Genomic DNA, 72,089 nt, shown 5'->3' with positions numbered 1-72,089 from the left:
CTAGTTGGGACGCTTTATTCACTTCCAAAAATATAGTTGTTTATTAATAAATGGTTAGCTTAATATTATATCCATTTATCTTATGTCTGGCTACCACTTATCAATAAGACTGAATGGCTAGTCTGTCTTGCCTCAACTGCCATTCTGCCCTTCCCATACCCAAGGCAGGTATTTCTAATAGTCCCGGATTACCAGTTAGCCTAAATAAAGCATCACGATCTTTCTGAGTACAGCATTTAAGGTAGCCATGACTACAGGGTCAGAGTTGTCATGTGTTATGTAATCTATATACTGCTTCTGCACAAAAATTAAAGCATTAGACATTTCCTCAGAAAGGCATTTGAAATGAGATTTATAAAAGTTATGTGTTCACTGACTGCAGGATATATAATAAGCTATTTTTTCATTATTTTATTATGAAACAAATGGGAATAAACATTCATAAAATTCTACAGCAAAAAATGTTTAACTATGAGGGCGACATAAGGTAATTTAGAGAGAGAGGGAAATGCAGAATTCTGGAGAAACAAGGCCAATATTTAAGTCATATTCAGTGTCCAGACTAAGGGTTGTGTTCTGGGGAATGTATGTTACTTGAGTTACGACATGTGAGTATATATGACAGTTAGGAAAGGATGATTTAAAAAGAATATAATATGACTTGGTAGGGGCCAGCGAAACAAACGTTTGCTTGGTTCAGTCTGAAATAATCTCTTGTTGATTTATATAAAATCCAACTTTTGTAGTAGGAGTTAGGGAAAGCACAAAAGTCGTATGCAAAACATCTTACATAAAGACTGAAATATTTAAATAAAAATTACTATTAAAACTCCTATATTTAAACACTAGGAAATACATTTAAAGAGAGCACATGTAGAGGAAAGTTGTGCAGAGTCCATTTAGAACTTGTCACTTATTGTGCCCTTTTTTTTCTTGTCTCAGAAGATATCTTAGCTTTTTTTTTTTTTTTCTCACCTTCTTCCTTAGGTCCATTTTGTTTTCATACTGTTCTTTATCTCTCCAAAATGTATATCCTTAATCAGTGAGATAAAGCATTTCTTATAATTATACCCAGAGTCAGTGTGTCCATGTCCTGGTCCCTTCTGCCAACATTGACGATACCTACGTATGTAGGGAAGCTCTCTATTAAGTTCATCTAATATTGCCATAATTTCACAAGGCAGCACTGGCTCCCAATGTAGTTAACAGTTTTCTTGCAACAGTTTCTTTTCAGTTTATATGACTTTATTTCATATTTTCAGTACTTTAAAATTATTTTTATTTTACAGAAAGACAGCACTTCCCTCCTTCTATCAAGAAACTGAACTCCACTAACAACATATCACAACTCTCAAAAACCATCTGGATTTGCCCTTAGCAGTGTCTTAAGCTTACTTAGAAGGACAACTTTCAACAGAAACTGTCCTAGAAACAATTTTATTCAAAGGGTATGTATACTTTTCTTGAAAAAAATGTAAATATTATTTCAACAGCATTTAAAACATAGTTGTAACAGCAGAGCAGTACTAAGAATCTATGTGCTATTTAATTCCTCAATTAGCAAAATGTTATCTGACAGTTTATGTGTCTCTGTATTCATTCTTAGAGCTTTTTCTTAATATTTCTTTCTCTGTTTGAGTATATGTCTTTGTGTGTATGCTGCTTTTATTTATATGGCTCTTTATAGGTTAATTTCTGAAATATTTATAAGGACCTTTCTTTATGTCCATCTATTTGTATCTGTGTCTTTGACCTTCTGGATCCATCAGTGGTCAGAGTACTCATTTCTCTCTCTCTCTTTTTTTTTTTTTTAATTGAAGTATATTTGATTTACAATGTTGTGTTAGTTTCTGGTGTATAGCATAGTGATTCAATTATATATAATTGAATATATATATATGTTCTTTTTAATTATAGTTTATTATAAGGTATTGAATATAGTTCCCAGTGCTGTACAATAGGTTCTTGTTGTTTATTTTACATAAGCAGTTTGTGTCTGCTAATCCCAAACTCCTAATTTATCCCTCCCCTCTTCCCCCTTTGGCAATCATAAGTTTGTTTTCTATGTCTGTGAGTCTATTTCTATTTCGTAAATAAGGACATTTGTGTTACTCTTTTTAGATTCATGGATAGTTGATATCATATGATATTTGTCTATCTCTGTCCCACTTACTTCACTTAGTATGATTATATGTCCATCCTTATTGCTGCAAATGGTATTATTCCATTCCTTTTTATGGCTGAATAATATTCTACTGTGTATATATATATCACAACTTTCATTTCTTTCTTTTTCTATACATTCATCTACTTGACATTCTTTCATTCCCCTTTTCCATTTCATTATCATTTTTCTTTTTCTTTTTCATTTATTGTATATATTTGTCTTATTGAAAAATCTTTTAATTTCTGTTCTCAAATCTAAGCATGGATGTCTTGGTTAGTTATCTTAAAAATAAACAGACACTCAGCCAATTTTCTGCTCCTCTCCCACAAGACAATGTCAATTTAGTTACCCTTTTATTTGTGGCTTTAGTGAGATTTTTCTCATTCAGAAAGAAAATAAAGATCTTCTCTCATCTGTGACTTAGAAGCAGTCCTACAAAAACAAAACCAAACAAGACAAAATGAAAACAAAACCAAAATGTAAATACAGCCTTGGAATTAAACATTTAAAAATATTAGCTCACTTGTCATGTCAGAAGGAAAAAAGTAAATATCTTGCCAGGAAAATGCAGTTGTTAATCTGATGTAGATGCATTTTAGATTAAATTTGTATTTACATATCTAAGAAACAACAAATATTTGGTCCACTGTTGCTCCCTTATTTTCTTCTGTTACTGAATGAAAAGAGGCAAGAAAGCTACCCCACAGGCTGACAGTGCCTGGAGAATCTTGCAGGTCATGCATCTGAAGTTAGCATTTCTGACGTATGTTTCTTTCAAAGTATAGGCTTTGACAAACAATGTTTATGATAAATATTTTTCACTGGTAACATTTATAATGACTTGCATCCATTTGAAAATAAATTTGAGAACAAGTAACCAAACAATAAAAAACAACACAACTGAAAATTCAATCTATCTTTGAACCTCTGGGACAGAAATACAAATTTTAGGATTTCGTTTTAAACAGTAGAAGCAGAAAATCAGACGGGTGGGTATAACTCAGTGGTAGAGGGCATGCTTAGCATGCATGAAGTCCTGGGTTCCCCAGTACCTCCATTAAAAAAAAAAAAAAGTTAAAAATTTTTCGAAAAATAAAGTAGATGATCAGTTTAGACAGTAAACACACTGGGGGGGGATCATGTTTGTCTGGTTTACTGCTTATTATCTGGTATCTAGAAATTATTGTCTTGAACTCAGTTGAGTATAGGTGCTGAATAATTATTTGTTGAACAAATTCAAACATTTGAAAAGCAATTTTGTCTTTGATCTTCGAGAGATCAACCATAAAAGAATCTTGAAATGGAGTAATTACCTAAAACCTAATACTGTTGGTCAAAATAATTTTGGGTAGTATTTAATTTTCTATTTGGGGACCTTTATTGGTTTATTACAAAACTGCTCATGAATAAGAGGAAGCACATGTAACTCTCTGTACCCTCACCTTTTCTGACAGAATGGTCTCAACCTTAATTTGGAAAATTCACATACATTTATTTTCATTCTCATAACAGGAGAACAAAGTGCTTTAACAAATTACAAGATACCCTGGTGAGCAATGGTTCTTTGGCTCACCTCCTTATATTTATCCTTTACAGAAACAAATTCTATTGCTTTTTAAAATGTTTAATCTTTTCTTATAATATTTTTGTCTTATGATCATATTTTCTCTCTTGATTTCTTTCACACTAGAAATAGGAATGAGATTTCACACTAATGTTTGTATGACTTTTCTGAAAAAAATGAATATTAAACAAGAAAATATTTATTTTGAGATAATCCACTTAACTTCTCATCCTCCCAACACGTGAAGAGGTTGGATGAGTATCTGAGATTCTCTAGTGCTGATACATTCAGGTGTATGAATCATAGAACTCCAGTTTTTAGGGTTTTCTTGTTGTGTGTCATATCTAGATTTCTGGATTCCGGACTCAAGTTGAGCAATCCTAAGAAAACTGTTGATATATTGATAGATAGATCAACATCTTTATTCATTTATTCTTTTCATTCTTTGTCCCTATGTAGTGGATATTGCAATACACACAAAAAATACAAGCATGAAAACATTAAGAATGTTTTTTGTTTTTATTTTGGGGGTAGGTAATTTGATTTGTTTGTTTGTTTATTTAACAGAAGTACTGGGAATGAACCCAGGACCTTGTGCATGCAAGGCATGTACTCTGCCACTGAAGTATCCACTCCCTCCTTAAACATGAATACATGAATAATGTTTACACAGGCAGAATATACAAAGTGGTTCTTTATGTTAAGGATCAGGAGGAACAGAGACTGGTGGCTTCTCTTTAGTCTCTTCCCTGTTGTTTTGGCCTCTTTCATACAAGTTGTAATAAAGGAAGACTAAGGCTACAAGACGTTAGAGATTTCCTTTGCCTCATTGCATAGACTTGGGAAACTATGTGGCAGATCAGGGGATTTTGTTCGGCAGCAAGTAGATGACATGGACTCCAGCAGCAGGACAGATTCTACATACAGCACAGGAGAATACTGTTTTATAGATAACAACCTCAGGCACCTAAGATCTCAGGCACCTAGCTCATCAGTGAAGGAAGGTAAATTCAGGACCATATAATTATTGGAACATGGCTTCCCTGATTTGATGTATGAAAAAGTAATGTTTGCCAGTTTACTAGTCATGCCTTCACAAATTATTTACTTCCAGCCACATCCTTTAACAGAAGCTTTTTCTGCATGTGAAAATCCTGTAACGTAAACTTAAAGAGGTATGGTGACGTAAAATTTAAAGAAAAAGTTCTATAAGAAATGGAGAATTAAAAAATGTTTCCAGCTTAAGGATTGAACCTAAAGAGGTAGACAGTGCAGATTTGGGAGTTTCAAGTGCATGTTATATTTTAAATTTTAAAATACATCTAAAGGTAAAAACCGAAACTTCTTATGAAAATGTGTATACATGCAGGCACATCACTAATGATTCATTTCAGAGAAGCTACTCTAGTTAGTTCCAAAGTTATCCTCCTAGTTTCATATATTAGGTAATTAATTAAAAAATTATATACCATACAATCATAGTCAGAAGATTCACATTTTCTGGAGATTAGCAACAACTGCAGGATAACATATATGATAGAGTTGACTTATATTTAACAATGCTTATCAATGCTGTTTAAATCAGATGGAATCAGCTCTCCGTGACACTTTAATGTTCTGAATAATCCATTCTTCTTCGTCTTTTTTGCCCAAGATGGATTAAAAGCAAAGTAAGATATGCTCTTCTTTTTTCTCAAATGCTAAGACTGCCAAACCCAAATAAGTAATAAAAATAAATGTAATCAGTGTTATACTCTGATCGTTTGAATTCTGATTTTAGATACTTATATCACCCATATTATGTCCTAAATATAAATTGAGATCAGCTTTATTCAGTTAACAGTTTTCTTGTTTATTTTATAATAATATACAAACTTGATTGTAGAAAATACTTTTTCTCTAAAATAACACTACTTGTAAGCAGTGTAAGTGACCAGACATAATTGAAGTTGTTTAATTGCTACAAAACATCAGTGGTACTAGTGCCAGCAGTAGTACTACCCCTCGGAGGAGGAGGAGTAGGAATGTGATACACACTTGCATAACAATTTCAGTTTTGCAGCATATTGACATATTCCTTATTTAATTTAACATTCAAAACATTATATTATCTATATTTTACAGATGAGAGACACAAAGTGTTTGCTTTTCTACCAAGATTACTTGGTAGAACTCCAACCTAAGTTTCTGACCTCCAGACTTGCCTTCCTTTTGTTCCACTACGTGTTGTTACAGGGTGGTAGGCAGAATTTAACAATTTTGATTTTTCCCAGTGAAGAAGCTGAAATCTTGAGAAATTAAGCAACACATTCACTGATCATTCAATTATTCTATACACACACTGTGTGGGAAATTTGCTAGCTGTTGCAAAAGAACCAAGAATATATGAGCTAAAGTTTTGTGATTAACATTCCAAATATTTTCACAAAACAAAGGGCCTACTTTTAAGTGAAAACAATCTTTTCCTCAAAAAAAAAAAAAAAACACAAAAAGGAATTTCTAAAATGTTGTTTCTCAATATTTATGCAAAACTCTGAAAACCATGAATATTTAAAAATTTGCTTATGCTGTTTTGAGTGAAGATCGATGTATATTTGTTAGACATTATTAATGTAATAGAAATTACCATAGTGGCCAGAGTTAAAAGAACATTTTAAGCATCTATGTCAAGTGTCTGTGTAAGTACTAGGAAGATTGAATGCTCTAGTTTTGCTGCTTAACATACGATCCAGGTACCAACAGCATCCGCAGCAGCTAAGAGCTAGATAACAATTCAGATTCTCAGGCCCTACTTCAGACTTACTGAATCTGTATTGGAACAAGATCACAAAGACATTCTTATGCCCTTTATGCACTAATCCACATAGGTAAAGAGGGAATGAATCAAGGATTTATTGGAAATAGCATGGCACAAAACTACATTGGAAATTGAAAAAGCAAGTTTTGAGGGCTGAATATGCAACTGCATAGCAGCAATAGGACATTTGGCCAAGAACATAATCAAATGAGACTTAGCAGCTTCACCTGTAAGATGATGTTGGGTTAAACTAGATGTTCCTAACTTGCTTCCATTTTCTTATCTGTACTAAAAAATATTGGTACATGATAGTTGAATAACAACATCTCCGGAGATGTATAATACTTGTGCATATTTACGTGATTTATAAAACAATTAGCTCCTTTGAAATCCTAAGTATAGTACAGCTTTAGTTCTCCTGGGTTAGGGCATCTGGTAGGGATTTAGCAAATACTGGCCCTGGATTTTAGATTTGGGGTTTCATTGATAACTACTACTTTTCATAATGTTTTATTTGCCTTCTTTGATTCCATGGGCCAATGGCTAATAACCAATGCCAGGGTTCTGTCCAAATATGGTTTTCAAGACTGGTCATTACCTAGAAAGCTTCCAGCACGAACCTTGGCACTTTGCTCATTCACATGTCCCTTAGCTTCTACCTATCACACAATGTGTCAGGGCAATGAGAAAGGGCGATTTGCCTCTAGGCTCTGTCCTGAGACATGAATCTTCATACTGATGTGATTTACTTCCTTAGGCAGGCGGTGCTCAGCAGGACAGGTTTGAGGCATTCCTCAGGAGGCAGCTGGGAAATTCCTGGGTGAGGGTCCCTTTCCCCACTTCACTGGATCTTCTCTTTCACAGTCTTATCTTCTACTGTGCTTTTTATCACTCTGACTTGGCTTACACTAACTTTCATATAGAGCAGAGAATTCATCATTTGCAAACTTCAAAATGATCTGATATTCAGTCTAGCTAACTAGCTGGCTCTCTGAACAAGGCTATGTGCTCTATAACTTTCTGTTTTAAATGCAGCAGCTTGGGCTAAAGCTTGTCATTTTCTAGTCAGTCTTTATTGAAGGTTTCAAGAAATTCACTAAACTCTTTAGATCTTGATATTCTTCTAAATAGACCTCCTATCTGTTGCTTCATCTAAGACTTTTTAAAAAAATAATAGGTGGCATTTTGGCATCTTAATTTGCTACTGCTTTACACACACAGCTAATTTTTCAACATAGGGTAGAGGGACTCTTCACTGCTCAGCACTGCACCAGATTCTAACTCATGTTAACTATTCTCATGAGAGGCTTGAGAGAATATTGTACCCACAGATTAGGAAAAAGCTGCCATGTATATGCATACATATATACATATACACATGTGTGTATATATACATATATGCATTTGTCTCTTATATAACAAGACAATGCTCTTAAAAATTATAAAGGCATTTGCTGAAGAGTCACATTCATTTAAAGGGCTGAATCTATTAGTCATCCAGAAGATAAACTGATAAATTTGAGAAAATTTACCAGCTTGTGGAGGAGGGACAAGATATAGAAAAGGAGAAAAAGTAAGAGAAATGGAGGCCAGACATAGAGGATCCAATATGAAGCTAGTAAGAATTTCAGAAGGAGAAAATAAAGTCAAGAGGAGAGTAAATATGAGACATTTTCCAATTTTTATAAAAGCAAATTTAACTCAAGGGAGCAACTCAAGAAACTGAGTAACAACATTGAATCAAAACGATGTTGGACAAAACCTCACACACATACAAAGTGTCATCCCCAACTCCACAGTTTAGCCACACAATAGTGGTGTTTCAGAACTCCAAGGATTGAAAGAAAATCCAAAAGCTTCTAGAAAAAAAAAGTGCTTTTCTTCATAACTATTGAAATGATTTTATTTAGAAGTCTATTTATACTTCATATCAGCAATACTAAATGATAGGAAATACTCAAGCCAGGACTTCAAAATTTTAGAAAAATTATTTGAAGATGCACAACAGAACAATTTGAGAAACATAAATAATTTGAATTCAGGAATTAGTGAAAGTTATCCAGGAATATGATACATAAAATTTCAAGGTAACAGCAAATGCAGCAAACTTATAGGGAATTGGTCCAATTTAGAACATTAAATTTGAGGTTTTGAAGTATAGTAGGTAATCTTTACGTAAGTTGTATGCATAGATCCTAGAAATTCTTAATAAGTTGTAGGCGTGTGTCTTCTGCTCATAAGAAAAAAAAAGAAAATCAACCAATAAATTGGAAATTCAGTGAAAGATAAAGCTCTGAAGAAATGTTCCCAAAAAGAAGCAAGTAAATACATGATATGATTTTAGAAAAATACAGCAATTAATTATTGATTAGATGATTCAGGAGAGAGATGAATACTTACTTAACATAAAATATCTTTGGATTTATAATAGATAAAGGCTCTAACCATTTCCCCATAATGTGGTGATGTCTTTTGTCTAAAAGTATTCTGTTTTTATAGGATATTTTAATTACATTACAACATTTATCTTTCAGCTCCTCTAACATTTTTGTATTTTTATTAAAAATATTTGTTTAGACAATTGAAATGCCTTATAATTTTATGTCTTAACTATCTCATTTTTGCACAAAAATTAAACCATGCTCATTTCCAACGTATCAGTATGGAGTCCTAAAACTCACACTCCAGTGACCCCAACCATTTAATACTTTCACAATTTTTAGATTTAGAAGAAGGCTTTAAGAACGTATTTTTATTACCAAGAAAAATATTTATCTAAGGTTTAGTAATTAATTTCATATTTCAGCTGATTTCTGTCTAACTCAAAATTAATTAAATTACATATATAATACATACACACAGAAATAGAAAATATGAAACCTATCTGTCTTCCTATCATCTGTCTGAAATTTATTGCACAAAGAATTGAATAAAAATTTTCAAAATATATACAAGCTCATTTGGGAAAACAACCAGTAATGTGAAAAATAAACTTCCTTGAAATCTTACCATTGAGGTAATTATGATTTAATTTTGCATGAATTTCCTTTGTACTACCATGTAATCTGTTAGACAGGAAAACTGAACTCTCCAAGTTGAAGTTAGGGCAGCTTAAGACAGAGAAATGGAGCCTTAACCGAAGGAAAAATAGCCCCAAATTCCCAAGTTTCTCCCAGGTGTCTTCTCTTAACCATTCCTTTCCTGAAGAGAACAGTCAGTTGGGGCTGCTCTGAAAAACTAGTCGTAATGCAAAGGCAGGTTACAAGTGGTGGATCTTTTGGGTAGTTAGGTAAGTGGGGGCACCAGGCAAATAGGTGGAGGAGAGGGAGGAAGGTCTGGAAGACAGTGTTATGCCCGCTATAAAGGGGCTTTACTTCTTCTCAATGAATGTCAGCAAGAAACTGGTTAAAACCCGGCAGCCAAGACTGCCTGGTAGCAGAAAGGACTTAATGAGACATAACCCAGTTTTCATTGTATTATAATTAACTCCCCCATGGGTTTTTCTGTATGTACTATGGTTAAGGACAAGCACAAAGAAGCCAAACATGACTAAGCGTTCCAGGAACGAGAGCCATCAATTAATCAAGAGACCACTTCTAAGTGAGGGTGTAAGAGACAAGGGGAGACAAAAACCTCTGCTTTTCTTTCCTTGCATCAGCCCGTCTCCCTTTCTTGGGGGTATACTTTTCCTTTTTTAAAATAAATCTTTTAAAATCTTTTGCTACACAACGCACCGTCTCCCGATTGTAAACTTGTCTTTCGGGTATGACAAGAATCGGGGTCTTTACCTTTTAGCGTAACAGATCTCTACCCAAAGCCACTTTTACAGTTCCTTTAAGGCAGAGTTGCAGGGGAAGGGACCTCTCACACAAGCGTCTGTCCGATGGGTTACAGGAGTTTAAAGATTCAAAACTAAGACAATCACTTTGACAATAGGTACTGATGCCCCAGCAATTACTGGAAGACTAAAAGCTTGCTAAGGTTTTCTGTGTTGCCAAAGAAACCTGGAGGCTGACTGATAATAGCCTCAGAAATTCAATCCCTAAGGCAAATTCTGTCCCCAACTCCACCAAAAAGGCAAAGGGCTCTTAGAGCTCTTGAGTCCCATCTCAGATGTGCCCTTAGAGATCAGGGCATGTGGAGGTTAATGGGTAGGAGAGTTCACCTCAAAACTCAGAATTTCAAGTAGCTTCTACTGTTTGCCTACAGAATCCGTTCCACCCTACTTCCCACTTCCAAAATGGTTATTGTTGAATGTTCCCAGTATTGTCAAAATATCCATCCCTTCTCTGTCCAGTGTGCCAAGTGCCACAATTGATTTTATTCTCAACATTAGGGGCTGAAAGTTGAATAGACAAGCCTGTTTTGGTAATCCCAGCTCTCTGGACAAAAATTCACATAGGAGTGGGCAAGCGATCTGATTCTGGCCAGTAAGATGTGAGGCAAAGTTCATCAGTGGGCTTCTGGGAAGAATTTAATGATTTTTAAGAAAGAGACACAGGGGGAAAATGGTCTCTTAACTGTCTCTGAATGTTTCCATGTATGTCTGGATGAGATGCTAAAAATATATGATATAAAATCACCTGGCTACCAGACTGAGGATAAACAAATACAAGGAGGAAGGCAAAGCCAAATCAGAGGTTTACAGAGAAGTAGATTCAGAGGTTACTTCACTCAGAATCCACTACCTCTCTGGATTTAATGCTTTATGAAATATTTCCTCATTGTTAACCAGGCAAGTTGGATTTTCCATTACTTGCAACCCTTAGAAATATCCTAAATAAACATGCTCAAGGCACATACAGTACTATATAGATAGCCCAAACTTCATTATCACATGGTAGGGATTTGTAGTAACTTAATGTGGAAATTCTCTTCACCAAAGGGTTAAATGAAAAAATCCAGTTTTTATAAACTGTTAGGTCTGAATCAGCAGAATGCTGTGCAACTTATAATTGGTGAACTTTTTGAGTCGTTTTACTGTACAATTATGTATGTATCAGAGAAAGTGTGAAAGGGAGAGAAAAAAGAGAAGAAGAAAATTGAAAAAGGGTATAAATGAGGTTTTTTTTTTCTCTTTCTTAAAAAGCATCTTTGATCCTAAAAGGCACTTCTGGCCACGTTCTGTAGTCAAACTGATGGTTGAGTTATATCATGCTAACAGGATGGATTTTTCATTAAATATAATCTGTTCATGAAATTTAAACAAAATCTAAATTTAATTATAAAATACAAAAGTGTACAAACTTTTAAAAGAAAAGAAATACACATAAGTTCATAATTAAAATAATTAAAACAGTATTGGGTGTCTGAAGCTGATGAGCTGTATCTCCTGCAAACACTATCTGATTATTCAGGAAGAAGGAAAATCCTCATTTGGTCCTGACAGCGCATGGAATTTTGGTGGGTCAGTAAGTTTGCTGGATAGTTGCCTATTGCACGGCAACAAGAAAAACAAAACAGAACAAAACTAGAATTCATGGCATACTATTGTTATACTGAAAATCTTTACTTCATAAAATGTTCAGTACTTAAAATTTTGGGACAAATCTGTTTGTAATTGTGTGTGTGTGTGTATGTGTGTTTATAACATTTTAAACAGAAAAGTGAGAGTAACAACGTCTTCCAGTCAAAATTTGTATTGTTTTTCAGAGGAAAAATTTACTCTGAGTTGGAATGAAGTCCCATATGCTTGAAAGTAAAACTTGAACTGGTCTTTATTTATTTAAAATCTACTGCTTAAGTCAATAAATGTACTATTAATTAGAGTGAAAAATGATCAGTGCCTTTTCATTACCAGGCCATAACCACTCTCTTTTAAAATTTTAAGTAAATACCAAGTTTAGTTTTTTCACAACCATTTAACTTTCCATTTTTCCATATGGAGTCCAAGTAACATCATGCTAATGATGCTTGCATCTCTGCCTGCTTTCTGTCTATCTCTTCTAAGCTCACAGCCTGCTTTGAGGGTACCTAGGAATCTATCTTATTGGAGGGCCATTAACAGAGGACAAAATCAAATTCCATTAATGGTTGTGCTCAATTAGTGGCATATGTTTCAGAATTCATGGCATACTGCCCTCGGTTGAATGGAAGTCACTATATTTCAAGTTTGATTGGAGTTTAGCAGGAACTAGAAAATTTTGCAATGCCTTCATGACAATGGGCCAAAAAGGGATTCTTTAATCATAGTATTATTACAAAACTATTCTTAAACACTTTCAATCTGATCTCATATTGTATACATACTATACATTATATTAGAAGAAAGTATAAATTAACAATTTTTTTGTAAATCAAAATAATTTCCTAATATTCAAAGTTCTAAAATGTTTTAAGAATCCTGGCATAAAAACAAAATCAAATTCAATGACTATTATCAAGGGCTGCTTTATTATTCATCTGTCTCGGACTGGTCTTAACAATGGGCTGCCACTCTACTTACTTCCTTCATAATACCAATTTCAATAGTATTTCACATTGACTGAATCCTTACTATTTTCTAGGCCCTGAGCCAAATATGTTGTCCGATTTCATTTATCCTCAAAATAATGAGTTCCCTATTAATCCTTCCTAAATTACAAAGGAAGGATCTGGAAAAAAATTTATAAAGGCTAAGAAAATTGTTGAAAACACTCAGTAAATGGCAGAAACCATTTTCAAACCCAGATCTGATTGATTTCCTGATCCATGTTCTTATTGGTTCTTGGTTTGGATTCTCCTCTTTACTTCACAGCTTGATATTTGCAACAACTTTCTAAAATGATATCTATTGGAAATCTACAAACTACTATAAGATTAGCCACGAAATGTGTTTATTGTCAACTCCTCTGAAACTTTTACTGGCTTCCCACTGGCTACTGGATTGCATAAAATGATCATCTGTACTTTCACATCCCTCTCTCTACCGCCCCAGACTCCTGCCTCCCACTCCCAAAGCCACTGTCTCATCTTCAATCTGCCTCAACTACTTCATGTTCCCTGAGCATGTCACCATTTCCTCTCTTCTCTGATTCACTCTCCAGCATCCTGGCTTTTGAATCGTGCTCCGTACAAGTGCTTTCCCAAATAAGGCATCTTTTCCCAAATAAGAAATCTTTTCTAATATCTTTCTACCCTTCACTCTAAACCCTCCCCCAATTTTCATAACCTTACATGACCCATTTCTTTGACTTTCCGTCAGTGGTCCTGTTGATACCAGTTTTACTGTATACGTGTTAGTTGAATAATGTAATGTCTCGTTGATGAGTTGAATACAGACACTTCCAAACTATGCCCTAGATGTTTGCTGATTTCTTTCTTATAGAACTTATTTTAAGGTCTGTATTTACAAAGAAACTCAGAGTCTAATAAAATGAAAAAAAATAATTTGGTAAGACACATTTCTCTGTAATAGTTACTACATCTTTTGTAGGTTGGTTTGATTTTAGTTTAGTTACTTTTAAAAAGCAGGGAAAACTTGACACTCATAGGGATTAGGATTAAGTGCTTAAAAAAAAATCTGTCTTGAGGAGAACGGTCAGCCTCCAGTTGAGACTTGAATAGTTACATAAACTAGGGCAAACTTTTGATTTATTTTTTAAACTGGGACAGTTTGGAGAGATAACAGGGTAATTATAATTCAACCAGGACAGTCTTGGGAAATGTCACTAACAAGCTGAATGATCTTAGTCAGGTTATTTAATCTCTTTGGGGCTCAATCGCCTCATCCATAGATGATCAGTTTGAACTAAACATTTGAGATTTCTTCTGGCTCTAAAATTCGTGAACTAAACAATGGTTCTGCAAATTTGTTATAGTTCCTTGTTAGTACTTTACCATGTATTTCGTATTTCGTATTTTGAGTTCAGGGCTGTGGGAATGTACGAAATGGTAGTGGCAAAGAACTCTTGGAAAATGATAAAATTTAGAAAACTCTTAGTTGGAGTTAAGAATGAGACCCTTTCTGGATTAACTAGGAAAGAGTTTAGTAGCATAAAAATGGAGTAGCTACTGACACACAATAGCCTATTTCAGATGAATACAGGTAGTGAATGCAATACAGAGATTGAATATAATCTTCAGGTTTCAGATGATTTGTGTGAGAGAGGCTTTGGAGATGTCTAGAACTCTGGTAGATAAGAAATGAATGAAGTGAAAACTGCTGCAGAAAATATGCTTATACAAGTGGATAAGAGAAAAGGGCATATGATTGAGGAAGGGTACATTGTATTAAATGTTTCAGATCTTTCTGGATAATGAATTCTAAGGGTACTAGAAATATACTTTCTTTAATATGTTTCATCCAAATTAAATATTAGGGTTGACTTAATTTTTTTTTTTCATGTAGAAACAAAAGTCAATTCCTCTGCCCCCATCACCCCTCCCCCTTAAAGTGGCTTTAGCGGTGTGTGGTCTGTGCATACTGCATACTCTAATGTCTAGAAGTTGTCTGCATTTCTGAAGTCACCTAGAAATTATCTCAGCATCTTTATGTAGCATTTTTATGCAGTCATCCTGTTACCTCATCCCAAATGCCAGGAAATAGCCTGACCAGATGCAGATAAAAATATTACACTCGGTTTTAATGCCATTATTTGAATTTCAAAAAAGAGGAAATGATCCTTAATTGTGGATTCAATTGTTATTTGCAGGTGTAAAAGGGAACTTTTGGCTGCCAAATTTAATAACCTCTTCCAGGTTCAAAGGTGAATTAAAAGGATAGTGAAATTTAATAAATGCCCAATTTAACTAGGTGTTGCCTTGAGAAGTTTATGAGTCCTTCAGGGAAGGAACAGTACATTATATAACAGAAGGAACTTCTGCTAGCTAATCACAAGACAGAAAGGTGTAAGCATGTTTTTCTTTTTTAAGATATCCCTGCTTAATTTTTTACCTCTTGCCAAAAAAATGATGAAAGTTTGTTTTTATTCATAGTCTGGGTTTGAAAGATTTAAGTGATTCTGAAACTTGCCTACTCCACATTTCTACTCAAATAATTTAGCCTCTGCAGAGAGGGATATTTTATTACTGTGGGAAGAAAAATAAAGAAACATAGGGATTAAATGGAATATGTTTCTTGGTTTCCTACATTAACTGATTTTGAGGTTATTTCTTCCTTCAGCTGTTGTACAAGGAAAAAAAGCAATAAAAAAGTGCATTTCTATGATTGATTATATGCTAGGATAAATCCTTAAACAGTAGAGTTTTTTAATCAGATACTTCAGTTTTGATAGCCTGAAATTTTGCTGAGCATTCCTATACATTTAAAAAATCTCATATGTATTGGAAGATAATCTTTCAGCTGGAGAACACAATATTACTCTTTAGTTAAATGAGATTGCCTTAAACTTATTGTGAAATTATCATGCTAAGTCTAGATACAATAGTTTTGATTTGAATGTAAGGCCCTCCCTTTTCATTCATTGTGAACCGATTCTCTATACATGGACTTTATTTTTTTTTTCCCAAGTGCATGCTTCAAGTACAACAATCAGAATGAAATACGTGTGTGGCTATGTTTTTACAAGAGTTTTCTACATACAGAGTTAGCTTCTTGTTTTCATCTTTATAAAATGTAGTAGAAATCTCAGTTAAAAAAAAAACAACTTTTTTACTTAAAAATAGAAAAAAGGCTTAGGTAAATTAGAAAAATAATAATGTGAGATTCTAAAAAAATTAGTTCGTTCTTGGGAAAATTTAAAAATTAAATAGCTAGGCAGTAAAGTCAAAAGCAACAGATTTGGAGGGCCAAGATCTACATGTCATTGTATACTTGCCATGCTAGATTAAATTACGTATCTCCTATATATAGGATACATAATGCACACACACACATTAATTAGGTCCTGTTCATTTCTGTTTGGTCTCTGAAATCTTTATGGAGTATTAATACATGTTTCTCAGTATTTCATTTCTTATAATTCCATAACTAAGGGAAACCATCATAGGTTCCCATAGACAAGAACGTTCAAATACAAATCAACTATCAAGAGTTATGAGACAGGTATTTACATAACTTGAGTTTATACTATATAATGGGACTTTGGTAATTATTTATAATAATAGAAATGACAACTTATTGATTATATATGCTTTATTAGATGTTACACTAAGTACGTTATTCCTTGTAGCAAACATAGTAGATGTACAGTACTTACTATCTTTATTTTACAGATGAAGAAACCGAAGTTTACAGAATATAAATAATTTGTCTAAGATCATAGAGCTAAAAAACAGAATAGTTGGGGCTGTAATTTGGTTTACCAAATCTAGATTTTTTTTTAACATAAATGAAAAATTGTAACCCTGTTGCCTAATTTTCTTCCCAGTCATAATGAGTTCTTATAAAGTCCTGATATGTTTCTTAATATAAAGAAACCTGGGTACAATCAATACGCATATATTATGATTAACTAATTAGAAAATTGAGGTATTTTCACTGTAATTTTTCACAAAAAAATAAATTCATATTCCAGTCTGATTGCTTTCATGACCAATCCTTCAACTGATTTAAAAAATAGAAACACTATATATATATTTGCTTTTTAACAATAAGGCTAAAACACAAATTCCATACTTCAGATGAATCCAGCTGAAGTTGTGAAAAGAATACAGAAGCGTGATTTTTCACATTTAATGATTTTAATGTTTCTTTTTCTTATATACATTCAAAACTCTGGCTAGTTACTTGAGTTAAAAAATATTCTATCCAGTACGAAAGGGTTTGTAAACATACTGTTTATATTAAATGTCTGGTGTTTGGCACTGCTATTCAATACAAACATCTGGATTTCACCTCAAATACTTAAAATTGTTGACATAGCAACTTTTGAGAATAGTATAAGTGAGGAGCATATAAAAACAATGAGCTTGATATGAAATAGAAGAAGGGTTTAGGAATAGGGGTTAGGAAAAATGAGTGCAAATTGAGAAAAGAGGTACAGAGATCTGGGTCAGAGAGAAAAGGTCAGAAAGATGAAGAGAAAAGTCTTGGAAGGTATGCAGCGGATGACTGAAAACAGATGCTGGCGGCAGTGAGTGCAGAGGGGATGATGATTCTGAAGGTTATTTATCCTTTAAAGATAGAGAAACAGGAATTAAATGGCCTTCTATAGCCAGAGGAAAAGACTGAAAACAGTATTTCTTACCCACCTTTGAAAAGAAAAATCATGAAGTCCAACCCAGTGTGTGCGTACCACAGGGCAGAACCTTTGTTCTTGCGAAAATGGAGTTCATAATAATATCTACTGAAAAGGGTTGTAGTAGAGCATTTAAAAAGTTAACATACAGAGCAAGGACTGAGGGTGTAAATGCTGTCGATTATTATTACCACCATAGTTATTTCAATATTACTTCACTTACTGTTTCCCAGTTTTCTATGTCTAAAAATATTTGGGAATTGGAGGAAGAGGAAAATAGCAAACGGTTAATGGAGTCATTCTGATTTGAGGTATTTGTGACATCAAAGATCTAAATAGAGTTTTCATTTTTTTATTTGTCCTTTCAATGTTATGTTTTAGGAAAAATATATAGCAAAATTCCTTTTGTGGCATCAGACAATGGTTTCAAGAGAAAATATTGAAGGATTGTCTCTTATAGGAAGATTTTTTAATTTGTACATTTTAAAAGAAGATATTAACTAGGTAGATAAGATCCAAAAGTTGATTTATCTTTGTTTATAATTTGTTTTTCTTGAGATTATTTGAAGGAATATTGGAAAAAATACTGAAGCTCAGATGAATTTTTTTTAACATTTTTTTTATTGATTTATAATCATTTTACAATGTTGTGTCAAATTCCAGTGTAGATGAATATATTTTAATCTTAGATAATCAAGGGCATAGAAGATCTAGATTTATCTTTTAAATGGGAGATCTTTTAAAAAATGATCTAAATTAGTGGAAAATTTTAGGTGAACACATTAATAGTAGTTTATTTGAAGATAGTCCTATAAGCTTATTTTCCAATAAGCAAAAGGTTAGACAGTGCTTAAACGTAGTAAATTAGAGTACTAAAATATTACCTGTCAGCATGACAATATTTTAGTTTGTTGTCACAATGAGAAAACTAATCTCTTGCATTTGGAAAAGAAGACTAATATTGCTAGCTTCTTGCCAGATATGATATTTTGAAGTATCCTATTTCATTCTTATCTTAAAATGATAAACATTATGCTATTTTCAAATACACAAAGATGTAGAAATGTTATGTATATGTGTTAACTAATTTAGTGCATTTGGAACAAAATCTGCATTACTGAAATCTAATCATTTTAGATTCAGACTGCAAGGGGTGTTCTGTTAAGTGAAAAGCATGAATCAAGCAATATGAAGGCAATGTGCAACCTACCAAGTGATCCATTTGAGGCTATGCTTTTGATTTTGTATAAGCAAAATTTCTTGAATTAGACATGAAATGTAATCAACAGGTCTCTTAATGTGTCATGGTTTTCCATAAGGTTCTTCCCTTTGTTTGCACAGCTGCTTTCTGGAGACCTGTATATAACGTTTCCCTTACATTATTGTCATTGCTGTTTTAAACCTAGTGACCATTTCCAGGAAGAAAGTTGCTTGCACAAAGGTTTGATCTTATGAAAACTTGATCCACTGTTTCATTTTCATTGATAGTTTCAATTTTTGTACCATCAAGATAATTAGATTTTCAATATACTGTTTAACTGTGACTTTATTAAAAAAGAATAAATGATTATGCAAATTTGGCCAGAGAATATAGAATACCATATTCTAAAATGTAGTTTAATTCAATTATTAGAAATATTATGTTATTGGCCAATTGATTTATAGATCGATTTTTTGGCTTTGAAGAAATATCTCAAATCTCAATCTCAAAAGCTACATTGGCTCCAGAATAAAGCCGATAGGCAATAATAATGTGAACCTAATACTGAATTGCATGATTGATTTCTGAGCACATACACTTCTGATGAAACACATTAAGGTCAATAAACTTGTATTAGCAACAAGCAGCTGATTAGCCAGACACTGTACTGCGCTACTTGGTTCCCACCTAGGGAGTCTATAGGCTGATTTTTAATGTTCATCTTAGTGGTCTCACTTGTTCACTTGACCATTTTCTTTACGCATAAGTTACCTCCAGGATAAGATTTATATTTTTCAAAACTGCATGCAGGGTCCTTCTTCATCTGCTGCCACCCTCATTTTTGCAAGGGTCCATCGCCTGTCCTGCTTCCAGTGTCCAGTTACTGCCACAGTGAACTTCTTGCTGCCCCTCTATGTTTTAGGTCCTTTCATGCTTTTGTACATTTCCATAGGGTGACCATCCCCTGATTCTTCAATGGTGAAATTATCCTTCAAAAGTCCAATTCATATGTCACTTCCTCTGTGAAGCCTTTCTGGATTTTCCATCTGGCAGAGAAGTTCACACATTTCATAGAACAGTGATGCATTCTTGACTTGATGACACACACACACACACACACACACACGAACACACACTTCTGTTACTTGAGAGTAACATGAAAAGAGCCTTATAGCTTTTTCCTTGTACTTTTCTGTTGATCAAGTTGACGGCCTTTAGCATTAGTCAAGTTGATATTATCTGACATTCCTTCCTCTTTACTCTGCTGTGTGGCACCATGTAGCATTCCTGAACTATGTTGAAACTCCTATTTATGTTCTCATACACAAGTAAAATCTGTTAAAAAATATAAATCTTGAGTAAAATGGTCATACTGGGTTGATCAAAGACAATCTCTCAGGTAGGATGAATTAATTAAGGCAAATGACCTAGAGGAAATATTTGCAGCATTTGTGACAAAAGGTAGACATTATTACATATAAAGAGCTCTTATACACAATAGCAAAGATGAACACATTTACTAAACCATGGGTAAATAAAATGACCAAGGCCTTAATGTGTAGAGAAATATAAGTAGCCAAAATTTAGTTGATATTTAAGATACGAATATTAAAACAAGTGGTCATGAAATGAAGGCCAAGAAAGAGGTAAATATTGAAAGTATTTGAGAGCCAGAGTTTGCAAGGTAGCTAAATGTCACTTGTCTATTACTGATGGGAATGCAATTTTTTTTTTTTACGAATCTACTGGAGGAAAATTTAGCGATATATTTGAAAGTCTTAAACTATAAAATTTATCCTACAATTCTAATTCTAGAAAGTAATCTAAAAGAAGCAGACATGTATAAAAATATTAGTTAAGATCATGATTTACAAAGTCTTAAATAATGGTATTTTAAAAAAGAATCATGGACTGTGAAAACTGATTAAAATTTTATTTGAGGAGAATATTTAGTAACTTTAAAAAATCCATGTTATTTCAGTAAATAAGCAAACAAAAAGAAAATGATGAGTATCTCATATTTGTATAAAAATGCAGGTACATAGAAACACTAGAATGATACACATTTATCAAACTATTTAAATGATTAATCATCCAGGTGTTTAGTTATTCCTATCTTTGCTAGGACAAAAATAAAATTTTAAGAAGTTGACCTTTCTGTACAGCTCTATTAGAAGTTATTTTCTTGACTGAGTAGATGACCCCAAATAGTGCATAATTCATTTGCTTTCTAAAAATTTAATTTAATTTCAAAATACAGAAGAAGAATGATGTTTGAAATAATCTCCATACCTAAAATATTGTCTGGGGTCAATTTATGTATTTTATGCATTTTCAATATTTGCTAATGTCTCTGGTAGGTACATGGTGAAGGAGGTTGGGAGAGTGTTGGGACTGGATAGGAAGGATGTTAGTTGGATAGGCTAGAACTGCCTTAAGCATGAAGGAATTTGGACATTTTTTCATATTTGTGATCCTGAGATCCTTGGTCGTACATACACTTCAAGAAACCCTTGATTCCTACATAAAACAGAACAAAAATTTGCTTGAAGATACTCTTGCAACAGGATGTCTGTACCTGTATCTGTACCTCTATTTTTACATCTGTGTCTATAACTAAGCCAATTAATGTTTATTGCAGATAATCCCTAGATCCTAGTTGGCTTGTTGCTGCCCTGTTAACAGACAAAGCTAGAAGACTTAAATCTCCTGGTTTCTCCCAGAGTGTCTAGAGGAGTCTTTCTGTATATGACTTTTGGGCCATGATGCATACTGCTATAGTACAGAATTGTAGGACGGAGCTGAAAGTGACCCCACCAGGCTTACTGTTCTTGTGTTACCTTGTTAAGATTCCCCACCCCCCTTGGCTCCCATCATACAAAGACACATTGAACTCCAGCTTTTGCCAATTTGTGGTGTTCTTCTATATAGGGAACCTACAGCCTGTACGTAAATTGAGAATCTTTGCAGCAAGCTTGAGATTTTGCCTGGCAAACCAAATGATGTGAAATATTTTGTATTGTATAAAGTACTACTCAGTACTTTGTAGGTCAGGGGGAATTGGCTGGATGTATGGCTGCAAATAGTTGGTTTACGATTTTGACAGAGGTAGATGTAATTTTGTTTGAGTATGTTTCTCTAACAGTGAACTTTCTGCTCCTTTGACTGGTGGGTAGTGTTCAGACACTGACAAACTATGTATTTCCTAAAAGTATCTCCCAAGTGAATTTTCCTTTGGACTTACCCTCTACTTTCCTTCATCATTTTTAGTATATGTGATAGATCAGAAAAATGGAAGTACTTTCATTTTCATTTGGAGGACTCTTTTTATTTTTTAATCTCCTGAATTATTCTCCTTCAAAACATGGACATCAAAAGTTTTCCATTGCCCAACTAATCCTCCAGCTCTGACCTGTGAGACACGCCATCACTTTTCCCCTGCGGTTCTTCTTCTTCTTCTATCTAGCAGTATGCTCAAGTGTTTCTCTATTTTAACAGCATCAACCAGTCTTCCCTCCAAGATAACCTTTTCCAACTGTACTTAACTCTTCACAGTCCAGTTCCTTAAAGTCAGGCTAACTGCACTGGCTCCACTTCACACCCAGTATTCTTTTGGAACTGTGCTCTCAAACAAGTCGTTAGTGAACTCAATGGTTAATTTTCAGGCACCACTCTTGATAACCCTTTTTTTTATTGAATACCACTTAGAGAATGATTGCTTGGACTTTAAAAATTTTCCTTTCATTTTTGTATCTCTTATCACTCCTGGATTATATCCTTTGTGAGTCCTCCTCTTGCATCTTCTCCTCCTCCTCAACCTCCTCATTCTTCCAAATGCAAGTCACTCAGACGTTCTTATGGATTAAGCTCGGCAATCTTTCTTTTTTTGCCACTTTCTGTTCCAATTCCAAGCATCATCTTTATCCTTCATTTCTAGAACACTTTCTTCATTTTGCCATGTGTTGCTGTCTTGTTTTCTGTCTGCACCCGACTTACTACCTCTTCTTTAACTTTAGACTGCATATGTCCCAATAATCTTTACGTTTTTACACCTGACATAATTGGCTACACAGTAGTTCATTGAATTAAATTCCCTATTCTTTCTTCTGTGCCTCTTCCATTTCAGAAAACTATTCTTTGGTGTGGCTCCAAAGTGCTTTTTGGAATGGATTGCACAGGGATATTTATTAAAAGGTGACGCCAACACGTATCCTGTGGGTGGGAAGGGATGAATCCTAGCAAACTGTCTGGATTCTCACCATGCCGAGTATCCACTCTGCCTCTACCCTTCAGTCTCTCCCATTTTCAGACTTGATTTAGATTTGTTGCAGCCTATGCCCTTGTCACTTTTATTCTGTTAAGATATTGAAGGTTGCTGATTTAAAGTTGTTTCTGAGGAAATTTTTCTGAAAATATAACCAAAAAAATCATACAGAAGTATGAAAATGAATGGATTTTTACAAAGTATATTATTCTGCAGCCTTGTTCAACATATCCAATGAATCTAATGTGGCCAAGCTAGGCTGACCTGACTCTGCTCTTTACACACCAAACCCATGGTCCCTGAACTCATCTAGGGGATGAGGACACAGAGGATAGACAGTGTTGAATACAGCTACATATCAGTGATATTTGCTTCTGGATGGATTTCTGCACAGCTCGTGGGTAGACTCCACTAACAGGTCCTTGTGTTTGGGTGACAACTTGATTGCAGCCGAGAAGTGGAGAATTTGCTCACAGTTTTTATGGAATACAGAATTATAAAAATAGTAGCAATTATGTTTAATTATATTTATTTTTCTGTGCACTAGAACCTAGTGTCCTTGGATTACTTTTCTTCACAGGAAATGAAATCTGCATATAGCCTACAAGATGGCCTGGCATGGCAGTAGCTCAAGTTCCTGTTTCTAAGAGTACTGAAACAGCCAGATGATTATAGGTTTCATGAAACTTCTCTTGGTAAGAGGCACTTTAAAAATCAAGAACGTGTGGATTCATGTGCATATGTGATAAAAAGAGTCCAGAGAAGGTAGCCTTGAAGAATAAATCTGAGAGATATTCTCGTGGGCTTATACATGGGAGCAGATGAAAGCTGAATGTCTGAGCCCTACAAGGTAGAAATGTCAGATACTCACGTCAAACTAGAGATAAACCTTGGATTACGGAGGTTTCCTCTGAAGTCTTCTGTACATTTGAGCCAAAGCCTCTTATGCAGTTGGTTCCCAAAAGAGGATTATCCTCCTTGAGTGATCAATCCTTACTCTGAGTTTGGTGCATTAAGAATTGACTTCCAAGAAATTCTTTAAATTCAAATCTCTTGAATTGCAAAAATATTAATATAAGTCTTGAGAGTTTGTCAGGCCAGAGTCAATTTGGTTTAAACAACCCAAACAATTGAACAGAATAAAACAACAATGCTAGGTTACTTTAGGCTAAAAAAAAAAAAAAAAAAAAAGATTAGATATTACATATTCTGAGTATTAACTTAAGTAGAAATTGTGAGAAAATTAATCTATACACACAGTAAGAATACTGAATATTTTCAATCCTAAACCAACTTTCACCAGTTTTTAAGGCATCTATGCATTATTTTTGCTTTTACTGTAAGGGTTTCTTGAGGAATGCATTTATTTCCCTTTTGATGGTTTATTGAGAACAGAAAGCATTTACCTCATTGTACTCTCTTTGTTTACAAGGTCTTACATTTGCAATATTAACTGAGGTTGGCTTGTGGGACTATCTTTGTTTTTTATCAGTTCTTTTGTCGATCATTTTGTGAACATCTTGTTCTCAAACACTCATCTGCAGATAGGATTCCTGAGATTGGTAGTAATAGTATAATGATATATGGATTTACTGCAATTTGTTAACCTATTCACTTGTTGATGACCATTGGGTTATTTCCAGTTTGGACTATCAAGCTGAAGCTCCAAGGAATGTTATTCCTATAAGCCTTTTTATGGGTGTATGCTTCCTTTTCTCTTGGGTAAATACTAAGAGTGGACTGGCTAGATTATATGATACATGTATATTTTGCTTTTTAAAAAATGGTCAACTTTTTTTCCCCCAAACTTCTCGTGCTATTATATATTTCAACCAGCAGTGTATGAGTGTTCCATTTCCTCCACTTCCTTGTCAGTGCTTAGTATGGCAAGCTTTTAAAATTTTAGCTGTTTTTAATGTTATTTAGTTGTCTCTCATGTGGTTTCAATGTGCGTTTCCTAATGACTAATGATGTTGAAGATCTTTTCATTTGCTTACTTCCCATTCACATATCATCTTTGGAAAGCTGTCCAAATATTTTGCTCATTTTTTATTGGATAGTTTACTTTCTTAAGTTCTCTCTATAAACTCTTAATAACAACTCCTTTATGAGATATATGCCTTGCAAATATTTTCCCTAAGTTTATGGTTTGTCTTTTCATTTTTCTTAACAGTGTCTTATGATCAGCAAAAGTTTTTAATTTTGGTGAAATTCGACTTACTCATTTGTTCTTTTGTTGATTGTGGTCTTGGTGTCACATTTAAAAACTACACCAAAATGCAAATCACAAAGATTTTCTATGTTTTCTTTCAGAGCTTTTATAGTTTTAAGTTTTATGTTTGATCTATGATCTCATTATGAACTGATTTTTGTGTGTAATTTGAGGTATCAAAGTTCATTTTGGGGGGGCAGTTGTATATATCCAATTATTACAAAGTCATTTGAAAGGATTGTTCTTCACTGAATTGCCTTTGCACTTTTTTCAAAAATCAGCTATCTATATCTGTGTCTATTTCGGAACTTCCTATTCTGTCCCATTGATCTATTTATCCACCTTTATGCCAATACAAAATGGTTTTGACTATTGTCACTTTTTAAAAATATATTTTTATTGAAGTATAGTCAGTTTACAATATTATGTCAATTTCTGGTGTATAGCACAATACTTCAGTCATATAGGAACGTATATATTTTCGTTTTCATATTCTTTTTAACCATAAGTTACTACAAGATACTGAATATAGTTCCCTATGCTATACAGTAGAAACTTGTTGTTTATCTATTTTATATATAATAGTTAGTATCTGCAAATCTCAAACACCCAAGCAATAGAAATGAAAACAAAAATAAACAAATGGGACCTAATTAAACTCATAAGCTTTTGCACAGCAAAGGAAACCATAAGCAAAACAAAAAGACAATCTACAGAATGGGAGAAAATATTTGCAAGAGATGAGACTGACAAAGGCTTAATTTCCATAATATATAAACAGCTCATACAACTTAATAAGAAAAAGCCAAACAACCCAACCCAAATATTGTCACTTTTTAATATCTTGAAATCAGGTAATGTTGTTCTTCCAACTTTCTTCTTTTTCAAAGTTGTTTTGTCTATTCTAGCACTTTTGCATTTCAACTCTTTACCGAGATTTTCATAGTAACTTACATAAAAAAGGCACATTTATCAAAACAAAGAAATGAACATTGGTACAATGCTATTAACCAAATTACAAATTTTAATAGAATTTTACCAGTTTTTACAATAATATCTTCTTGCTGACCCAAGATCCAATCCAGACACCATGTTGCCTTTAGTCATTATGTTTAAATTTCTCCAGGGTATAACAGTTTCTCTGTCTTTCCTGATTTTTCATGACATTGGCACATTTGAAGAGTACTGGTGAAATATATAGAAATTTTCTCAGTGTAGGCTTGTCTGGTGTTTTCTTATGATAAGATTGCGTTCATGGATTTTGAGGAAGTGTGTTATCCTTTTGATATATTTTTAGATTTGATTTTGCTAAAATTTTGTTTGGAATTTTTGCATCTATATGAAGAATATTGGTCTGTTGTTTTTTTGAAATCTAACAATGTTTTTGTTTGAATTTGTTATCAGGGTAATGGTTGGTTCATAGTATGAGTTAGGAAGAAATTGTTCCATTTTAATTTTCTGGAAGAGGAAGATTAAAAAATTGGTATTATTTCTTTCTTAACTGTTTCATAGAATGCACCAGTGAAACCATCAGAGTCTTGTGGGGTTTTTTTGTGGGAAGGTTTTTAACTCAAATTCAATTTATTTAATAAATATAGGGATCTTCAGGTTGTCTATTTATTCTTGAGTGAACTTTGGCAATTTTTATCTTTCAAGATATATGTACCTTTCATCTGAGTTGTCTGATATATTATCATAATATTATTCACAGTATTACCTTATTATCCTTTTTAATATATGCAGATATTAAATATAAATGGCAGCTCTCTCATTCCTGATATTTGTAACTTGTATTTTCTTGTTTTCCATCTGATCTGTCTGGCTAAATGTTTTCAATTCCATTGATCTCAAATAACCAACTTTTGGTATCCTCACTTTTCCTGTTTCTGTCTTATTGATTTATCTTCCAATATCTATAATTTTCTTTCTTCTACTTAATTTTGGTTTAATGTGCTCTTCTTTTTCTAGTTGCTTAAGGAACAAGTTAATGTCATTATTCAAACATTTATTTTCTTACATAGTCATTTAATGTTACAGATATCTTCTCCTTTTACATTCTGCATTAGCAGCATCCCATGCATTTTTATACATTGTATTTTTATTTTCATTCATTGCAAAGGAATTCCTAATTTTCTTTTTGTTTTCTTTAATTCATGGGTTATTTAGAAGTATATTATTTAGTTCTAAGTATTTGTTTATTTTTCATAGGTATTTCTGTTACTGATTTATAATTTAATTTCATTACCAAATCCAAGAACATACTATGCATGATTCAAACCCATGTGAATTTGTTGAGACATGTTATGTGTATAATATTTTGGTAAATGTTCCATATGCACTTGAATGTTTTGAAGTGGAGTGTTCTGCAATATCAAACAGGTCAAGTAGTTGATAGTGTTTTTCAAATCGTACATATGCTTACTGATTTTCTCCTTGTTTCTATCTATTAATGAAAATGTTACTACAATTTCCAATTATAATTTTTCTATTAATTAGAAATGTGTTTTGAAAAAATAAGTAGAATGAAGGAGCCAAGATCATCTGTACACTGGAAAGGTAAATGAAAGGTACAAAAGAACAAGACATAGCAAACTGTTGTCTTTTCTTGGTTACCAGGCATTTGTATTTCTTTTCTATAAAATTTTCAAGTCATCGCTCATTTTTGTAATTGGATGTTTGGGTTTTTATTGAATTGTTAGAGTTAGTTATGTGTAAAGTAGCTATCATCATCTCATATCTTGGTAAATGTTAATATTTGGGAAATTTCTTAATCCATGTATATTGACTTAGTAATGAATGACATTGGACTTTTTGAATTTTAATATTCTATTGATTCTATTAGGTTTTCTATATTATAAATTGAATTTTCAGTTATATGCTATGCATAGAGATTTAATTTCTGCCTTTCAATGTATGTATCAAACAACATTAAATTGTAGTAATGATACTGCATATGCTTGTCTATTATCAGTTAATAATGGGAATAGCCATTTCAATACCAACTGAATGATTTGAGTTTGCTTTCAGATTGATGTCTGTTTTCATTAAATAACTATTTTTTTCTTAGTAGGTTACTGATTTTTTATGAGAAATGGAGATTGGATTATGTAAAATGACTTTTTTGAGCACCTATTAAGATTTGTGATTATGAACATGACAAATTATAAAGTTTCCTAATAATAAATTATCATTACATTTTTTGAGTAAGATCAAATTGATGATAGTCCACAATTATTTTATTGTAATATTAAATGTTTTATTTTATTTAGAAATTTACATATAGTATAAGTGATATCTCTTTTTTATTTTCATATTAATTTAAAGTACTTTTGTCATGTTTTAATATCAGAATTACAACATATTCTGAAAAAGTTCACATAACATTATAAATATATCTTCATTGAAAGTTTGAAAGGACTCAGCTTTAAAAGAATTTGGGGACAGAGAGTATTTGTGAGTTAATTCTTGTATAAATTATGTTTATTTTCTTCCATAGTTACAGCTTCATTCAAATTTCTACTACTTCTTACATTATCTTTAATATATTTCTACTACTTCTTACATTATCTTTAATATATATATGCTATAGCAAAATGTATTCTTTGAAACAGGAATGCCATTTGCTGAGTAAGTCTGAAAGTAAAAAAAAATTCAGAAATTTATTTTTCTCTGGGTTTTGTTTTAAATTCTTGTTAGTCCCATTTGTTTTGAATTCCTTTACTCCTCTCCATATGATAGCAGGATTTCCCCCGTTGCATTCTTTCCACCTCACCTTTTTTTATTTTAAAGTTTTCATTGTATCTGGGTGCCAGAACTTGGTTGATACTTTAATGTCTCACCTTTCAGTGAAATTTTGTGTCAGATGTGTCTTTTCAAATTAACATCAAGTTAGGCATTTTAGAACTTTTTACTGACGTTAAGAAACATAGAATTTACATAGTGTAAGTGTTAGAGCTCAATTATCATAGACTAATTTACTCATACAGTCAGCATCCAGGTCAAGACACAGAACATTATTACCACCCCAGAAGCTTTGTGGTCCTTCCTAATCTCCATCTCCCCAGATGTATTTTATCTTCATTATTAACACCATAGTATAGATTCATGTTGTACTTTCATGCATAAAATTATGAGTTATTTTTGTACATGTCATACCTTTTACTCAACATTTTGTGTGTGGTATTAATCCATGTAGTTGCATAATGTTAGATCTTCTGATAATTTTCACTGTTGTTTGGTATTTTATTGAATGAATATATCATAATTAATTTATATATTCTATTATCTTTTAGGGGTAATTAGGTTTGTTTATTATTTATTTTTAATTTTTTTAATGGAGGTACTGGGGATTGAACTCAGGACGTTATGCATGCTAAGCATGTACTCTACCACTGAGCTATACTCCCCCCTGTATATATTCCATTATTGATTGACAGTTATTCCTAGTTTGAACCTATTGGGAATAATGCTGTAATGAATATCCTAGTATATGTATTTAGATGCCAATATCATGCAATGCATGCCTTTTGGAGTATACCTGAATGGAATATAATATATACATATATATGTGTGTGTAAAATATGAAACATACTAATTAATCTATATAACCACCAATTATTGGCCTTGTCACATTTCATATTATCTTGATCACATCCTGATAATATGTAGTAGATCTCTCTGTGGGTTTAAATACGCACTTCACTGGTTTCTAAGGAGGCTTAGCTTTCTTTTTTTTGTATACGCATTAGCATTTGGATACCCTCCTTTGTGAAGTGCTTATTCATACATTTTGCCTATGATTCTAATTGCATTGTCTTTTCTTAGCAACTTGCAGAAGCTGTCACAGATATATCTTTTTTTCAGATTTATGTATTGTAAATATTTTTTCACATTTTTCAACTTGCCTATAACTCTTTCTAAATATCATATCTCTTGATGATTTGTTCTTGATTTTAATTTATCAATTTTGAATGGTTACAGCTTTTTATGTTCTGTTTAACAAATCCTTCCACACATCGAGATCACAGAGGGACTCCATACTACCTTCTAGAAGTTTGTTACAGTGCCACATGGTACACAGTGGGGTGTACTGTTCCCTCACCTCTTTAGAGTACTGGATGTAAAAATATACCACACAAAATCCAGCAGTCACAAGTCTTTACTATTCATGCAGACAAAAGCAAAATGAAGGAAATTTTGGGGTGAGCAGAAGCTGTGTCTCACTGGCAAGAGTTTGCTTTTGGATGTCTGGCAGAGGAGAGGGAAGAGAGCAACTGAGGTTATGGAGGAAAGCTATATAGAGGTTAATATGGTAATATACTAATTTAGATGAGATATGACTATAGTATAAATTTAAATAGTGGAATTGGATAGAAAAAGATAAATTAAGACATGAAAGAGAGAAAGTCAACAGGTCCTGGTGTCTAAATGGTTTTGGATTGTGAAGCTGTCGAGGATGATTTCAAAGACTGAATTAGATAACTAGGATTTAGGAACTGAGATAGAAGATACAGAAAAAGAAGATTTCTTTATAAGGAGAAATAACTTTCTTGATTTTTATATGTTTTGTGTTTGAATTCTTTTGGGGACTTTGGTTAGAGAAGTCTGATGATTAGTTGGAAATACAACTTCAAAGCTAAAGAGAAAACCAGGACTAGAGACAAAAAATTAGGAAGTTATTGGTGTATAAATACTATGGTTGATACTTGGAGAATTCCACAAAGAATGACCCAATACTTGAAAACAAGTGAATTAAAATACCTATAAGATGTATTTTAAAATAAATGTTAAGTAAGATTAAATATGTGAAAAGACACCTTGACATAAGAGAAAACATTCTAGCAGTAATAGGTTGATAGTAAATAATTAGATAAGTGGACATATATGAGGAATAAAAGTGTCCTTTGGAAATTGGATTAATGAATCATAGAAGTATAGAAAAAAATCATGAAACCAAATTCTAATAGTTATCATTCTTCAAGGGTCTTAAGGCCAGTGGTCTAATTGGCTAATCCCAGGGTCTGTTGGAATCACTTTTGGTTGTTTTGTCATACGGTGTGTCTTAAACATTAAAATTTAAAGAACAAACCCTTGACCATAAAAATGCACTGAAATAGTGTTATGTTGCACTATGTGTTGCCTTTTAAGAAACAGCATATCTATTTTTCCCGAGTGGTAAATGCTGGTATCACTTTTGGCCCGCTACAAGAAGGTTCTGTTCTTTTATGAAGTTTCTATAGTTCATTTTAAAATCCTAAACATAACTAAGATGATTTCTTAGGAATAAAATGAAAATAGGACAGACCTGGTGATGTAACTCTGAGAACTACACTGTGTTGAGAACAAAAGGAAAGAATTCAGTGAGGGCCTGGAAAGAAATAAGAGAATAAATGGAGTGAATCAGAGTTGGGAGAAATAATGAACATGAATAAAGACAGTTTTAAAAGGTAGTGATCAACAATTTCAAAAGCTGCAATAGAGACAAATAAGAACGAGACTGAAAGTATGCAACAGCCATTAAACTAGAATTATGGACTTTTGGAAGTAAGCTAAAAGTTGATACTGATGGGTAACTGAATCTAAACTGAAAGCCGACGTATCAGAAGAACTTCCATTTCACTTTTCTCTAAGATTCTCTTATTTCATACAATAAAGAGATCAGATTTTTTTTAACTAAAGTAATCATTGAAAAAGTACTGTAAATAGCTATTACCTTTTATTGAGTATCTCTTATTTCATGGCACCGTTACACATTTTAGATATGTATGTTAGACTTTCGCCCAATAAACATTATATTTGTCTATTTTACAGTTGGGCAGCTAGGGGTTTAAAATGTTTAATCCAAAAGTTACACACAGAGTAGTCCTCTAGTCACTACAAATTGTCTGAGAAAATTAATATCTCTACTAGGATTTCTTCTGAACCATCTTTACCATTTTGTTAACAGGCATAATTTCTTCAAGAGGGAAAAACTCTAGGAAACGAAAGAGAAGACAGAAGAAGTTCAGCCGGTGACGCTGTTTTCAACCTTATCTACACTTCAATTTTAAGATACTCTGTAATATTTAGGAGTTAACAGAAAGATTACAAGATAGATGGTAGTAACTATCAAAGTTTACTTGTAAGTATTTGTTGTCCATGGAATCCAGCTAAAAGACTCTATTAGTTACTAAAACATTCCTGCAAGCTAACTGCTTTTAGAAAGACCTCCATGACTAGAGCACAAGATGATGCCACTAGCATATTATGATCAACACTTTGTGCCATTAGAACACTCTTACCAACTGGCAACAACTAGCTCATTAACACATCAATACACAGATGAAAAACTAAGTCAACCCAATAACCAATCTGTGGTCAGAGTACAATCCCATAGTAATAACCTTGTAGCACCTCCACTAAGCTCTAAACAGAAGGTGCAGAGATGCTCTGTATTGCCTTCTGCGAAGTCTCAGGACACAATTTCACTGGATTTCTATAACAGGGTTCTGAAATCACCATTGCCTCATTCCAAATGTCAGGCTACACCTCTACACCTCCACTGGAGAACTTCACTGTGGCCTAATAAGAAAGACCTGAGCTCACCTTTGTCCCACCCCAAACCTCAGATAACATCGTCAGTTGACCTCACCGAGACATCATCACTGGAGCCCTATCAAACAGCCTGGAGCTCACATTTACTGTTTCCCAAACCTCAGAATACATCTTCCCTAGACCTTTGCTGGACATCACCTTCACTGAAGTATAACCAAAGAGTGTCAAGTTCATCATTATATGCCCTCAAACATCAAGAAACTCCTTCCTCAGACTACTTACAGACATCATCACCTTTGGAATCTAGTAAAAGAGCTTTTAGCTCAGCATTACCTCAGTCTAAGCCTCAGAAAGCATCTTCTTTGGACAGCCTTTGGACATTGTTATTAGAACATAATCAAAGAACTTGGAGTTCACAATCAGTCAACTCTACACCTCAAACAAATGATTTGCTTCAGACATCACCTTCTTTGCAGCCCAGTCAAATGACTCTAAGCTCACCATTACCTGACTCCAGACCTCAGACAACAGCTGTATGGAGCTCTAATTCCAGTGTTCTGAGATTACCACTGTCTAACTCAAAACCAAGGAAATCGCCTTTACCACATTCTGTCCACCAGTCAAAGAGTTTGCCAGTGTTCCAGCCCAAATCTCAGACAGTGCTTACACTTGATCGTGACTTCAGAACCCTGAGATCACCAGTTTATCACTCCAAGTTTCAGAATACCACTTCACTAAATGACAAACACAAAGCCATAGATCTTTCTTCACCTCAACCCAAACCAAATGTCTCAGGTCAATCATTATTAAGCTCCAAACACTGCATCAGGAACATAGCTGCTGTAACACTGGGCTCCAGACTGCAGAGTAAAAGCAGTTTTGATCTTTATGGAAAGACAGAATCAAGTAAAGAAATTCCATGGATTTTCGATTATATTTATCCCTGCATTGTTAAAGGTGGAACTGTCCCTGGTGATGTTGTAAATAAAATTGTCAATTCTCTCTCCAAGACCAGAATCCAGAAGGATCTCTGTAGGCAGATTCTCTTTCGAAGGATGAGGGGGAGGCCAAATCCCCATCCTGGTCCCCGCCTTTCATCAAGTTATATGGTTTGTTTAGCTTGTGCTTCCTGCGTAAAATCTCAGTGTAACCATCTTACAGGAAGGAAAGATCCTCGTGCTGCAACACTCTTTGTCATACCAACACCTGAGTCCACTTCTGAGGGCAAAACAGAGGTGAAACTAGCTTTTATCCTTTCCCTACCAGAGGCTTCTTTGTCATCTTGTCTCCCACCCTCTGTGAAAGAAAATCAACCTGATGAAGTCCCTGAAGAAAACCTTGAAGAAGCGGAGAAGTTATCACAACTTTTCCCTACATTGGAACCTGATCTTCCCCAGGCAGTTGATATGAAGAAAACATGGCCACCAGGAGCCTCTGAAAATCAAGTTGTAAGCCAACAGCCCCAGGCTGTTGACTGGCTGCTCTATGTTAAGAAAAGTAGTAATCCTCAGTCACAGTCCCTGCTCCCGTCCTCTTCCTCCTCCGCATCTTCTTCATCCTCCTCTTCTTCATCTTCCTCTTCCTCTTCTTCCACCGTACCTGTACCCGCTTCACCCCCTCCTTTGAAAGAGTCCACCACATCTACCCTCTCAGGCTGTGTGTTCACTAAGGTACAGAGTTACCACAGGCTGCCTCCAGGGGTCTCCTGGCTTGAGTTTATACATAGTAAAAATCACCAGCCACTTCTTGGAAAACCACATCAAAGTCAATCACCACCTTCTAAAACAAGGCCTGTGAGGAATTGCACCACAGTAAAAAGGAGAAAGGGGCCAAAGATACTGTTCAAAATTTTTCAGACAAAGGTTCAAAATGAGGGACATCCTGATTAAATTAACTTTTTTGTTTCTTTGAAAGCAATTGACCTCTTAGTTCTTTGACATTAGAGTTTGATTTTCTACCATCCTTATTAAAATTCTTGGTGTTAACTATGTGTGAGTCTAGATTTTAGCTGATGAAGCACGTAGTTAAGAGAAATGATTGCTCTTAAGTCTATTTTCTAATTAAACAATAGGCCATGATCTCCTAGAAGCCAAAATTGTTTTTAACCAAACACCTAACTTATAGTAGCCACTATAAACTATAAAATAATTGTTAAATACATTCATCGTAATTGGCCATAGACCAGAAATACCTCATTTGTCTTCTCCTGAACAGTATCTAACTCATTGTTAATCTCCTTCCTCATAAAATATGATAATAACAGGATCCTTAAGCCAATTTATGCTGATCTGTTTCCCTGTCTCTAAAGAAAATTCAGATCATGTTCAGCAGGTAAAAATATATAGAAAGGAATCTTAGGAAAAAATCTTCTGTGCTAAGATCCCACACTCTGAAGTGCAACGAATTACTCAACCTTAGTTAGTGAATCTCCAGAAAGAATAACTAACTGGTGCAGATAACCCTACCTCATGCTGACTGTGCCAACATTTAAATTATGAGCTCTAAAGTCACCTGCTCTTCACTTCTACCTACACAACCTAAATGGGTTAATAAAAATGTTTAAAAAATGTTTTTGTTCTACTGGGTCTCCTGGTAGTGGAAAGAGAAGGGAATTATCTTATCTACTCACCTTAAGTGATTATCTCTATCCCCAAGGGATAGAATTCATTTCTCTTGCACACACTAATGACTCACAATTCTGCCTCTCCACTCCACATCTCTCTGATCACCAGACTGCATATGAGACGTTCTCAATTGAAACACTGTGCAGGCATCTCAAACTCAACATGGCCAAACCAGAATTTATTATTTTTACACTTACAATTTGCATTTTTACATTACAGTCCTTTGACCTCTGTGTTCCCTATTTCAGTGGATGTACCACCATCTGTCATGGAGTCATGTTTGACTGTTTTTCTCATTTCCTGCCCCTCTACAAGTTTGTGAGTTCTATGGCCTTATTATCTCCAGAATCCAGCTTTTTTCTCCAATCCCATTGCCACTAATCTAGTTGTAGTCTCAGCATTTGTGAGCTGGATTGCTGCAATGTCTTCTAAGCATGCACCTTAACTTTTGAATGCAATTCTGAGACAAAATTTGGTAATGCCTCTCCACTGTTTGTAACCCTTTTATCATTGCCTGTGGTTTTCTGGGGCAAGTCTAAATTCCTTTTATGATTGAATCGTGATAATCTTTCAAAACTGATTTCTTATTCTTCTCCAGTCTCAGCCACACTAATTTCTTTACAGTGCAAAGAATGTGCCAAGGCCTGTTTTGCATCTTTCACTTCTAAATAAATCAACAATTCTGCTGTCCAGAGAGATCTTTCCATCTATGCATTTTTGCTCTATTTTGTCTTAACATCTTCTGAGAAGTCTTTCCCTGATCCGCTTACAAAGAAAGGGTTTATTTGGCCTTCCTATCACCATGAAACTCTGTTTTCACTCTGTATGCTGCTTTTAACCATATTATAAAGCAATCTTTCCTTGTCAGTCTTCACTCACTAGACTGAGAACTTCTTGTTCACCATTTTGGCTTTTTACCTAGTCCCTAAAGTGTGTGTTAATATTGAGTTAATGCTATTGAAGTTCTTTGTCTTTTTTTAAATTCTGAAATAAATAATGGTTCATCTCTCTGCTTCTTTCCCATAAGATTAGTATTGAATTTCTTTTTTGGTACATTTTGTCTTGGTGAGAACATACATAAAAATGTTACAGATGACAGCAGTCATCCTCATTTTATTTCTTATGTTAAAAGTGTTCCTTTCCAGTATATCAGTATTAAATATGGTGTTGGCTTGAGCATAACTGATCTCTGATAATGAGGAAGGACTTAGGTATGATATAATGTGTTCAAAGCTTTCTCCAACCTCTTTAGAAAACACTTGACATGTGCTCTATTCATCCTGAACATCTCTTTTGATGATGCACCTCACTTGTGTAATTACTTGTTTAATATGTTCTCTATTAGAGTAAATTTCATGAGTGGAAGGCATGTATCTATCTTGTTTACCATTAACTTCTCAGGTCCTTGTGGTACCTGGCACGTATCAATTACTCAATAAATATTTATGGAATTAAATGAAACCAAGGTGTTCAACTGATTTTTATTTGTTGATGTAACTTACATGTTTACTTTTCCATCTTTTAGCTTATTTTCTAAACTTTATGCCTCATTGCAGTTTCTTTATTTTTCTTTTTGAGGGGGCTATTATTTAGTTGTTTTTAACTTCTCCATTGTATTGGCAGTTATTTATTTTGTTCTTAATCAGAACTGTGTCTAATTTCAAGGTTTTTTTCAAAAGAATTCTTTAACCATTATTTTCTAATTTCTTAATTTGGAAGTAAAATTGCATGAAACTTAAGGGGAAAAATGCATGGCAACAACAAATATCCGACTTCCTACCCCAGCTTCTACTGAGATACCAAGAGATTTCAAAATCAGAAACGTGTCGTGCCAGAAAGGTTAAGAAATTTCTGCCAGATCTTGTACAGATGAGACCAGATTTAAGAAGCGCAAAGGACTCAAAATTAACTATATTTAACTAAGAGAGATCATCTGAAAAGTAATAAGAAAAGATATTAATTGCATCTCATTAATCCCTTTTTCCTTAAATGGAAAGGCCTGGATATGCAAATAGGTTACATGGCAATTGGGTAGGAAATTGGATTCTATGAGTTGTCACATTTTGATCAAACCAATTACTATAAAGTGGTATGACATATCTGGATGACAATTGACAATAATATCAAAGCCTTAATAATATACATAATAATTTCCTTATGATCATCTTCCTTGGAATTTATTTTAAAGAAATTATCATGACTATGGAAAGTCATACAGACAAGTAAGCATTGTGTTTCTCTGTAATAGGGATTGGAAAATGTCTAGATGATCATTAATAGAAAATTGTTTAACTACATCATGATCCATATATATAATGCTTTTCCTAATGAGAAAAACGTTATTTCTAATACTGTACCCACATTTACGTTAGGAATGGAACTACCTTCTTTAGGAAAATATCTTGCTGAGAAGACTTGGGCATGGATAGTGATCCTGACTGGGTGTTGAAAAAAGAAAGTGAAACAAAGAGGAGATAGCTAAATTACTGCATTTAAATTTCAAACAGGAACTTTTCAATAAGAGACAGTGAAAAGAGAAAGAATATATCATTTATGATTTAAATGAAAACATACTCAGATTATAAGACAGATCACATGCAGTTTATATATGATTCTACCTTGCAAAACATTGAAATTATGTATATATGTATCTGTGTGTGTGTATTTGTGTAAAGTCTATTTCATATATATGAGAAAGACACAGTGACTGGAAGTAAACACCAAAACGTTGAATAAAGGTGGTTGTTACTGGGGAATAGTTATAATGGAGTGTTTAGAAAATGGGTATGTTTTTTTCTTTTTATTTTCTATATTTTCCAAATCTTTAATAGATTGTTAATTCTTTTATAACCAACTTAAAACAAATGCTATAAAAATGAAACTTGTGCTGTCTCCGCTATTTTAGAGGAAATATGTAGCATAACAATTTTGCTGTTCCAATCCTTTCCACTTGTTGGTATCATTTGTGGCTTTACAAAAGGTACATACAGAAAATTCACATTATTATGAGATATCTTCAGGAGAAATGCATTTCCATTGTTTTAGAGTCTATTAAAATATTTTTAAAATTCTATATTCTCTACTTCAATATTCATTGCCAGACTTCTTATACTATTTTTTTATTTATTTGTGCATTTGTTTATTTTTAATTATGAAATATTCTAAACCCATAGAGAATGATAATATGTTGAGGAAAGTCTTTATACCACTACCCAGCTTTATCAAATCTTATTCTCTGGTTATGTTTAATTCATGTGTTAAAGAAATAATATGAGTGCTAACCTCCATGTATAAAACTACCCAGGAACCCAATCTTATCCTGCACCCTCCAGAAGTAACCACAGTCATGAATTTGCTGTAAGTCATATTTGTCTATTTTTTTTAGAAATTTACTAAATATTTATGAAGACATATAAATCTATTCTTGGGAATGTTTTAAAGCTTTGTACATACTTCATTATAATGCATTTTAACATTTTAAAATATGTATTTTTTGACCTGGAGTATGTTTTTGAAATTTACCCTTGTTGTGAGATATAGGTAGGTTATTCACTTTCATTTCCACTGATGTCTATATATCTATATTATCTATACATGTATATACACAATTATATACATATACATACATGTGTATTATATAATTGCATATAATTGCATAGTGTAAAGTTATTACAATTTATGTATTCAATTTTTGGTTGAGTAGTTAACTTACATTTTTTACATTACTTACAATGTTGCCTTGACATTCTTTAAATTTTTTGTCATTGAGGCATAATTGACAAATTATATTAGTTTCAGGTGCACAACATAATGATTTGATATAAGTATATATTGAAAAATGATCACCACAGTAAGTCTAGTTAACATCCATACACATATATAGTTATAAAATTTTTTTCTTGTGATGATAACTTCTAAGTTCTACTCTCTTAGTAACTTTCAAATATGCAAGGCAGTGTTATTAACGATAGTCACCATATACATTCTTTTTCACATCCTATTTTGCACATCACAGGAAGTTCTCAAGAGTCATACTGTGCAACATCTGGTCCATGGGTTAGTAGCATCAGTCTCACCTAGGATCATGTTAGAAATGCAGTCTGTCACCTCGTCTCAAATATACTGAATCATAGTCTGAATTTTATATCAGGTAAATTTTATGCCCTTTAAGTACATGTGAAACATTGCCTCAGAATATATAACTTAGAGTAGAATTGATGATTGCAACAGTGTTGTCCAGTAAAAATATAACATGAGTCATATGTAATTTCTTGTAGCCACATTAGAAAGCAAAAAGAAGTAGATAAAATTATTTTAATAGTATATTTTATATAACATATACCTAAATTTTTCCATTTCAAAGTGTAATTAAGATTTGTTTTCAACCAGGGTTGATTTTGCCCCCAGGGGATATCTGACAATGTCTACAGACATTTTTGATTGTCACCACTGGAAGATGTTTTAGACATTCTAGGTCACGACTAGGTAAAGGCCAGGAATGCTGCTAATTATCATAGAATGCAACGAATAGCTGCCAACAAAGAAGTCTCCAGTCTAAAATGTTAATAGTGTTAAGGTTGGGAAACCTTAAATTCATATTACAAATATTAGTGTGATATTTTATTTTATTTTTTGTTTTCAGGCTTCAAAATCTGTTGAATTTAACATTTAGAGCACTTCATAATTCAGACTAGCCATGTTTCAAACACTCAACAGCCAGAATGGAACAGTATAGGAATATAGCATGAAAGCATTTTAAAATTTGCTAGATAATGCCAAATTACCACTATTATACACACCAACAAATAATGTATGAGAGCTCCTACTGCTTTGTCATCTCATCATCACTCATTTTCAGGGTTTTAAATTCCTGGCTTATATTAATAATACAGTTCATACTAATATATTGATTTCCTTGTACTATATTAAAATTTTTTACATCTCTTATTGCTAATTACCTTAAACATATTTTCATGATCTTCTAGGTTTCCTTTGTGTCTTGCCTTCACAAGCTTTGCTCATCATACTATTGTGTGCTCTATTTCTTATTAATTTGTAGAAATTTTTAATATGTATATTCCAAGCATATACTCTTTGGCTTGGTTTGATATTAACCGATCATTGCACTCTCTCAGTTTTTGTAACTTGCTCACCATGTATTATTATCATACTCGGCCGAATTCAGTTTTCTAAAACTAACTTAAAATCACACATTTGTGTTCAAAAGTGTTGTAGAAATAAAGACTAACCAAATGAGAACAAGAAAAGTCTATTGCTATAGCAAAGGAGTCAGCCACCATTACTCGCATTTGGCAGAAACTCACAGGCAGTGGAAAAGCTTTATAGTGGGAAAAAAGGGAAGGCTTCAGGTCTGCCCTGATTGGAAGCTGTTGGCATGGGGAAAATGTAGGTGGGCTAACCAGAAGAAGGGCATCATATGTGATTGGTTAGGGGTGCATATTTGTCTTTCTCTGATTGGTCCTAAGTTGGAAATGGAGACAAAAATTCGGGAGGCTATCAGTTGTTAATCATGCCCTGGCCATTTTGGGCCACTTGTTACAGGGGTTATTGTTTGACTTCCTGGATTTTTGCTAAAGAGAGTGGTCATAGATAGCAGGCTGGCTTCCTGGGCTGGTTACAACAGATAGTGTTGGTTTCCTGGGCTGCTTGTTTCAGGTTGAATGTCAGAGTTCTGTCTTTAAGTGTTGTATGGCCATTCTGTTTTTATGTTTAGCCTTAGAGATTTGCTTTGTCCCTATTGAATTAGCTACCACTTGTCTTACGGGCAAAATCTCCAACTGATGTTAACCAAATTCACAGTGCATCCCCTGTCAAGATTCAAATAGATCTCTCAAAATCTCTCCCCAGAATTAATCAACACCCTACACATAAAGAATTCCTTCAAAGTCTAGAGTCCATAATAAAAGATCACAAGATTCAAGGACTCATAATACATTTTACTGGTCTCTGTAATACTCCTGTTTTGCTGGTGGAAAAAGTCTAAGGGTTGAGGGTGGAGATTGATCATGACCTCCAAGCAATAAACATTACTGTCCCTTGACAACCTCTTTTTCCTAAACTGCTTGTCACTAACATTCATTCCCACTGGAAGTAAATTCTTTACTGTAATTAGTATATGCAGGGCATTCTTTAGCATTCCAGTTAATGAAACTAGCCAATATCTTTTGCCTTCACTTAGGAAGAACAATTCACCTGAACAGTAATGCCTGTATTTTACTGAGAGTCCTCTTATTTCTCACAAATCTTGACAGCTGATCTGGATGATGTAAAATTCCCTAGGGATTCTACTTGGTTCCAATATGTGGATGATTTCTGAATTCTTGGAAATCACCTCAAGTTGTTTTTCACATCAGTGATTTTGTGTTATAATTTGTGTTCCTGACTGCACTTGCTGGAGCTTTAATTATATCCTTGTATTTTTCAGTTTTCTTGTATTACTATAAAAAATTAGCATCGCCAAGATATAATTTTCTATGATGCTGAGATTTTTAGATTGATTTTTTACTTTCATATGTCTTACAGAATATTATAGAACTCTTTAAAAGTATCTCTATACACTTTTACACATGGAATATTTGTCAAGATTCATGGTTATTCAATGTGACATAACATTGAAATATAAAAATCACTACTCTTATAGGCATTGTTTGCACAGCTCTTCTTTTCTGTCTGTGCCTTGTCTTGGAGAAACTAAAGACCCTAGGATCCTGTGCTAGACACATTTCCAGTTCCATTGTTTTTGGTTTTCTCTCTTCCCTAAGGAGAGAAGTTCCATTTTCCCCTCCTCCTCTTTTTATCTTCCTTCTTCTTCCAACAATAGCTTTCTGTATTTGTGTATTTGATAGCAGAAATGCTCCGACCATGTAACATTATAGACAAATACCTTTATAGAACATGTTTATTTTTCTAGTTGAAAGATCCTTTGGATCTCAGGTTGGGACAAATTTGGAGAGGATTTATATGGAGTCCTATAAGTCCTATAAGTCTTTTAATCATCCACTCCGCAAATATTCCTTTTACACACGGGGAAAAAAGATTTAAAGCAGCTTGCCTGAGATTTATGACACATTTATTCCTCTTGGGGAGGGAAGCACCCCGCTCCAAACCCTTCCTCCCAGCCTGGGCGAAAAAGAAGTCAGATGACTCAGCCTAATCTTATCAGATGGAGTTTCCTTTAAGTAAATGAATGGCATTTGCTGTGACAAATAGTATCAATGTATAGAGTGCCTTCAGCAAAATATCCCTAATTAATCATTACTTATGGTAAACAATGTATGAATTAATAGTTCGTGACTCACTAGAGAATGTCAAATAAGCTCTACAACTTTCTGGGTATAAAATAATAACATTTCATTACTTAAATTCACCTCAGTGTGTAAAGATTGTTATTAGAGATAGTGGTAGGAAGTACCTGTCTACAAGTAGGAAGTATACCTGACATATAACTAGAAGGTACCTCACAAAATATCTCTTGCAAGTCTCATATTATTATTCTAGAACAGAGAGCATACGTTGGATGTAGGAAGAAAAAAAACAGGAGCTTTCTGAAATGCCCAGGTTCTCTACTTTGCCTATGCCCTTGATTACACATTTGTTTTGAAATTTCACGTAAACTTTAGGACTGGGAAAGATCTCTGATAGTTTGAATCTGACCCGACAGTCTGTTCCTTTGTGTGAGCTCTAGTGCCCGTGATCGGCTGGGCTCTCATTTGGCGCTGGAAAGGGAAGAGATGCAGCAAACCAGTTGATGTAAAGTAGTATGACCTGTCTGAATAATCATTTGCCAATAATATCTAAAATCTTAATCATATACATAACCGTTTTTCTCTAGCACCCCCACCATGTAGAGTAGCATGAAAGCAGCCATAGACAATATGTAAACAGATGTGTTTGTCTGTGTTCCAATAAAACTTTATTTACAAAAACATGTAGCAGAGGAGATTGGCCCCTGGTCCCTAATGTGCTGACTCCTGTTCTCGATAGAGTGGTTTGAGAAATCTTCTCTGAAGTTTCTTTACTTCAGAGACAGGATATATCATAAAGAAAATCCTTGATAGACGTTCCCCCTCCATTCACAGTATGAGACATGGTACTAGTTGTTCAGCCTTAGTTTTGAGCGTTGAGTTTTAACTTCAATAGCTTTAAAGAAAATTTGAAAGGATAAGCCTGTGGAGATTAAACAGGTATCTTTTTTCTTGCTTTTTAAAAAACTTATAAATGGCTCTAAAATTTATTTCATTAACTTTTAAAATAATATTTTACCTATTTTTAGCTTACTATAGATGAAGAAAATGAATCATTAAGGGAAAAGATGGAAAGTTAGTTGCCTGGAGGTTCGGGAAAGAAAACAGGGGAGCATTTCATGAGAGTAGAATGGAGTTTGAAACAGGCTGGTGAGTCAGATTTTCTGTCTCCCTCTCCCTCATTTGTGCTCTCAATTAAGTTTTGCTCCTGTGCCAGCTGGATTGGCTATTTTTCTTTAAAATCAATTTTCAAGTTACTGAATTTTATGGCAATAAAGCACTATTTTCCTCTTTTTCTTCTTTTTCCTCTCATCCTAATTCTCCTCTTCCCAGTGACTCTTCTTCATATGCAATCCTATGCAACTAATCTGGGTTTCTTTGATTATATTTACACATGGATTCTTTTTGCCCCCTTATTTTCATGTGCATCTTTTTTTAAATTTTTTTTTTATTGAAATATAGTTGACTTACCATATTGTGCTAGCTTCTGGTGTATAGCAAAGTGATCCAGTTACATATATATATCCAGTTATATATAGATATATATAACACACATATATATATATATCTCCAGTTATACATATATCTCCATATATATATAAAACACACATATTTTTCATATTCTTTTCCATTATGGTTTATTACAGTATGCTGAATATAGTTCTCTGTGCTATACAGTAAGACCTTGTTCTTTACCTGTTTTATATATAGTAGTTTGTATCTGCCAATCCCAAGCTCCTAATTTATCCTTCTCCAACTCCCTAGATTCTTTTAGTTTATGTATTTACTTTTCCGTTTTACCCATGAGAGAAATACCCTCACCTCTAAACCTTTTCAACATAATTCCTTCACTCTTTTGTACTGTATAGTGTCTAGCCATCAGTAAATGACTTGCTAATAAATATTTAAATGAATATTTGGTTCTAGATAGGACCAATTTAGAGGGATGTGCCAAGAACGATTTTTGTTGCTTATAGAAAATGACTTTCCTAAAACTTGTGTTAATTCCTACAGTGAGGAAAATGGTGTGTCAGAATCACTTTGGGAATTTGTGCCAGGCTTACACTACAAAGTGAGAAGTGCTTGAAAAGGTAATACTGAAGTGATAGAATCTTTCACTGAAGAAGTGTTAATTGCAGTACTTTAGAATACGAAAATGAGTTGTGATATAACCACACACTTCTCAGTCAACCAGAAAGTATAAGATGTAATAGATATTCAATAAATTGGATATGATTTTTTTAAAGGTTGAGATCATCCTGTATTATAATAGAAAAAAGTTACTGAGGCCTGTAATATGAAGTATATTGTATTTGATACTCTTATTCATGACCACACTTTAAATTAACCTTTTTCTCTTTTAGCAGTTTGCAATGAACTTAATGTCCATTAGAGAAAAAGATTTATTTATTTATTCTTTATTTTCAGTAATAATAATAACAAGTATAAAACCCATTGTTTTGAGGGAAAAAAATCTTCCCTCCCATGGAGATTTCATTTTGTACTTTAAAAATTGATCCCATTCCAAATACCTAAATATATTTGTTATAAACCTGTAACTTTGAGTGGCTTATGGCACTATCTTGGGCATGAAAAATTATTAAAAAAGATTTACAAAAGATTATTTAGAGATTTTAAAAGATAAATAACTTTATTATTGATTAACGCCTCCAATGTGCCATCTCCCCTAGGGCTACATCATATTCTCAAAAAATTTGAAGCTTATTAGATCCTGATTGTACTGAAGAAGATATGGAGACACAGAGAAAAGTTTATTAGTCTAATACTATAGTTTACACAATGCTCAAGGAAAATTTTTTTAAATGTCTAGAACTGTGATTTCCAATATGATGGCCATTAGCCATATGTGGCTATGGAGCACTTACAATGGAGTTAGTGCCACATTTTAAATTTAAAAATGGAAAGAAAGTGTTTTTTCAATAAATACAACGTTATAGTTTTGGTAAGACTATACTTTCTTTACCTATTGCATCATTTAAAGTCTAATAACAGCAAAAATTGGAAATACATAGATGTTCATAGTCATGAGATTGTTTAAATAAATTATGTTCTGCTTACATAGTGTAATATTACACAACACTTAATAATGATAACCTAGTTTTATATGTATTGGTTTGAAAGACATTAATGATAAACTATGAAGTGAAAATGCAACCAACAGAAGATTGGTCTATTTTAAAAGGCATATGTGTGCACCCCAATGTTCACAGTAGCACTGTTTACAATAGCTGACACATGGAAGCAACCTAAATTTCCATCAACAGATGAATGGATAAAGAAGATGTGTTTTATATATGTGTGTGTGTGTGTATATATATATATATATATACAATGGAATATAACTCAGCTATAAAAAAGAATGAAATACCATTTGCAGTAACATGGATTTACTTAGAAATTATCATATTAAGTAAAATAAGCCAGACAGAGAAAGACAAATATCATATATCACTTATATGTGGAATCTAAAAAAGAATGATACAAGTGAACTTACTTACAAACCAGAAAAGACTTACAAACATAGAAAACAAACTATGGTTACCAAAGGGGAAAGGATTGGGGGGGGAGGGATGAATTAGGAGTTTGGTATTAACATATACACACTACTATATCTAAAACAGATAAACAACAAAAACCAATTGTATAGCACAGGTAACTATATTCAATACCTTGTAATAACCTATAATGGAAAAGAATCTGAAAAAGAATATATACATGTATATGTACATGTATAACTGAATCACTTTTCTGTACATCTGAAACTAACACAACATCATAAATCAACTATACTTCAATAAAAAATTTAAAAAAATAAAAAAGATATTGTTTTATTTTAATGTGCTTGTTGGGATGTGTGTCTTATTTCCTGTATCACACATCACTGCATCACAAATCTAGTTGACATTAATGGATTCACTCAATTTTCATGATTTTTTTTTACATGCTGATACAATATTTTAATGTTTATTTGAATATTTTATATGGACACCACAAGCTACAGTAACACTTATGCAACTTGTATTTGGTAACTAAGTGGAAATACATATAAGAGTTATAATAAATTTAAAATATTTTAAATTTACAAATAATTTTGGATGCGCTGTAAATTTAGAATGAAAACATACTACTGTGCAGAATGAAATGGAGATGTGGAAGGTGGTACTATGACTAAAGAAATAGAGAAAAAAAGTGGAAGAAGGTTTGTCAAAAATTTATAATGAATGTCACCAGCAATATTGCCACATCATAGCAACACAAAAAAGCTTGTCTTTTCATTGTGTTAAAAATTAAAATAATATAGTGGACTATATTAGGAAACATTTTCAGCAAATAAGTTTTCTATCAACAGTCAATGTGTCAACAATATTAGTTTCCCGAAATCAGAATTTCATATCTAACAAAACATTTTAAAATTATATTTAACAGAATTTTTTTCCTAAATCAGTATTGACACTAATAAAAAACAAACAAGCATTCTAATGATACTTCGGGAGGTATAAATGTGAGGTGGATTTAAACTATTGGCCATTAATAGTATCTAAAGCAAAAAATAGAATTAATAAACTTTAAAACATTTAAACATTCTTGTAATTTTAAAAAAGCAAGCAAAGATATTATGCTGTATCCTCTGAGATGCTATGTGTGACATTAAAGTTTTATTGACAACTATTTTAAGGATAGAATTTAGGATGGTTCTTTCCAAATAATCGAAAAAGAAAAATAAGACTAAGAAGATTTGTCCAGTTAACAGCAATATGAGCAGAATTTTTTTAAAGTAAATTTTAAAAAGCAGATTAATGAGAAAACATAAAATAGGATGGTGGATCTAAATTAAACATACCAGTCATTGAAAAACAAGGTATATTAAATAAATTTTCTAATTCTAAATATTTTCGAGTTAGAATTTAATAACCTAGGAAAATGCTGTTTTCCAGTAATCTTCCTAGAAAGAAAAGGTAACAAAATTAAAGTGACAGAATCAATATTTTAGCATTTTTATTTAGTTTTTTAAATGATTTGAATTTGTAATTTTGGCAGGTTCTAAAGTGACTTAGCTTCTTGCACAATAAATACAGTAATTTTTATATGGAGGAATGGAAAAAATTATTTCAGTTATGGAAACTTTGTTACAAAACCATGAGGAAAGACTAGAAATGACATAATGTTAAAGTGAAATATCTTCAATTAAGCCACCAAACAACGTCTCTTAGAATACAAACCCTTTCTAGAAGTAAAGAAAATCAAATTAATTTAAAACTGGAAAAATGGTAAATTCTTTTATTTAGTTTTAGAGAAGTCATGCATTATATGAAACAGTGTCCAATCAATATTTTGGGAGCGTTTTTCCTCAGAGGACATGGAAATTAACAAAGACATGTCATTTTGCAGCATAAAAATAGAACTTGTAGCTTTTAGTTATTTTTGAATCTTTCCCATCTGCTAAGGACGAATTTCAGCTAGATTATTGAAAAAGTAATTTCTCTCCTTATGTATGGTCCTTAAGCTAGCTATGTTAGGTCGAAATTCTAAATTCGTTGGAACTAAAACTGAGGTTTCTTTTATTGTTTCATTCCACTCTATAATATATACTAAAAATATCTATGCTCAGTTTTCTGAAGCAATTACATAAAAATATAATGTATACAGTTGTTAAAATTATTCAATATATGTATGCAAGTTCTATGAATCACTGCCAGTTTATGGAACCCACTGAAAGAGAGAAGAGAGAATAAATTTAATGATCTTGTGTTATTTGCCAGTTCTTATTGGTTGTGTTGTGGACGAATTCTATAAAGAGCTACTGTACTGTTAATTTAAAATTTTCTTGAAACAAAAGGGATGCTTGCCAAATGTTCAATAATGTAAGACAAAAAAAGCAGTGTAATTTACATATTTTATCAGTATGACACTGCATACGAACAAGCAGAATCTGTAGCACCAAAGAAAGAAAAGGCTTATTTGTGATCTAGCAAGAGAGGTACAAGAATTTATGTTGAAATGACAACTCTTCATAATACAAGTCAATGATGATATCTACACATCTTCCAACATGAACTAGTATGCAGACTTTAACTGTAATTGGCAACATCGTGTAAATTGTCCTCAAAATGTAGAAGAAAATTTTGAAGAGCACTAGTACTGAGTTGACACAAGAGTTAGTAAATGTATTTGACGTGGACAGACATAGTTTTGAAAACAGTATGCTTTTGCTCCAAAATGAAAAAAATTTAAGTTTTCTTAATTTGGATACAAATTTTAAAGCAAAATGATTTTTTGGTAATTGATTTAGTTATTTGAAACCTTTGAAATATGTTTAGGACATCTTTTGCATATAAATGTACTTTTAAAAACTGTACATTTATTAACTTTTAATGCAGATCAAACGTATCTGATGAAAATTTAGCATCCAAATTGAGATGTGTTATAAGTGTAACAGACATACTAAGTTTCAAGACAATGGCACAAAACTATAAAATAATCTCATTAATAATATTTAAGCTGATTACATGTTGAAACAATAATATTTTGGATATTTGAGGTTAATGTTAATTTTACCAGTTTATTTTTACTGTTTTAGTATGGCTACCAGAAAATTTTAAATTACGTGTGGCTCACTTATATCTCCATTAGACAGTGGTGGTCTGGAATACAAATAAGGCAGGATGTTGAGTGTCTTAAAAACTACCATTTTCCCTAGGCCTAAGAGAAATATATTTGGCATATGGTTGGTAGTTAACAAATATGTTTTGGTAGGAAAAAAGTCTACTGTGTGTTCATCTCTGATAGAAATTTTACAGGATGTGTAAGCAGAACTATTTTTTCCCTCTATCTCTCTCTTTGTCTCTGCTTTTTTTTTTTTTCGTTAAATATGATCATCATAAAAACATCAAAAGTTAGAAAGTTTACTATCTGTCTTGTGATTACACTCTGGAGATTATTTTGTGTATTATTTCAAATGGGTCACTGCTATCATTCTATTCCCCCACCTTTTAAAAAACATAACTGGTGTCATTATACCCACCCTTTGATGTTACCTGCTCACATTATAGTTTTACAAATTTTGATTGTACAAACAGTGCATGCTTGTAAAACTTCAGACAATAACCAAATATATACTATAGAAATCCAACATTACATTTCCCTCTTACAAAGTAATTTTTAGACGATTTTGAGATATTGTTCCATATTTTGTTTATTCAAATGCAAAAATGTGTTGTATTTGTTTTTTTAAAAAACAAGTGGAATCATACTATACGTATATAATGAGTATATCTCTTCACCATTACCTGCCTTGATACTGTAAGGATTAATCTCATTTGCTCTTTCTGTCAGTCACTAAGAAAAATCGCTTACTCTGGTCATCATCACTTCTGCCCAGCGCTCTCATGCATTGCTATCTTTAGCTCTCCTTCTTACCCCTGCCCAAACATGAAACCCCTTCCTCAGAACCCTATGGTACAGCTGGTCTTCAGCAGAATGTCCTATACCGCATGCTCAACTCTTTTCTGATCATTGCCTTTCCAGTAAGCCAACTGGTTGAAATCCATGTCTCTTCTCAGGACACTGCATCCCTCAGGTGTTTTCTTTGACAATGGCTTATACCACTTTTTTCAAAAGGGGGAGTTTCACTCCTTTAATCTCACTGATGTTTCCAAACCACTTTCCCGCTCTGATCCTTTACTCCTTCCCTGAGGTCTCACTGTCATGTCATCAGGTGTTTCCTCAACTAACTTTTTTTTCCACCTGCGATTATTTTCTGAACCTCCTGTCAGGTGTCAGCTTCATTTGGATCCTGGCTTACTTTTCTTCCCTTCCACACTACTCCTGTCAAAAGTCTTCTAAACCTTCTAATATTCAGAGTTCTCATTTCCTGGATTTCTTCATCTTATCTGACCCTTTCCCTCTTAAAGCCATGGTTATAATCTTGATCTTTTTACTATCAAATGCTCTAGAAACTCAGTTTCAAGTGTCCTCCTCATTTCCTTTGGTGCTCTCACTCCTACAGTATTTTGACCCTCCCAGGAATCACAATCCACTGATCTTTCAACATTTCAATGTCTTTTGCCTCCTTGACTGACGGCTTCCTAACTAGCTTGAATTTCAGAGTCCGTCATCCTAAAACTATTACATATACCCTCAAATCTCCTGCCATATCCTCATTTTGTAATTTTCTGGCAAACCTTCAAACCTAGTTAAATTCAATTATCTACTTACTTTAGCTGTCCATTCCTGAGGTGACTCTGATTAGAGAAAAAACTCCCATGCTGACATATTTCACTTTAAACCTCAGATGAGCCTTTAATGCTGTCTTAAATCTTAGCATCATCTTTTCCACTCTCCTAGGCAACTACTTCATATCTTTTCCTCTCTTCAAAATTGCAAGACCTCCTTGAACATTCTTACTCTCAACAAATGCACTGCTTTCTGTTTGAGTTTTCCATGCCATGACCTAACGCCTCTCCCTTTCTACACTTGATAACATCTTCTCTTAGCTACAAAAGGATAGTTATCTACCAACTGTCCCCCATACGATCAGTTCTCTCCTTTTCTGATTTATTTCTATTAGCAAGCAAAAATGAATGTTTTTTTTATTTTCCTAACAAAGGAGACTCATTTTTCTCCAGCTCCAGCTACTATTTATTTTGCTCATTCATTTACTCATTCAGAAAAGTTGTTATGCTTGCTTTGATTAATTAATTTATTTTTAGTTCTTTCATATACACACTCCAATGAGGGGTTCATCTTTTTTTTCAGTTCTTTCATATATGCACTCCAATGAGGGTTTCATCAACACTGTACCAAACTCATAACCCTTTGTGTTACTAAATACAATTCTTAATTCTCAATCTTCATTTTAGTTGAATTTTTGGCAAGATCTCATTAATAAATGTATTAATCCATTCTCCCTGAAACACAGTCTTACTTGGATTCATGTACCACAGGCTCCTGGTTTTTCTTCCTTCTCAGTCTCATTGATTACTTTCTCCCTCATTATTCTAATGTCTGAATACTACAGCTTCCCAAGATTCAGTCCTTCGACCTATCTCCTACCTAGTCTCATTTCTACAGAGTCGCTTTTGATACTACCTATTAGCTGATAATTCCCAAATATGTACCTTTAGTTCAGATATTACAATTCCAAACTGCCTACTAATTATCTGCAATGGTAATAGTCATTTCAAAGTTAACAGATTACAAAACAAACTTTTGATATCTGATTTTACATCACTGCCTCAATCCTAGACTTGTTCCTTCTGAAGTCTTCTCCATTTCGACAAAAGGCTACTCTATTCTTCCAGATTACTTTGTGGAGAATGGCAACTTTATAATTTTACACTTAAATCATGAAGTATAGATTCTTTTGAAGATTATTTCTAATACTCTTTTTGTAATTGTGTAAATTTTCCTATTGCTCTGTGGACTGTTTCAAAATATTCAAGATGATTGATACTAAGCATTTCCTTCCCCTTAACTGTCTCGGCATCAGATCAAGTAAAAGCCCTCAGGAAACTCTAAGGGACATCTATTCAAAAATTTCAAACTCAAATGTAAAGTCACAAAATTATTTCCAGGTCATTTGGGAATTTTTAAAAACAGCTTGAAAAAATATCTCCTAGATATGGGTCAGCATAAAATAGTTTTGAGAATAAGACAGTCAACTGAATTTTATGTTTAGATTTAAAAAGAATTGCTGGTTAGGATGTGAAGCACCCGGACCATCCATACAGTGCTGGAGGGAAGTTAACAATCTAGTTTTGGAAAAGAACTTGGCAGTTTCTTATATATTTAAACCTACATTTATCACATATCCAGCCATCCCACCCTTAGGTGTCTGCATAAGAGAAATAAAAAGGTAGGTTTACATAGAAGTTCATATATGAATAGTTACAGTCCCTTGATTTACTTCCTCCAATTGAGAAGAGCCCAGATGCCATTTAATCAATGTATGGGTAAGCAAACTATAGTCCATCTATATTGTGAAATACTACTCAGAATATAAAAGAATGACTTATTGATTCATACAACAATACAGAAATGTCTTACATGCATTTTCCAGTCCCTACAGGCTACTATTTTATGATTTCAGTTCGCTGACACACTGGAAAAAGCAAAACTATGGAGATGGAAAATAGACCAAGGGTTTTCAGGGGCTGAGAGATAGGGCTGTGGTTTCTACAAAGAGGAAGAATTGTAGGGATGTTGGAACTGTTCTGCATGAAACTGTGGCTTGGATAGTTCATTCTATGCTTTTGTCAAAACTCTATAGAACTTTACATCATAAAGAGTGCATTGTGCTGAATAAATTTCAAAAGAAACAAACAAAGCACCATGGCATGGAATACACTGATTATGACATGAATCTAACTGTATTACAAATGAATCACATAATCATACTGAGGAGGATGGGGAACAAAGGAGCTGGCTTAAGTAACTTTGGAATTGTTTTGAATGGATACTCTCAAGTCTACTGGACGCTGCACACAAATACTGCATTCTGGTAAATTTATTTCTTACGGGGTGTGTCTTGGAGATTCTGAAATGGCTTTAACTGTATACCAAGATTAAACCAACAAGTAGATAATGAGAGCCAGGTTTTTCATGGTCTGAGAAGGAAGTTATAAACAGGAAAGGGAGAAGGCTAGAATAAACTGTTGCTGGATTGGAATAAGAGCTATTAATACGGACTCTTTGTAAAAAATTGTATATACAGATAGAGATGGAGATAATTACAGATGTGTGCCTCTGTGGGTGTAGGTGGACATGAGTACAGACATATATTTTCTACCTCTGTCCACTAAAAGGATAAAAGTGGTGATATCCACCCAAGTAACAATCGGCATACCTAGCACTCAGAATGTTGTTTTTTAAATAATCTTTCTCCAGTAAAAGTACACAAGGCTCTTTGAAGACCTTGAAGGACTCCAGAACTGAGGCAGAGAAAGTACAAAGTGAAACAAGCATTTTGTAGTTCCAGAAAATAAGAAAGTGCTAAAGAAGAAAAAGAAAAAAAGAGAAGATAGGGGCACAGGATCCTATATGTAAGAGCTTCCAGTGGCTAAAATTGCAACAATTTGAGCAATAGGGAAAAAAATTTATGGTCTTGGATTATACCTCAAATTAAAAAAAAAGAATCAATTTAAGTAACTGGATAAACAACTGGGAAGTATGGGACAACTCTTCCTGACAGACGAATTCCAATTAATAAATGTAGTTAGAATAAGGAAAGTAATAAATCATCACAACCATAGTAATAATTGCTACAGGCAAAATCCAATGATAGATGTTAAAAATTAGGGAACAAAAGTTAAAGAGAAACAGGACATTTGCATAGTTTCAAAGTATCTCCATCTAAGTATTTAGTGATTTCTAAGAGGAAGATAATAGCTTTACAAAGAAGAATACCAACAGACACCATTTTAACCATGTGATTAAGGTTAACATGACCAGCAATACTCATGGACATTGTGTGTCTTGAAGTGATGCGCATTGCCCTTGTGGTCTTCTTCCCAATGACATGTCATGTTATCTAAATGTGAGAAAACACCAGACAAGCCCAATTTGAGAGCCGTCCTACAAAATAACTGACAAGTATCCTTGTCAAAGGCAAGGAAAAACTGAAGAACTAAAGTTTGGACTGAAGAGATAGTATAATGCAATGTGGGATCCTGAAGTGTATCTTGGAGCAGAGGAAAAACGACATTAGTAGGGAAAAGGTGAACTCCAAGTAAATTCTGTAGCTTAATGGTATTGCTTTAAGGTTAATTTCATGGTTAAGATAACTGTTCTATGATTATGTATGATATTAACATAAGAGAAAGCTGGATAAAGAGTATACTCTCAAAGTAAAAACTATGTGTGCTTCTAGTCAAGACAGTACTGCCAGGACATGTCTCCACAACCCCACTTATCACTCTAAATACATTAGAAAAATAGGTAAAATAGAAAAGGTAAAATTATAAATGATAATGCCAAGTCCCCCAAATATAAAAATCTAATCATAGATCAAAACCAGAAAAGATCGGTGGATAAGAGAGCAGAAGGCACAGGCTTACTGAACTCTGGGTCTAGAAACAGACCTCGGTGGCTAAAATGGGATAATGAGGAGGAATAATGCTTCACATGCGCTAAGGCACTGCATTCAGTCTTAGAGAAACAAGAGATCAGAGAGAAAAGAGAGAAAGAGTTGTAGAGATGATAAGCTGAATTCTTAAACAGCAACTCCAAAACTTTCCTCCGTAGTTTTTTTTACTACAAGTTGCGTAAATCAAAATATTTGAATTCTCAGCCTCCTTTAAAGTTAGATTATGACACCTTCCAGTCACTGAGATGAAAATATTAGTTTCGGGTGAGGGCTTCTTGGCCCAAACATAATCTTGTTAGAAGAAAATCCTTGGGCCATTCTTCTTATTTCTGCCTGAAAAAGTAATGTGATATCTGGAGTTGCAGCTATTGTATTGAAACCATAAGAATGAAAGCATACATTATGGATGACAGAGCATGAAGACAGATAGAACCAGCTTCCTGGATGTCATCCTCGGGCTTCGTACCAGCACAGCCGTGGTTTCTCGCCTCTGTGCATCTTGTTATGTGAGAAAAACAACTCTTCCTTTGTTTAAGCTACTGTTTTCTTTTTTAATTACAGCAAAATGTGATTTTAACTAGATCTGAGAAAAGCTAAAATTATGCTTACTGAGATGAGTATGCCAACATAATTCTAAAATGTATGAATAAATTTTATAGAAGAACAAATAAAAAACAATCATAAAAAAATGAATTCACTCTAGCAGGAGTGAAAAATAATTAAGCAACTAAAAAAACCTCCAGAATAAGTTATGTTTAGAATTCAGAGTGGTAACTGAAGAAATCAGATCTATAAAATAGAACAAAAATTCATGAAATAAAAACATATAACTGAAACAAAAACCAGTGAAGTTAAGCAAGTTGAAATCAAGGAGAAATTTATTATATAAACCCTTAGCAGAATAGGAATAGAGGTGATTTTCTTAATTTCATAAATGATAACTAAGAAAAATGGCACACTAAATGATGCATCATTTTAAGCATTTTTATATAGATGTGTCAATAACATAATCATAACTGTGTCAATATCATGGGTCTTATTGCTTGTTCAAAAGGGAAAAATCTAGCTTTGATAAAAGGAATTGATGAAAGTCTATATTTAATTGTTACAAATCAAATACCAGCAAAAGTAATAAGATTGTGGTCACAAAAATGAATATATATCTTGTTATATACTCAAATATTTAGACAGTTTTGTTATCAAATAGATAGGCTATCAAAGAGGATTGCCCAGTTAGATACCAGACTAGCGTATCACCATAGAAGGCACAAATAAGTCTTGTGTCCCTGACCATGTACCATTCACCACATTTTATGTGTTAACTCAGCTACTCAGAGGAGGTAACCCCAGCTCTCTAGGTTAGGTAAATAGAATTCTAACTGCAAGAAAAAAATAAGAGGAAGAATAAAAAGAGAAAATGAAGAAATTTATCCCATGTATAAGAAATGTTGTAACCATTTGTAATCATTGTAATAGTGTATGATTTTATCTGCATTTTAAAGTGTTGAAAGCATTTAAGAAAATTATATATATGTAAGGCTTATAAGGAGTGTAATCAATGTTCAAATGTTTTGAGTTAACTAAATTTTTTGATTTGTGATCTATTAATTTTCATACTGTGTGAATATTTTGAGAAATATTTAAAAATTAATATGCATGGAGTAAAGTGAAAATGGACATGAAAAGAACTGTCAAAAAGAGAAGAAAGATTTATATAATTGACCATATTACAATTAAAATGTCAGTATGAATACCATAAATGTAGTGAAATTCAACTCACATTTTTAATATAGCGAACGGTAAATGTAATGAAATTTAACTCATCTTCTAAAATATATTTAAAAAATCCTTATGTTTAAAATATCTAAAAAGAACATAAAAGGAAAATATGTGAATCAAATGAAAAACTGATTTGTGAGCTTTTGCATACAAAGTTAATTTATACAAATCAATAACTACACAAATGAAAAACGCTTAAAATAGAATGAATGGTCTCACAACAGCAAAAAAAAATATTAAAAATAGAAATAAGCTTAAGAAAAGTGCGAAATAAAAAAAGGTTAAAGTAATGTGGAGGGGTGAAAAGTAATTTTATGGAAAAGCATACTTTATTCTTGCATAATAGATTTTAAAGTTATAAAAATGTTAATTATATCTAATCTAATCAATACATTTAAATATATCCAAATAAAATATCAATAAGATATTTTTGGACATAGCCAAGTTATTTAAGTTTAAAATTGTAAACATAGTTGGAAAAATTATAAAAAATTGTAATGGGGATGGGCCAACTCCATGAAAAACTGAAAAATATTATATATCTATGGTAAAAATAGTATATATAAACATCAAATAAATAGAGAATCCAGATATTAAGACTTTTTGTTTATTTCATAATTCCACATTGGTTAGGAAAAAAAAATTATTCAATAAATAGAACTGGGATTACTGGCTAGCATAGGGGGATAAAAAGCCCTTATAGTCTAACATCATTTCTTACAGGGGGGTAAATTTCAGATGACTCACAATTATTATTAAAAAATGGAGCCATAAAAGAAATAACAATAAACATACAATGCTTTTTTATGGTCTTGAAATGGAATAGTCTCTCTAAACACAAAAGTAAACCGAACAGTCTCAAAAGAAAAAAATGGTAATTCTAAGTGTGCAACATTTAAAATTGTATAGAAAAAGACTAAAACGCAGTCTAAAGAAAACATATGGGCTATTTTATTCACTTTCATAATAATGATTTTCCATAAATCAATGGACCCCTGGAAAAATTATGTGTAAAGGACAATTCAGCAACAGAAAATATATGGATTTTTAAATGTTTAAAAATATGCTCAAACTCAATCATGATAAGCAAGTAAAAATTAAAACAATACTCTTTTACCCACACTGTATTGATGAGAATCTCTGGAAACACTCATTCTCATACATTGTTGCAGATAATTTAAATTGGAACAGTCTCTTGAGAGAGTATTTTGGCAAAATATATCAATGTAAAAATACATATACCCTTTGATTCAGCAATTCTACTCTAGGAATTTATCCAACAGTTACATTCTCACTTGTGAACCAAAAAAGTATATGTAAATGTATGTCAGTATATTCATTGCAGCATTGTTTGTCTCAGCAAACTAATATAAACAACTTAGATGTCCATTATTAGGTAACTAGTAAAATCATTTATGATACATTCATATAATGAAGTACCACGTAGTCAAGTAAAAGTATTTTCTATGGGGCTGAATGATATTAGAGATACGGTAAGTGAGGGAAGCAAGGCAGAAAAGCATCGGGCTCTATTTCATGGTAGGCACTGCTTTCAGTATTGGGATTTAAACAGTGAAAACCTGCCTTCAGGTAGCTTTTATTCTATCAGAGGAAGACAGTCAACAGAAATGTAAACAAATCAATTAATCTTAAAAGAAGATAATCTTAAATGTTGAGAATTTCCATAGAAAAGATAAAACAAGGTAATGCAATAGGAGGTGACCAGAAGTTATGAGTGCTGCTTTGGTAGGGGTGGTTGGGGGAGGGCAGGCAGAGATATTTTATCTAAGGCTTTGGAATAACATTTTGGTTATGTTAAGTACAACACAATGCCTACTAGACATATACTCATAAATTTGCATGGAAATATTACTACTTGCATTTATTAAAAAATAGATTCTGTATCTCTATCCATATTCATTCATTTACATTTTCACAAATTATCTCTGGAAAGAGAATCAGCTGGTAACAGTGGTTGTCTCTGGGCAAATAAAGGACCTTTCCCTTGTATTCTCATTTGCAACATTTGTATTTTTTTGAAATCACATTGCATATATTATCTATTAAAATAAATATATAAATTCATATCTATTTAGAAATCAAATGTGACTTCAGTTCTTACACGTTGGTGATGGTTGGATATAATTTTAAGATATTATTAGTTTTAACAAGGTGAAAAAAAGGAAATATCTCTACTTCCATGGAATTATTTTTAAGGTATAGGTAAAAATGCCTTTCTGAAAAATCTACAGACACAATATTTCACAAAAAAATTATTTATACTGAAACTATTTGAGATGTAATCTTATTTGGTTGTGGAAATGTATGTGGATATTAGAAAAATTAAAATTATATCTAAACTTGGAAGTCACTGAGTATATATTCTCTGCCCATTTTTATTTATTTAGTGAATTTAAAGATGCAGGTGAATAAGCCATACAGAGAGGAGGCCAGATACCTCACATACCGCCCTTCATGTCTGTGGGTGATATTACAGTGTTAGGAACCTCTAGGAAGTCTGTTGAAGGATTTGTTGATGGAAGGTTGATAGAATCAGTGATAAGGAAGAATGATTTTCTTTCCTTTAAAACGATTTCATACTTTAAGGCATTTTAGTCATAATCTTTAAGCATAGAAAATCATGTTATTGCTTATCAGAGCCTCAATATATAATGCTTACTTTATTTGCCACATAATTTTAAAATACAAATATGTAAGTTCAAATACAAATACATAAGCAAAGAGCTAAATGTACAGATTGCTTGTCTCTTCTCAGTAAAAATGTTACATTTTTCCAGGGTCTGAGGTATAAAGAAAACCACATGGTATAATTTCTATGTATTTTAAAAATAAAATTACTATTTGGAGAGGAAACAGAAAATGAGATAAATTCATTCCTTATACTATTTTTCTTGGATGAAACTTTAGCAGACTGGTGAAAATGTCTATTAGAGAATTTATTGGCACATAAACAATTTGCCATAGAAATCTTCCTGAAATCTTCCTTCCCAAATTCACCATGAAGTTCTCAGTTTCAATTTCAGATATTTCACTACTAAAATATTCTTTTAGGATAACTTATTTAGAGCTGGAAATCAAGTGAAACTTTAAACTGGTAATAAGGTTAAAATTATTTTATAAGAATATTCTGATGTAATTAATAATTACTAGCAAGAGTTTATAAATTAGGGCTGTACAGGTGCAAACTTATATTCTGGGCTGTCAGGTGTGGCACTTGTCTCTCTTTAATTGTTATGTTTATGCTTATTTTATGTCAAATTGATTTTATTTGAGATTTCACTTATAGCACCACACATAAATAAAAATTCACACCATTTAAAAAAATGCCCTCCCCATCCCACTCTCTCTGTATTGAGAGAAAAATTCGAGAAATAAACAATTCACAAGTTTTAATTTGCATGCTGTTCTGAATAGCATGATGAAATCTCCTGCTGTCCAGCTCCATCCCACCTGGGACATGAGTCATCCTTTGTCCAGCATAGCCAGTCCCTTAGTCACTAAGTAGCATCTAGGCTATAAAATGGACTGTCATGGTATTGCCTTCAATTAACTCTTAGAAAAGAAATACAAAATTTGCTGAGGTTGCTAAGATCTATGGTAAGAACAAATCTATGAAATCTGTGAAATTGTGAAGAAGGAAAAAAATTCTACATTCACGTAACTTTCATTACAGTACATTGTTACAATTATTCTAGTTTATTATTATTTTATTATTATTATTAGAGATATTGTTAATCTCTTACTGTGCCTCATTTATAAACTAGACTTTATTATAGGAAAAAAACATAGTATAGATAGGATCCAGTACTATCCATGGTTTCAGGCATCCACTGGGGGCTGTTAAGAGGGTTGAATAGGTTAATATTTGTGATACTCTTGGAGTATTGTCCTGGCACAGGGTATGTGCTCTATTATTGATGCTGCTGCTGCTGATAGTGTTTGAGTTCACCATTAACAATCCAACTCACTCAGAATGTGAATCTGCATTCTGGGTCCAACAGTGAACATGCTAGCAGGAGGGAAACATGGCGCCTGTGTTCAATATCACCTCACCCAAAAGAAACATGTGCACCAATTTCTAGGCTCAGTGTTCACTCTCCTTCAAGTAACTTTTCAGATGAAACTCATATACTTTTTCCATCTCTGTTTTTATCAGTCAGCAAAAATGTGTAAGCTTCACATCATGGATTTTCTAAAACAACAGCACCTAAATTCTTTATTGTACCTGACCCAGCCTCTACCCCCAACCTATTGCTTCACTGACTCATTTCCATGTCCCCACTAGAATCAAAGCGTCATAAAACTAACTCCCCTCAATTTTCAAAACCGTCTGTGAGTGTTTTCCTATTGTCCTTGTGTTAAGTGAGACTCCTCTCAGTGAGAAAATTTACCTGGCAGAATATTTTCAGGAAGTGACTGTTTTCGCAAGCCTCAAGGACATGAGGTGGAAGTGGTGTTATTCCTGCATCTTGTTCCATCCATCCAGATCTTACTCATTCGGTCTTTTGTAAAACAAAACCCCCAAATCTGGTTAAGTCCTTCATATATATCACCTAATCCGTTTCTGTTGCTGTCATTTGATGGCTTCCAGAAAATTCTCTCTAATCTTGCAAAGTTTTTGACACATATTTTACAGAAGCTCTTAAGAACAGAAGTGCTGCCATCTTCCTGGGTCACTTCAACCCTTAAGTGGTTTCTCTATTGTCATATGTACTTCTTGACCTTCTCACCTCTAGAGTCATCCACACTCCCTTTCAACTGCCTACTCTATCAATCCCGTCTAGTATCTTCAACATCTCAGATGGCCACAAACTTCTCTCATACTTTATTTAAATACTCCTACTATGATCATTTTATATTGCAATCAAATTCTAGTCCACTGAATTTTCTTTTGTATCTTAACACCAGAGCCTTCTCCTTTTTTAAAATTTCCTTGCTATTCAACTTAAGTTAATTAGTTAATATTCTAAGAATTCTCTTTCCAGTACTAAGTACTTCCTTGACTTTCTCTCTTTTATTCACACTCATTTGTCAAAATCTCAGTCATAGAAGAAACCAATCACCCAATTTCTTTGCATCTGAATCCAAGTAGTCAAGCAATATGGCAAGAAATTACCCAACTGGGTTTCCTGGTTTAACTATAAGTTAACAGTCACTGACCTTAAATGGGCCCCTCAATGCTACTAAGAAATCTTGCTATATGTCTTTGAAAATTTGTTCATAATTCTGATTTAAATAATGCCCTTTTCAAACATTTCCACTCTGCCAAAATTTCTAGTCTTCCTATCTTCTCTGCTCAATTTCAGTAATGATGCCCCTTATGATTGATTGAAAAATAGAATATGTCAGAGGGGACCTCTTTCAGCCTCATGATATGAAACTGACTTATATCTGTCCATATCCTGTGCTTCTTCCTGCAACTGACAAGGCAATGTCCTCCTTTTATCAAGGTGATGCTTCCACTGGTGCTTAGCATTTCAACTTCATTGCAGAAAATTCACACCAAAAATTATACCTCTTTCTCCTACATACTAAATTCTCATTCTAATGATTCCTTCTCTTTGCTTTTTATTCAGGAGTCTCCTGTTAAAACAAACAAGCAAACATACAAACAAGTTAACAAATGTTTTCATTGAATTTTTCACTTCTGCCCTTTCTCATTAATTTCCTAAATATTTAAACTTCTAATAAGATTTGTCTCTAACTATATTTCTTCCCATCCAAACCACTCTTTGATCCATTCTAACAGCCTTACTGCTGCTCTCCTCCACTAGATTCACATGTGTCTTCTTTTTCTTAACCCTAAAAGCACTTTTTAGTCTATTTAACTTTCTGATGGTTTCTCTTCATGTCTTTTCTGATCTTCGCTTCTATCCAATTTTAAATGTTAACATTTTTTGAGGTTCGTTTCTTAGGAGTTTTCTTAATTTATGCTATTCCCTGGGAATCTTATTCAAATCCATCTCTTCAATTACCACATTGTCAAAGCAAGCTCACAAATGTATATTTTTAAATAGATTTTTAGACATTGATGTCTTTGAGTTTTAGAGCTTTGCCTCCAACTTTCTACCAGACAACTTCTCTTAAATAATTTCAAGCAATCCAAAACTTAATATGTGTGAAACCAAACTCATGATCACCTCCTGTCTTAGTCAGCTTGGACAGCTATAACAAAATACCATAGACTGTGTGACTTAAACAATGGAAATTAATTTCTCACATTTCTGGAGGCTGTGAAGTCTAAGATCATGATGCCGGCAATGTAGGTTTTATTCTGAGGCCTTAAAAGCCTTGTAGGCAGCTACCATCTTGTTGTTTACTCACATGGCCTTTCCTCAGTGTGTGCTCATGAAAAGAGAGGAAAAGAGAGGGAGAGGGAGAGATAGAGATTCATTTCTCTTTCTCTTTTCATAATACCACCAATCCTATCAGATTAGGGCTCTACACTTATGATCTCATTTAACCCTATTTACCTCCTTATATAAGGTGTTACATTTCTAATATCTATGTGTATGGAGATTATTAGTTATTTTTCTAATCAAGACAGTTCTAAGAATCTTAATCTGATTGTTCCACTGAATTATAATATAGATGCAGAATTTTACAAAATTACTTATGACTCCATTTTATTATTTTTACCACATGGACCTTATATTTTGAAATTACCTCTCTTTACATTTAAAAAAAATTGGTGGTTAACTTTCTCCTTCTTTGTTAATTAAAACATGAAAACCAACTTTGCATAATGCTCAGAAATAGAAAGCCAGGAATTCGATGTTGGAGTTAATCTATAGAGCCATATTATTGGCTCAATTTTTTTTTATATATATATTTAAAAAATCTGGTAGTCTCCCATGAGTAAAGTCATGGACTTTAAAACTTGGATCACATTTGGGGAAACTGACTTTTACCATTTTGATAATGTTGTGGTTCCTTGATTCAACTGTGGTTGATTCCAACACTTGTCTCTTTACATTAATTTCATTTAATGTACAAAAATAATGAGAAAAATAGAAACAGAATTTTTTACGTACTAAATTTATAACTCATCAGGCTTCAGAATTAAAGCATGAACACTGTCCACTCAGGCCAGAAATTTTACTTAAGTTAGACCTATACAAAGAAAATTAACAGCTCCTTTGCAAGGATGATAGTTTATTGATAAATTATTCCTTATTCTTCATTTTCTTTGACCCCCCAACTCTGAATGAGAAGCTCTTCTATCTTATGAACTTTACTTCTTCTACTGTAGCACTTATCAAATCATATTATAGTTTTAATTTTACTTTATTATAACTTTCTTATTATATTTTAATTTCCACACAGGAACAGGTTGTATTCATCTTGCTCAATATTGTATTTGCAGCAAATGAGCACAGATTTTGGCACGTGCTAAGTTCTCATTTACACATAAATAACTGAATGAATAAAGAAATGAAAAATGAAGTGTCCTAAGAGAATAATGGAAAATGTTAAATGAAAAATGAATATACTTTTTAGGGATTTTTTAAAAAAATTATCTTTTATAACCAAATCTTTGTTCTTATTATAAACATGAATAAATATAGAAATTAATTGGGAAACTAAGTTAGGGTGAATGCATATGACAGAAGGAAGAGTTTGCAACATAGTAATTTAAATAAAACCAGTAATAGATTTTGGCATGATTATAAACTTGAGAACAGATGTACATACTTGAACTCTGGGTTTCTCATATTTTTCTTATTTAATTAATGTAGTTAAATTATCATGCTTGTTTTAGTGACTATTCAATTAAATACTTTAAATATTGTTGACATTTTTAAAATAAAATGGTAAAGTTGAAATTTACTTTGTTCATTACTTTGATATATCAACATTCCAAAAGCCAAAATTTTATTAAATTATAGATATTCTAAATTTGATGTAAGTTGAACTTTAAAAGTCAAATGTAAAAAGCAATTAGGAAATTAATGACCAGGACAAAAATAGGCTATTATAATTCAAAAATTTGGGGGTTTTATTATATAATGCTTTCTGATGAAATGTTAGATACTCCTAGAATGAAAATAATAAAATTAAATAATGAATTTGACTTCAAATGTGTAGGAGGAAGGGATTTTAATTGAATTTTTGTCTTCTAAAACTCATAAGAAACAACAGAAAACAAACAAAAGTAACAGAGGGAAAAATATGGCCTTCAAGGAAACAAAGAAATATCCTTAACTGAAGATCTTTAATTATGAAGGATATGTGCCAAATACATGAAATTGGGGCCAAGGAGAAAAATCATCCAGAAAGAACAAACTTCTCTTTGGATCTTGTCTGCATCTCTCTTTTTTTTTCTTTTGTAAGTGTGATAGTCCTGAAGGATTTCCACACACCATTTCTCCATTCTTCTCCATGAATATACCTTGAAGTGAGCCTTCAAGAAGAATTTTCTGTTGACTCAATTATACCTCCCTTCTGCCTTTCATAGTATGAGCATCTTGGTTTGATGCATGTAATTATGATTCTAGTATTTAAATGTATTTATTTTTCATACAACATGGACTCTAAATATAAGCCAATATCTCATCTGGTACTCAAAGAAACAGAAATCTCTTCCAATGCTTGAGGAAACATTGGCTGTCTTGGATTTATTGAGAAATGTTATATTGGGCTTCAAGTGAAATATTACCAAAGGATTTTTCCAGGGTGATTTTGCTATTCCAGATTTTTAACTCATGAAATCACAAATGATGAGATTATTCTGTAGATAAACTACTTCCTAATCTAATAAAAAATGAGAGAAAGCCAAAATATACCTTAGAATGGGTAAATTTATCAAGATAGGAATTTAAATAATTTTGCTCAGTGTAATAAACACATTTTATAAACTTTTAAATATTTATATATTTTTTAAAGCTGAGCAAATCAATCCAGTACAAATTTTTGAAAAATTAATAGAGAAATAATTATGAAATTAAAACAAGAAATACTTCAAACAGTTAAATATGTCAAAAATACTAGGCAGGCCCAGATGGGTTCACAGATGATCTCTTTCACAATTCCAAGGAATGATCAGAATATAATTTAAATTTTTTTCAGATCAGAGGGGAAAAAAGGAACTCATCCAAAATACTTTACACAAAGCTAGAATAACAGTGCTACCAAAACTTGAGAAAGAGCACACACATTCACCACACAGCTAAAGTGACCTTGTGTTTAATTACTGATGCAGAAATCTTAAATGAACAATTAAAAAGTCCATAATACACCGAAAATTTTATTCATTGATCATAAGAGCTTTACTCCAGAAATGCAAGGATGGTTCAGTAAAAGAGAATCTATTTATAGATTTACCATATTAATATATCAAAGGAGAATGCATACAATCTTAATAGAAACTGAAGGTCTTTTGAATAATATGATATTCTTTTCTAATAACTCTTAACATGATGAGAATAATTAGAATTTTCTGTAACATGATTAAAAGAAAAAAAATCTCTTTAACCTAAACAAACAAAAAAAACCCAACCTGCTTAATGTTGAAGTACACAAATTTGTACTGAAGTGAGAAATAAAGCAAGTGTATGCTCTTTGTTGGATTTAAAATGGCCAAAAATCATTTCACTCCACCATGAAGAGGTAAAGCTTATTTCTTTTTTCCTGGGGTGTACTGTGCCTGTTTAGTCAATAGAAGATAGTAGAGTAGTACTGTGTTAGTTGCAATATAAGCCTTAAAAAAGACCTGGCAGCTTCTGCTTTGCACTTTGTGGGTTGCAGAGTGCAGTCATGTGAGAAATATGACTACGCTGCTGGAGAAACCACAGAAAGAAATTGAAGGGAGAAATTTGGAGGAGAGACTTTTGACCACTATGTGGAGCAACCATCCCAGAATCCCAGTTCAGCCTCCAAATGACTCCAGGCCCACTGTTGCCATCGTACTGCCTTTGCAGGAGAGACCTTAAGCCAGACCAGCAGATGAACTGCCCTGTTTAATCCAAGGCAAATCAACAGATCTGTAAGATACAGAAAATGATCCTTGTTTTAAGTGTCTATGATCTGAAATAGATTGTTAAAATCTACTTCTACTATTTTTAGTGAAAAATGACTGAAAAGAATTGGTACTTAGAAGTTGCTCCTGTAACAGAAACTGATACATGTTACATTGGTTTGGGGAATTGGTTATGATCAGAAGTCAGTGGAGTCTTGGGGAGTCTGTTAGTAAAGGCTGGAAGGACGGAGAAACAGTTGTCATTGGAGGCTGGAAAAAGGCAATCTGTGCTGAGTGTTGAAAAGTTTGGCATTGTAATCACCCAAGGTAATGTGAAAAAGTTGACATATTTTTATATACAACAATAGTACACTTTTGTAATCATGTAAAGCTTCCCAAAGCAGTGAAAAATTTCAGTTACCTCACAAGCATGGTCCCAGTTGAGATTAAACAAAGCAGTGTTTTGCTTTTTTGTTTCAGCTCTCCTACCGTAAATGTGTGTTTTTTGTGGTCTATTTAGTACCAAAATGATGGTGACTTCACTGTTTAAAAATGGTTCCAAGTGTAGTACTGACATGCTATCTAGTGTTCCTAGATGCAAGAAGTCTGCAGAATGCCTTATGGAAAAAATGCATATTGGAGAAGCTTAGTTCAGGCATAAGTTATAGGACTATTGGCTGTGAGTTTAATGTTAGTACATCAACAATATATATTAAAGTGTTCTTAAACAGAAACATACATCAAACAAAGTTATGTACTGAGCAGCTAATGAAAATATTGTGACCAGAGGCTCACAGGAACCTGACTCTGTATTTCCTCTCTGGGCAATAATTCAGTATTCGCTAATTTAGTGTTTATGGAGACTTTATTGACAATAACTACCACAAACAATGAGAAATGAGTTATATACACATACATATCTGTGAAGGATATAGTTAAGGAAATTTCCATATATAATGCCAGTAGTGATGACTTATTTTGTATATCTGGGTATGATAAAGTAAATAAAAACAGTTTTCAAGCAGATCTAGAGGAAATACTTTGAATTTAGGATTTTCTCTTTGGAAAATAAAGCTGTTTCTTATTCCAAGAGTCTCTAACTCCCTAGGCACCAAAAGGCTCTTGATGTAAGAAATAGTCTCAGGATATAGATCAAACCCATGGCACTGAAAATAAATCTCTCTCTCTTCAGGATCAAGATGTGGAGCTTGCAACTGCAAGACTTCTTAAAATTATCAGAATGATATAAGATGTCACCTCCTAGACTCTTTCTGCTAAATTGGAGGGTTCTAAGATTCTTAAGGGTGTGGTTCCATAGTACTTTGAGTCTCAGTCTAAGAGAGAGAAGAGCCTGTCTTTTAAGATACGATGTGGGTGTGACTTTGGCCTATTAAAGGAATTAGAATAACATGCTCTGAAATGACAGAAACAAAGAGGTCCTTGGACTTCAAATTTCCTATGGAAGCAGGCTAGCTTACATTAGCCATTTATTGTAGAAAAGACTGGATAACTCACAGCATAAAGCCAAGAGCCCAGAGAGTGGAACTATGAGTGACAAAAAAAAAACCAAAACAAAACAAAAAAAAAAAACCACTTTTGGGAGTAAGATTAGGCTCTAATCAAGGGACTGGTTTCAGGTACTTATTTAAGTTTCAGAATTATGGACCAGTGACTTCTGTGTGCCTTTTGTTTTGCCATGCCTTTTGATGGAAGTATATGTTTAGGTTCTCTTGTTTTATCATTGTATGCTGGGTATGTGGGATATGTTGGGGTAAAAACTTGTCCCTTAATTCTAATATTTTTAGTTTAAGAGTAATTACTTCAAAGAAGGCTGAACCACATTTGGATCTGATTTAGATGATGATTTCTTGAACTTAGAACTTGGGATGAAAGCTTTTTGAGTCCTGGAAGGGAATAGGTGTACTTTAGATGGGAGAAGAGTATGAATAACTTGTGGGCCAAAGGCAGACTGTGAGAAAATAAGAGGACTGTATATTCTCTATTTAGAGGTAAAATTTCTTTCCCTGTTTCTTGAATCTGAGCTGGCCCTGTGATTGCTTAAGCAATAGACGGTGGCAGAAGTAATTCTGAGCTAGTTCCAGGTTTAAAACTTAAAAAGATCTTGGTTTATTCTAGTCTTGTTCTTTTGGAAGAGCTCTGATCTTCCACGTAAGGAGTGTAATTACACTGCAGGAGAGAATACGCTGAGAATCCTCAAGCAGTAGAAAAGCCCTGAGAACACTTTATGAGAAGCCCAGCTGTTACATTGCTCCAGTTCTCCAGATGTTCTAGCTCCTGTGTGAGCAACTGCATGAGCAACTTCAAGTAAGACCAGTGGAAGAACTTTCCAGTTAAGCCAAGTAAACCCACAGAACTGTGAGAGAAAAAACTGGTGATTGTTTTAAACCACTAAGGTTTGGGTGGTTTATTATATGGCAATAAGTAACTGGAACTATAACCACTATTATTTAATATTATTTTAAAAATTCTTGCCAGTGCAAACTGTCAAGAGAAAAATAAAAATATCAAAATGGGGAGGAAAATGCAAAATTATTATTTTTATTGCATATGATACAATTGTATGATTGGAAAATTCAACAGAAGTATGATAAGTATTTGGTAAGTTAGTTGTTCTCAAAATTAATAAAAATTATTAGCTTTTTTATTTTGAAACAACCATTTAGAAATACAACAGAAGAACAATACCATTTACTGAAGTAGTTTAAAATATAAAATATCTAGAAATCAGCTTAATGAGAAATTCAAAATTTTTATATGAAGAAAATTTAGAACTGATTCAGAATATAAAAGAAGACAATATATTTAATGTATGTCTTGTTCTTGTATAAAATACTCAATATTTTTAGAGTTTCAATTGTTCATACAGTGATCAATAAGTGGAATGTGGTCCACATAAAAATACAAACACAATTTTTCTCAAGTGTGATAAAATTACATTGTATTCATCTGAAAAAATAGCCATAAGAAAAATACTAAAGGAATCTACTCAAAGTAATATTTATGAGGGAAACAAGGTCTATCACTTCCAAAAGCACAACATTCATCTATAATATTAAATTTTATGTTGTCAAGGGAAAGGGTAATAAATGAAAGACTTAAATTTATAGAAAGATATGGCTTATAGTAAATGTGGGAAATGCTGATTTTTCAGGATCTTGCATTGAGGCAACTGGTGAACCCAGAAAAGGTATATCCCCTTCATTGCTTGTTATGCCAAAATAAATTCCAGGTCGTTCAGATTAAAATATAAATTAAAAACTATAAATGTGTTAAAGAAATTGAAGTTTTGTTCAAAAATTTCAAATAAAAAGTCTTTCTGTGTTTAATAGACAACCCCAGGAAGAGTTTGGTAAAATCTTCCAAAATTAAAATTTACTAATCTTCAACTCAGCAATTCAATGTTTAGGCATTTATTCTACAGTAATAGTCATATAAGTAGGCAAAGAATGGTTATGTTTTATATATTGCAAAAATATGAAATATTCATTATATGACTCTTTTGAATAGGAAAAAATTCAAAATAATTTAAATATCCATCATTAGGAGATTTATTAAATACATTGTTATTCATCTATAAAGTGGAATACAACACAGCTCCTTAAAAATGGTATAATATCCTATATTCAGATATGTTAAAAAAGGCACAGAAATTTATAAAAAAGCACGTATTATGTACTAGGATATGAGTAATATATTTCAGTAAAGATTAACGAGAGGCAGTTTAGCTTGTGGCACACTATTACTCCAAGCATTAACCCCTTTTGTGTTTTTATTCTGTTTTATTATTAATATCATTTTATTATTTATTATCATTACCCTCCCATACATTTACAACTCTTGAGTAACTAATATAAGAACTAAATATTCTCTGGTTTCTTCCTTTATTATTAGTTTTTTCAAATTCCTACAGATTGACAAATAGATACAGTTGATCTTTTTAAATTGTCTTAAATATTTTTATCACTTGAAATTTCTTTATTTATATAACTACTTCTCTACGATATTTCCAAATTTCACTACTAAAATGATGTTGCAAATAACATCTTCCCTATGTCTATGTTTTCAATGTAAAGAAAAATCTTTGAAAGTATCATGTGGACATAGAATTGTTGGGCTGTAGTGTTTATTCATATCCAGCTCATGCTTTCAACCTGCTCCAGAATGCCCAACAGTTTCCATTGTCATAGCAGTGCTTGGGGGGGTAGTCTTGTCATTATATCCTCGACAGCTCCTGGTAATAATTCATTTTGAAACCAAAGTCAAGAAACTTCTTCCCAGTGGTTTCTTCTAGGAATTTGATGGTTTTAGGTGTTACACTCAAGTCTTAAATTCATTTGGGTCAATTTTTGTGAATGGTGTAAGATAGGAATCCACTTTCATTCTTTGGCATGGAGAGATCCAGTTTTTCCAATACTATTTATTGGAGAGACTATCTTTTCTCCATTGTGAGTTCCTGGTGCTTTGTTAAAGATTAGTTGATTGTATATTTATGGGTTTATTTCTGGGCTCTCTATTCTGTTCCATTGGTTTATTTCTGTTTTTATGCCAGAATCACACTGTTTTGATCATCACGGCTTTGGAATACAGCATAAAATCAGAACATGTGATACCTCCAGTTTTGTTCTTTCTCAAAATTCTTTTGGTTATTCAGAATCTTTTTTGGATCTACAGGAATTTTAGAATTGTTTTTTTCTAGTTCTATGAAAAATGCCATTGGAATTTCAATAGAGATTTTGTTGAATCTGTAAATCACTTTGGATATTATAGACATTTAAACAATATTCTTTCATGCCAGGAACACAGGATATCTTTCCATTTATTTGTGTTGTCTTCAGTTTATCAAGGTTTTATAGTTTTCAGTATAAAGATACTTACCCTCCCTGGTTAAATTTATTCCTAAGTATTTTATTCTTTGTGATGCTGTTGAAAAAGGGATTGTTTCTTAATTTGCCTCTCTGATAGTTCATTGTTAGTGTATAGAAATGCAACTGATTTTTGTATGTTGATTTAGTATCCTGGATCTTTACTTAATTTATTAGGTCTAACAGTTTTTTGGTGGAGTCTTTAAATTTTTATATATACAAGATAATGTCATCAGCAGAGAAAATTTACTTCTTCCTTTCCAATTTTTTAATTTTTTTCTTGCCTAATTGCTCTGACTAGGATTTCCAGGACTGAATAAAAGTGGTGAGACCAAGTATTCTAATCTTATTCCTATGTTAGCTCTTGGACTCGTCATCTGTACTATTTATTAAGTCAAGGTGTGTTCCCTCTATACTCATTTGAGAGTTTTATCATGAAAGAATGTTGAATTTTGTCAAATCCTTTTTTGTGTGTCTATTGAGATGATCATGATTTCTTTCCTTTATTTTGCTAATATTGTGTATCACATGAATTGATGTTCATATTTTGAACCATTCTTACATTCCAGGGATTAATCATGGTATTTGATTCTTTTAA

At 33.1% G+C, this 72,089-nt stretch overlaps 1 protein-coding gene across 1 annotated transcript; it reads left to right on the top strand.

Moving 5' to 3' along the window:
* Positions 1–32,551: 32,551 nt before the first annotated feature.
* CSNKA2IP (casein kinase 2 subunit alpha' interacting protein) lies at positions 32,552–34,825 on the top strand. Its single transcript, XM_031458406.2, has one exon. The coding sequence runs from the start codon at positions 32,552–32,554 to the stop codon at positions 34,745–34,747; it is 2,196 nt and encodes a 731-aa protein (XP_031314266.2). The 3' UTR covers positions 34,748–34,825.
* Positions 34,826–72,089: the final 37,264 nt, after the last annotated feature.

This window comes from Camelus dromedarius, chromosome 2 (assembly GCF_036321535.1).
Source record: "Camelus dromedarius isolate mCamDro1 chromosome 2, mCamDro1.pat, whole genome shotgun sequence".
In the NCBI taxonomy this organism is placed as follows: Eukaryota; Metazoa; Chordata; class Mammalia; order Artiodactyla; family Camelidae; genus Camelus; species Camelus dromedarius.
This window is presented reverse-complemented; position numbering and strand designations above follow the sequence as displayed.

Bases quoted from the DNA above. Each gene is read 5' to 3' on its own strand.
- CSNKA2IP (XM_031458406.2), top strand. From the start codon at position 32,552: ATGATGCCACTAGCATATTATGATCAACACTTTGTGCCATTAGAACAC.